At 41.8% G+C, this 72,089-nt stretch overlaps 1 protein-coding gene across 3 annotated transcripts; it reads right to left on the bottom strand.

Moving 5' to 3' along the window:
- Positions 1–17,735: 17,735 nt before the first annotated feature.
- On the bottom strand, positions 17,736–30,334 carry AGA (aspartylglucosaminidase). Of its 3 annotated transcripts, XR_014298423.1 has the most exons (10): positions 30,144–30,334; positions 28,128–28,281; positions 26,713–26,825; positions 25,685–25,797; positions 24,335–24,449; positions 23,633–23,708; positions 22,683–22,790; positions 21,840–21,973; positions 20,534–20,717; positions 20,312–20,430 (listed from the first exon to the last, which is right to left on the bottom strand). XR_014298423.1 is itself a non-coding variant. In XM_082680325.1 (9 exons), the coding sequence occupies exons 1-9, from the start codon at positions 30,271–30,273 to the stop codon at positions 20,330–20,332; spliced, it is 1,044 nt and encodes a 347-aa protein (XP_082536451.1). In that variant the 5' UTR covers positions 30,274–30,334; the 3' UTR covers positions 17,736–20,329. The 3 variants fall into 3 exon arrangements, 2 of the variants coding, with proteins under 2 accessions (XP_082536451.1, XP_082536452.1); XM_082680325.1 differs by lacking the exon at positions 20,534–20,717 and having other exon boundaries at positions 17,736–20,430; XM_082680326.1 differs by lacking the exon at positions 20,312–20,430 and having other exon boundaries at positions 20,504–20,717.
- Between the last annotated feature and the right edge of the window lie 41,755 nt (positions 30,335–72,089).

The following is a 72,089-nucleotide window of genomic DNA, read 5'->3' as shown; positions in this document are numbered from 1 at the left end:
TATACTTTTACAAAATTCCCTTATGACCAATTCCAACATTGTTCCATGGAAGAGTTTTATTACTTCCTTCCTTCTTTCTTTTACATGAAAATATCTATTGATTTCCTACTCAGGTTAAAGCATTACGCGTGAAACTGGGGAGAGAATACTTAACGCAGAAATAGTTCTGCCTTATCATTAAGGAAGGACAGTTATAGGCAATAACAATTTCATGTGATAAATGTTATGATGGGGGTGGTGAGCCCTTAAGAGGGACACTAAAATAGTGAGGGAAAGCACCCTGTAAGAAGTGATGACTTTACAGTAGAAGGAGGAGAGGCAGAGGAGTTATCCTGGTGAAGAAGGGGGTCTGGTTGGAGACAGCGTGTGAGGAGTGGGGACTTGTGAAAAATAGGCTTGGTGATGTCAGAAGTGACCATATCATAACACATTTGTTTGTTTGTTTTTTTAATGAATTTATTTATTTATGGCCACGTTGGGTCTTTGTTGCTGTGTGCAGGCTTTTCTCTAGTTGCGGCGAGCGGGGGCTTCTCTTCGTTGCGGCGCACAGGCTTCTCATTGTGGTGGCTTCTGTTGTTGCAGAGCACGGCCTCTAGGCGCATGGGCTTCAGTAGTTGCGGCACGCAGGCTCAGTAGTTGTGGCTCGCAGGCTCTAGAGCACAGGCTCAGTAGTTGTGGTGCACGGGCTTAGTTGCTCCGTGGCATGTGGGATATTCCCGGACCAGGGCTCGAACCCGTGTCCCCTGCATTGGCAGGCGGATTCTTAATCACTGAGCCACCAGGGAAGCCCCTTATAACATGTTTTTAAACCATGTTAAAGATTAGCCCTCTATGCTAGCACCAGTGTAATTACCTGAGAATTACATGTGTCATCACATTTGAGTTATCAGAAGATTGCTGGGGAGTTTAGAGAATGGATCAGAGAAGAGCCATGAACTGAGGCTAGAAGATCAGTTAGGTGCCTGGTTGGAATAGTCGCCATGAGAGAAAGTGGTGGCCAAGCTGAGGAGCCGCTGGTGAGGATGGCGAGAAATATATGGATTTGAAACATTCAGGAGGTAAATGTGATTGACTCATTGTGTGGTGACAGACAAGAGTGTCGAGGTCTTGAAGGATTGGATGGATGGTGTTGTCAACCCCTGAGATGGGAAACGTGGTAGGAGGAACATGTTTGGTGAGAAAAAGGAGTTCCATTTGTACCTGATGAGTTTGAGATGATTGTAGGGCGTCCCAGTAGAGCTTTCCAGGAGGCACGTCAAGCCATGAGTCCAAGTTGTGGGGGGGGGGGGGGCGTTGGACGAGGGGAGAGAGAGGGAGAGGGAGAGGGTCGGGGGGAGGTGAGATGCCGGGAGAAACAGATTTGGGAGTGATCACATTGTAGCCAAGACTTGGAGCCATGGGAGTGGATGAGACAGCAGGACAGCAGCCTAGGAGGAGCGTGGAAGAGGGTGACAGGACCCAGAACCGAACTCGGAGGAAGGCAGACATTCAAGGTGGAGAAACAAGAAGAGAAAGCTGAGAAGTGGAGCAACAGCAAACCCAGGGGAGTGTCACCCGTGGAGCATTCTGGGCTCGGCACCTTCTCTCTCCTGCGTTTGAACGGTGCCTCATCTGCGGGTGTGTCAAGAGGAGACAGATACAAAATTCAAGACAATTCAAGGTTAAAGATGGAATGAGAATTCAGATCCTCAACTTTCCACCTCCGCTTCCTGTTCTCTACTCAGCTCTGAGGCCTGGGAGGCTGACCCCTCCCTTGATCTCGGCTGTGTCCTGCCCACAGGAAGCCGCGGCGGGACCTGGGAAGGCAGCAGGAGAGACTCAGGTGTTCCTCAGCTTCCCTCCCCGCCTCGGTGCCTGCCCGTGTGTCCTGCTGTGGCTGCCTGGGCAGGTTTAAAGCTCCCAGCAGGGCCCTCCTCCACTGTCGGATCTGAGCCTGGTGTCCTTGGGCTCTGGAAAGCTCCTCCTTCCCCTAGGATACCAGCTTGCTGCCTCTGTCCCTGGCCTCACACTTCTGTAAGTACAGTTGTTCCACTGGGACCGTCTCTCCCTTGCACTCATATGGGACTAAACGCTGTTTTCTCCAGAACTAATCTAGCCTTCAAACAAAAATATAACAAAATCTGTATCTCTTTAAAAAGTTGTTCGTCAAAATTCTAACTGCTTTCTAGAATTTAGAGCTGTCTCCGTGTACCCAAACTCTCCTCATTTGCCAAGCTTTCAATCCTTCTACCCTAGATTTGAATCCTATCCTCCTTACTTCCCCAGGAATCTCACGCCGTGAATTATTGCTTCTCTACCCTGAATTTCCCCTTTTCCCTTTCTAGTAGAGCCTCCTCGTTGGCTTTCAACCTGCTCAGCCACCTTCCATCTGAAGGAAAAGCAGCAACCTCTGACTTGCCTGACTCCCCTCCAGGTATGGCTTCCCTCCCTCTCCTCACAGGCAGCTTCATTAAATTGAAGCCTATTATTCTTACTCTTTCTCTCCCCTCACCGACAGTCATCTTTAACTCGCTCCATCTGGCTTCTGCTCTAAGGACCTCCTAGTAACCGTCTTCGTGAAAGTCACCAATGACTTCTGTGACCCTAAATTTAATGGAAGGTATTCATTTCTCAACACTCCATTCTTTCTGAAATACATTCTATCTTCCCTTGGACAGGCGTAAGGGGAAAAACAAATTAAGAGGCTTAATTCTCCCTGTTGAAAATAAGAGATATTTTTCTCCTCCTTTTTCTCAGAGCATTTACTTTAGAAAAATTCTAAGTACTTTCTCCTCTCTTTGAAATGTATATACATTTTCTTGAAGACTTGGTAGAACTTTTGTCAGCTTAATGACCCAGAAATGTTTTTCCCAAGGACCTGGCAACTGTCTCTTTGAAACGTAACATCTAGAGAGATAGCACCTGTGACCCCCAGTCTGTGTGGGAGGGTAGGAGCCTAAGTTTATGGGCATCTTGCTTCAAGTTGCAAAACCACCTCCAGTCAAAAAAGATATAAGAAGTTTGTTTTCCTCTGGATAAAGCCAATTTGCTAGCGTAAATGGTCACCCCACCCCAGTTACCAGGTAAAGTTGGGGTGAACATGTGTGACCAACGGTGCTGTCAAGTCCTCTTACTTGAGGACTAGTTGTTTATCTCAAGAGCATGTATGTGATGTGTTGTATCTGCCTGGCTACTGTTGGGAAAGTTGGTCTCATGCACAGTCTTAACAAGCTTCCCTCAGCAGCATAGGAGTGGCCTTGGGCTTGGAACACTTTCTTACCAAGAGATAAGGAGCCCACACAAATCGTACTGGGCTTGTCATCTTGTGTGGGAATATCTTTCTTTGCTTCAGGTTCAGTAAGTGCTCTATGGTCTTCACCTGAAGCGAGTGTGCCATGTGGCACCTGGCCAACTCTGCTGTTATGTCTGTCCTCCACGGGGAGGGGACGGCGTCCTCCACTGCATCAGGACGGGGTGCATGTAGGCGAATTGCCCTGCTTCGGCACCACCAAGAGGCAGCAGGCAGAGCGTTTGCTCTTCTGTTCCTGGTGACCAGCATTGTGACTATCTTTGCCATCTTCCATGTAGTGGGAATCTCCCCCTGGGATTGGTTAGCTGTGCAGGGCTTCCTGTTCTCCCAGGATTGTTGGCTGGTGCACAGAACTGCTCCACAGCTGTGCACAGGGGGAGATCTCTTTCCGTCTTTGCAACCTCTTAGCGGGTTGCCTGAGATGCGAATCATGTTCTGGTTTAATGCTTATTCAACAAGAAAAGGATTTTATTTCTCTGCCACCTTTGTGAAGGTGATTTCTGGGATGCAAGAAGATTTTGTTTTTATTTCCCCAATGTTTGTTATCACCAGCCCTTTTCCTTTTTCATTCTGTATAACGCCATCCTGCTTTCCAGCAATCATTTGTTCCATGCTGCAAAATGATTTTTCAAAATGTGAATCAGATAACATTAAAGCCAAGACCCTTCTCTGTTCCAATGCCACTTGCTTATAATACTTCAGTGACTCTTCAGATAAAAATTTATAAGCAGTAAGACAGTTTACCAAGCCCTGTGATCTCAGGCTGCATCTTGCACCATCGTCTTTGTCTCCAGCTCCTCAAATGTACCGTACACACCAAGGCTGGAAAATTATGTGCTCAGCATGCCCACCCCATGTTACCTAATTAACTCTGACTCACCATTATGATATTAACTTAAGTATCATGTTTTGGGGGGACACTTAGCTGTCGTCAATGCTAGGTCAGATCTTCCTGCTATAGTTATCAGAGCACTATATGTAATTACTGTGATACACCTATTCCAGATTGTGTAGTGGAATTATTTGATTGCTGTCTTTCTTCTCCATTTGACAGTAAGCTCCAAGAGGGCAGGGTCATGATCTGTTTTGACTTACCATTGCATGTCCATGGCCTAGGACAGTGCCTGGTGGAAGGTAGGAGTTCAAAAAGGTTACATTCATCCTGTTCTCTGTGGGAATAAAATATTGCCATTCGTATGCAATAAATGAGAAAAAATTTAGCAAGTTCAATGTTAATTTTTCTTCAGTTAACTTCCTTTAAAATTTTAACTTTAAAGGTATGTGGCTAAGAAATTAACTGCTGTACACCCATTTATGATAAAACCCTCCAGAAAGTAGGCATACAGGGAACTTACCTCAACATAATAAAGGCCATATATGACAAACCCACAGCCAACATCGTTCTCAATGGTGAAAAACTGAAACCATTTCCTCTAAGATCAGAAACAAGACAAGGTTGTCCACTCTCACCACTATTATTCAACATAGTTTTGGAAGTTTTAGCCACAGCGGTGAGAGAAGAAAAAGATATAAAAGGAATCCAAATTGGAAAAGAAGAAGTAAAGCTGTTACTGTTTGCAGATGACATGGTACTATACATAGAGAATCATAAAGATGCTACCAGAAAACTACTAGAGCTAATCAATGAATTTCATAGAATAGCAGGATACAAAATTAATGCACAGAAATCTCTTGCATTCCTATACACTAATGATGAAAAATCTGAAAGAGATGTTAAGGAAACACTCCCATTTACCATTGCAACAAAAAGAATAAAATACCTAGGGATAAACCTACCCAAGGAGACAAAAGACCTGTACGCAGAAAACTATAAGACACTGTTGAAAAAAATTAAAGATGATACAAATAGATGGAGAGATATACCACGTTCTTGGATTGGAGGAATCAACATTGTGAAAATGACTATACTACCCAAAGCAATCTACAGATTCAATGCATCCCTATCATACTACCAATGGCATTTTTCACATAACTAGAACAAAAAAATTTCACAATTTGTATGGAAACACAAAAGACCCTGAATAGCCAAAGCAATCTTGAGAAAGAAAAACGGAGCTGGAGGAATCAGGCTTCCTGACTTCAGACTATACTACAAAGCTACAGTAATCAAGACAGTATGGTACTGGCACAAAAACAGAAATATAGATCAATGGAACAGGATAGAAAACCTAGAGATAAACCCACGCACATATGGTCACCTTATTTTTGATAAAGGAGGCAAGAATATACAAAGGAGAAAAGAAAGCCTTTTCAATAAGTGGTGCTGGGAAAACTGGACAGCTACATGTAAAAGAATGAAATTAGAACACTCCCTAACACCATACACAAAAATAAACTCAAAATGGATTAAAGACCTAAATGTAAGGCCAGACACTATAAAACTCTTAGAGGAAAACATAGGCAGACACTCTATGACATACATCACAGCAAGATCCTTTTTGACTCACCTCCTAGAGAAATGGAAATAAAAACAAAAATAAACAAATGGGACCTAATGAAACTTCAAAGCTTTTGCACAGCAAAGGAAACCATAAACAAGACCAAAAGACAACCCTCAGAATGGGAGAAAATATTTGCAAATGAAGCAACTGACAAAGAATTAATCTCCAAAATTTACAAGCAATACATGCAGCTCCATATCAAAAAGACAAACAACCCAATCCAGAAATGGGCAGAAGACCTAAATAGACATTTCTCCAAAGAAGATACACAGACTGCCAACAAACACATGAAAGGATGCTCAACATCACTAATCATTAGAGAAATGCAAATCAAAACTACAATGAGGTATCACCTCACACCAGTCAGAATGGCCATCATCCAAAAATCTAGAAACAATAAATGCTGGAGAGGGTGTGGAGAAAAGGGAACCTTCTTGCACTGTTGGTGGGAATGTAAATTGATACAGCCACTATGGAGAACAGTATGGAGGTTCCTTACGAAACTATAAATAGAATTACCATGTGACCCAGCAGTCCCACTACTGAGCATATACCCTGAGAAAACCATACTTCAAAAAGATACATGTACCACAATGTTCATTGCAGCATATTTACAATAGCCAGGACATGGAAGCAACCTAAGTGTCCATTGACAGATGAATGGATAAAGAAGATGTGGCACATATATACAGTGGGATATTACTCAGCCCTAAAAAGAAACTAAATTGAGTTATTTGTAGTGAGGTGGATGGACCTAGAGTCTGTCATACAGAGTAAAATAAGTCAGAAAGAGAAAAACAAATATTACATCCTAACCCATATATATGGACTCAAAAAAAAAAATGATTCTGAAGAACCTAGGGGCAGTACAGGAATAAAGACACGTAGAGAATGGACTTGAGGACACGAGGAGGGTGAAGGGTAAGCTGGGATGAAGTGGGAGAGTGGCATGGACATATATACACTACCAAATGTAAAATAGATACCTTGTGGGAAGCAGCCGCATAGCACAGGGAGATCAGCTCAGTGCTCTGTGACCACTTAGAGGGGTGGGATAGGGAGTGTGGGAGAGAGACGCAAGAGAGAGGATATATGGGGATATGTGTATACGTATAGCTGATTCACTTTGTTATACAGCAGAAACTAACACACCATTGTAAAGCAATTATACTCCAATAAAGATGTTTTAAAAAGAAGATATCAACTTTTGTATTAAGATGTGTTTCTTAGGTATTCCATTTGCAAGATCTTGTCTTTTGACTTAGATGACAGTTGCTTATCTATTGCCGTGTAAGAAATCAACACAAAACTTAGTGGTTTAAAACAGAAGTTAGGGCTTCCCTGGTGGCGCAGTGGTTGAGAGTCTGCCTGCCGATGCAGGGGACACGGGTTCGTGCCCCAGTCCGGGAAGATCCCACATGCTGCGGAGCAGCTGGTCCCGTGAGCCATGGCCCATGAGCCTGCGCATCCGGAGCCTGTGCTCCGGCAACGGGAGAGGCCACGGCAGTGAGAGGCCCGCGTACCGCAAAAAAAAAAAAAAAGATGACCCATATACATCCTGGCAGAGGGTAAGACGTTTTCCATATGTAAAGTGAGTCAGGCCTTGAGAGAAGGGATGATGCTTATCAGTAGAAACGGAGTAACACAGCGTAGGCTTCTTAGTTTCCTCCTAAGGAAGCTCTTATGCTAATACACACGGTCAGGTCTCATACAGCTGTTCACTTTTCATCGGATCATTTGCTTTTTTTCTTCATCCTTTCAGTTCCCTTTCCTTTTCAGTTCGAAACAAGCCTGCAGAGTAGATGCTGAGGCATAATCCTGTATTAATTTATGGTTCGTGGTGTGGCTTAGTAGAAATGAAACGCTCTGGTCCCATGAAATCCTAATCACTTTCACAGCCAGCAGGTGCCACAGTTAAGGCATTTCCAGTGAAGTGAACAAGAACATTTCATAAAACCAGGGCTGGGGACTGGATGCATTTGAGTCAGGAAGAGGGAAGTACTGAACTACTGATCAAAGCTTAGCCAGCAGAGGCAACTCTGTTTGGCTTTAACTCAGTGGGAAAGGCAGCAACTTCAAATCCATGGTCAGTTCAATTCAATTTAGGAGACTTACCCCATTATTTCTGTATTGCATACCAAGCAGAGAGGTTCTGAGCAGGCTTATGAAAAATCTCCCAGGTGAAAGAGATAATATAAAAATTGTCCCCTGTGCAAGTTCTTTCAACTACCCCTGACCCTTTGAACCCTTCTCCCAAAGCAGATCAGAATCTCAAAAGAAGGGAAGGGACTCCCAGCAAGGCGTCTGTGTTTGGAGTGGACAGCTCTGGTCCCGTTCCCTGCAGAAAATTTCTCTCTGGTGCAGTATGAGTGGTGGGAAAGCCCTTCCTACTGACTGCTGACCGGGAGTTGCCAAAATGAAAGCAGGTTTTGGGAAAACAGAGCTCTGCATGCGCTGGGATTCATGAATTTCCTGAATACACAAATGGCTGTGAATGGTTTTTCTAAAATCTAAGAACAATGGACATAAGGACATCTTGAAATGCATTGCAAATCCAAAGTAAGGTATATTAAGGCATAAAGACTAATATAATTTAGTTTTGATTATGAGTTATGCCAATCCAAAGCAACTTCTCAAAGCTGGCAAAAATTTTACGTCTCCTAAAAGCAGAGGGATGTTATACCCAATAGAATGTAAGCCAAAAGTAATAATCAAAAATTTGCTGATGTAGTATTAGGTTTGGAATGCCTGCTATGAAGACCTTGGCAGGAAATGTATCTTCTTAATGATGTTTAATTTATAGTAACAGTAGAATCAGCTTGTTTTCCCAGAGTTCAACTTATGGTATCAGGCAGAATATTGCACATGTTTTCATTTTCAGTTTAATCTTGGCTTTGAATGCTAATACTATTTTTTTTTACATTTTTTTCATATTCTTTTCCATTAAAGTTGATCACAGGATATTGAATATAGTTCCCTATGCTCTACAGTAGGACCCTGTTGTTTATCCATTCTCTATATAATAGTTTGCATCTGCTAATCCCAACCTCCCAGTCCCTCCCTCTCCCTCCCACCACACCCCATCCAGGCAACCACAAGTCTGTTCTCTATGTCTATGAGTCTGTTTCTCTTTTGTAGATACGTTCATTTGTGTCATATTTTAGATTCCACATATAAGTGATATCGTATGGTATTTGTTTTTCTCTTTCTGACTTACCTCACTTAGTATGATAATCTCTAGGTGCATCCGTGTTGCTGCAAGTGGCATTATTTTGTTTGTTTTTATGGCTGAGTAGTGTTCCACTGTGTATATGTACCACGTCTTCTTTATCCATTCATCTGTCAACGGACATTTAGGTTGTTTCCATGTTTTGGCCATTGTGACCATGCTGCTATGAACATAGGGGTGCATGTATCTTTTTAAACTATAGTTTTGTCCAGGTATATTCCCAGGAGTGGGATTGCTGGATCATATGGTAATTCTATTTTTAGTTTTCTGAGGAACCTCCAGACTGTTTTCCACAGTGGCTGCACCAACTTACATGCTCCACAATCTCTCCAGCGTTTGTTATTTGTAGACCTTTTAATGATGGCCATTCTGACCGGTGTGAGGTGGTACCTCACTGTAGTTTTGACTTGCATTTCTCTAATGATTAGTGATCCAATTTTATTTTTAAATGATTTAAAAAGTGATGTAAAATAACTCAGTTAATGCAGAAGTATGATAACATAGAAAATTTAGAATTAAACATACTGACATTGACTGTAGTACCACTTCTAAGTTTAATACAGTATTTATTTATTTATTTATTTAATTTACTTATTAGGTTTTGTTTTCATTTTCTGGCCATGCCTTGCGGCATGCGAGATCTTAGTTCCCTCAGCCGGGCTCGAACCCCAGGCCCCCTGAAGTGGAAGCACAGAGTCTTAACCACTGGACCGCCAGGGAAGTTCCAAATACAGTATTTAGAAATACGTTTAATTACAAACGTAGTAATAGTCATCTTAGTTATTGGGGCTCTCCAAAGGTGTACACAGAAAAGCCTAGGAGACATTTGTGCATGTTGTGATATGAATAGGGAAAAGATTGGGAAGATGTTTCACAAGTTTCAGAGAAGAAAGGAAGGAAGAAGGTGAGGGAAGATTTTGAACTGGGCCAATACAGAGTCAAGCATGAATTCTCTGGGGTAGACAATAACCTAACAGGGAAAAAAAAAGGAAATGGTGTCCATGTGGCAGGTGGATGTCTGTGTGTGTTTATGTTTATTCCTTCACACTGGATAATGAAATTGCTGTCTAGATTTGTAAGATGACAGAAGGAAACCCTTCAGAGGCGTTTGCATTTTGTACCTTCTGTTGGTCTACCATGAAAGGATAGCTACAAGAGTATTTTATAAGCAAAGGCCTACAATCCCCTTCCTTCTTTCCGTTTTGTCGGAATCATAGCACAAACTATTCAGTTTTAAAAAGCAAAGCTGTTCAAGAATACAACTGCTAATGGAGCACTTGAAAGCCCTCCTTGTTTTGACAAGCCAGGTTCAAATAGAATTCGTGGGCAAAGAGCGCAGTTTGTTTTTATCTGCATCCAGACACTTTATCCCAGGCAAAGTTTTGTGCACGATTTTTTTAGAAAGAAATGCTGTCTAGGGTTTTGACAGTGTTCTCGGCTGATAATCCTTAACCAATTAAAGAGGACCCACCGGAGACCTTGTTCATAAAAGATTTACAGAGAAGTCACAGTGTAGTTGAATTCAAAAGGAAGAGTGTAAAGATAAGTGAGCATTTCTGAATAATAACCTATTCAGTAAAAGACAAAACATATCACCTCAAAATACAATGGAACAGCATTTAAAAAGATATCTTGGGAGACATTTCACTCCCCTAACAACTCTTTAGAATAAACAGATTTCTTCAGGGTTACTTTGAAAGACTAAAAACTCTTAATAGGTAAACAGTCGCCCTGTTTTGAGACAACACTCCAGGGGTGTGCACATCTTGCCCCAAGCAACAGCATCACCTTGATAACCTGAAAAACAGAAATGTTAGCTTGATTGTTTCTAGCTGAACTGACACTAGGAGAGGGAGACGCCCGTGTGTTTATTTCTGAGGGATATTGCATATCAAATCCTGGATTAATTCCATTTGCTGCCACTGATAGCTCTTAGTTCTTAGTATATGATCTGACTTTTGTCAGATTTGATCGTTTATTTTCTTAAGTTGGGGGCAATGGCAGTAGAAGTGAGGTCTATGACAGGAATTGAGATCCGTAGAATCCCAGAATATTGGTTCTGCAGGAGAGAGCAGGCGAGGGAGGGGAATTAAAAGATACTCATTCCTATTGTATGCCAGGCACTGTGGCACGTGCTTCACAATTTATAAACAGTACATATATTAAGAGACCCAACATGACAGATGTGAGAAAGGTTCTGACAAGTCAAGGAATTTCTCCAATGGCACATAGATAATGTGGTGGCAGAAAAAAACTCCAGTTTAGGGCTACCAAATGCCAGTGTGTGTTCTTTCTGATTCACCAGGCTGGCTCCTCTGGAAGGAGACTTGGCGCCCTCTGGCTCGGTGCTGCTAAATCCCAAAGTCATACGTGTCAGTGAGAGTCTTGTGAAAATGCGGATTCTGCATCAGTAGGTCTGGGGCGGGGCCTGAGAACCTGCATTTTTGGTTAGCTCCGAGATCCTGCTGATGGTGTTGGTTTGGGGACTAAAAGTAGCCAGTTTCCCGTTTACCCTCTTGGGTTCTGTTGTGGAAACCCACGGTTCAGAGATGAAGACCTTAAGAACCCAGGGCTGAGTGTGAGCCAGGGTCCATACCCAAGGGTGAGTTTGGAAGGAAGCCCCCTCCTGTTCTCCAGCAGCCCCCAAAGGAGACCCACATAAAAACAGAAACGCATGTGCTCGCTACGCAAACTCAGTTACAAGAAGGGCCTGAGCCTCCGTTCTCCATTGGATTCCTGTCCCTCCTTCTAAGTGGGGTTCCGGAGTCGCCTCTGTTAGGAACTGCTGTGTCCTGACTCCAGCTGATCCTCTTTCCAGTGTAGCTCAGGTGTAGCCTCTCCAAGTTGCCAACTAAAGAATGTGGCTCACCATCGGGCTCTACGAGGATTGAGTCAGTCACCACTGCAGCTGCTGGCCTTTAACACAACTTGAAAGGAGTTCAGGGCAGAGGTCAGGAATGAGGCCCTCTGTGCTCTGGGAAAACTGGTAGATCAGGCCTTCAGAAAGTTAGATATTTTTAGGAGAAATATTTTACAAACCTGGATTCTTCCCATGCTTAGAAAAGCACTAAAGCCATTAACTAAGATACCCATTCCTCGTGACCAGCAGCAACCTTCCACCAAGATGAGTTCTGGGTTGCACACACCCCCTTTACTAAAATCACATATATACTGGCTCCCCGCTTCGGAGCTGAGAGGCTGTCTCCGGGGTATCGGCCTCAGTAAGACAGTGAATAAACACAGCCTTCACATAGTATATTTTTTAGTTTTTTTTTTTAAGTCGACAAAGGGTAACGTACAAACAAGTCATGGAAAGAAGCCATTACGATTCTTCTAATTCTTCTGATCCTTAACAGGGATCAGAAGCGCAAATGTCTGCGGCTGGGCAAGTAGTGGAAAGGTCTCCGCAGGCCTGGCAGGGTGCTAACAAACGTGAACATGTGTGTGCATCCCAAGATGGCAGCCCAAACACAGCTCCCAGGGAGGAAGAGGAAGGAGGCGGGACTGGGGGGGATGCAGAATCTGCAAAGGCCTCAACCAACCTTACGGAGACCTCTGAAGCTGGGAGCGCCCTGGCAGAGTTGGTTGGTCTCCAAGCCAAACAACTGGAGATTCGAATTAATTCAGAAAGGCTAGTTAGGCCTAAACTCCGCTACAGCCAGTTAGGAGGTCACTGCACAGCCCTGTGTGCATCTTCTTTCAGTGACTGTTTTCTCTGAGAACACTGAGGACCCTCCAGGGGAGGCGTGGGCGTGGGGGTGGGGCGCATCTCCATGCAATTGTAGATGATCAGATAACTATGTGTTTCTGCCCTTCCTGCTTTTTATACCCGTGATATCAGGGACTTCCTTTCCCTCCATTTTATAAGTCTGCCGTAGGAACTCTAGTTGACTTGTGTAATTTGGCTTCAGAATGCTCCACTGAACAGGGGATTATCTTGTTGGCAATAGACTGCTAGAGAATCTTATTGAATGATGTCAACTAGTGGTTCTTTTCCAATACCAACATCTGGTTGAATGAGGCAACTGGATAAGCTACATCCACTGAAATGTTTTTATGAAATGAACCGAATCTAGGGGAGGAGGTAGGTATTATCATGCTTTTTGCATATTATTTTAACTGTCAAGGGTATCAGATAATTCAAACAAATTGTCTTACAAGATACATATATTTTAAAAATATTACCCTATGTATAATAACCCTTACTAAATGCCCTTAGGATTGATAGCCACAGCTCAAAATACGGGATTTGTCCTCTGTGCCTCAGAATATCAGAATCATGGATAAGTGAATTTATCCCCCATATCTGAAATTTTGTGTACAAGTTAAATTTTTAGAAGCATAGTGTTAGGGACTGAATGTCTGTCTCCCCACTATTTCCAAATTCACCTATTGAAATCCAGTTCCCAATCTGGTGATATTAGGAGGTAGGACCTCTGGAAGGTGATTAGGGTTAGATGAAGTCATAAAGGTGGAGCCCTTCTAAGAGTGAGACACCCTTATAAGAGTTGTCTGTCTGCCAGGTGAGGACACAACAAGGGGACAGCCATCTGCAAACCAGGAAGAGGCCCTCACCAGGTACGTGACCTGCCAGCATCCTCATCTTGGTCTTCCGGCCTCCAGAACTGTGAGAAATAGATGTTTGTCGTTTAGGCCACCCAGCCTAGGGTTTTTCATTCTAGCAGCCCAAACTAAGACACCTAGTAATTTAAAAAGGACATGGAGTGTTGGACAAAACGTATTTTGTTAAAGCATATAGATACTTGAGATTATCATTTACATGTGATCTAGTTTCTTTAGAATTACATGAATATATTTGAGGTTATTGAGCATGATGTCTGATCTAGGATTTGAGAACCTTACAGACTGCTCTTGCTGAAGAAGGAAAAAAGATTAAACAGCAGCTTCTTGAAGAATAGAATTAACTGTAGTGGTTGCACCCTTGTTTGGATAAACCTGATTGACAGAGGCAGAGACAAGTGACACGTTCCTGACACTAACTAGTTATTTGGCCTTCTCTCTAAGTTATGAGTCACCTCTCTCTCAGTCTCAGCTTACTCAGCTACAAAATACAAAGACTCAGGGATCTCAAATGTGGATTTCACTTATGAAACTCAGATCCTATGAACCATGTTTTATATAAATAAAGTGAGTTTTAACAAGCTTTGATGTATTCTATATATATATATATATATAAATTTTAAAAAATTCTAGAAGAGAAAGGCTTGTGATGGAAGCATCAGTGACCTTATCTCCCATCTCCTCTCCTCATAAGAAATCGCTCAGTGATCTCTCCTGCTGATAAACTCCATATCATTAAGGGGGAGTGATGATTATGCTTCTTCTCTGATTTATCAAGTTTAGATGATAAAGATTCTACTTATGCCTCTCACTGTAGTTAAATCACTATAGTGATATATTTTGTTTCTTGCTTACCTGTAAACATCTATACCTTTGTTTCTTGTTTCATTTCCTGATTTTCCACTTTGTAAGATGAAAATGTTACAAAATATTACAAATATCTCCCCCTCCTTTATGTGATCTTTCTTCCCGTTTCCACCTCCCGCCTTCTATCATTTAAATTCTACTGTTACGCATGTCTACAAGTATACAGTCACAGTCTGGTCTTTAACCAGATTAAGTTTTGTGTTGGATTCCAGTACTTGAAATGATGATTGCAACCTTAACACTAGCTTCTCTAGCTCTGCCCACAAGTTCATTCAAGGTGCGTTTGTGTGTGTGTGTGTGTGTGTTGTGGAAGAGCTAAAGCTTAAACCGTTATTCTAATAGTTGAAAATCATTAACAGTGCTTACTTTGTTCTATTGATATAGTTATGTGGGGATTCAGTGAAATAGGAAGCAGACGTGCTGCTTAAGGCATTTGGGCAGTGATTCTGCTTTTTACCACATTCGGAGATGTGGCATTTCTTCCTAAATGGTAATATAAATCCTGAATATGAAAGGGCTTCAGCAGAGAACAAAATTAAGCTTCTCGCATCAGACACAATCTTATTTTGTGTGGCGAGTGCCACTGGCAGCTGCCTGCCCGTTAGGGATTAAAGGAAGCGGCATCAGTCACCCACCTGAGCTCAACTTCTAGATCCTTGACAAAATCAGTCGAGAACTTGGAGGACACAAAGTGTATGGTCTCTTTTTTCACCTACCCATAGCCTATCTGAAGGCTCCAATTATTATAACCTGTAGAGCCAGGAAATATTCTGTATGTATTATGATTCTCCCAGGTATTTTTTCTCCTGAAGTTTTTCTTTCTCTTAATTTCCTCCCTCCCTCTCTCCCTCTCCCTCTCTTCCACACCCTTCCTTCTTTCTTCTCCACCTGCTTCTCTCTCTCTCTTCTTTCACTTTCTCCTCCTTCTCTCCCCTCCTCCTCTCTTGCTTTTTATCTCACGTTTTCTAATCACCTTTATTCTAGCCTCATGTTTTTCAATGCAGTCAGCATGCCAGGCCTGATGTACAACTACCATCACTAAGCTCTCAAACTGGAAGCCGTTGTTTCCTTGGACCCACATCTCCCTCCCAAATGTTATGCTCACTCTGTTGGAGAATATCCTGAAGTAACTTCGTAAGACAGGACGGGTGGAAAGTAAACGTTCTGAATCTTACATGTCTATAGAGATCTTTATTTCAGCCCTTACGCTTGCTTGATAATTGGTTAATGTTGATCGTTTTCATTTTTCCTGAAAAAAAAAAAAAGGTGCTGGTTGCTTCCTCGTTTTCCAGCATCCAGTGTTTGTAGATGAAAGGTCTGGCACTAGCCTGATTCTCATTCCCTGTATGTCAACTTGTTCCTTCTATTTGGGAGCATTTAGAAACTTATCCAACAGTTTAGAAACTTCACAACGTCTGAACATGTGTCTTTTTTTATTTCTTTCTGAAGCTAAATCAGTGAACACGTTAAACTGTGGGAAATGTATCTATTTATATTGAGAAATTCATTTGCCCTATGTTTTTTTTTTTTATCTTTTTTGTTGAAGCTTTTCTTTCCTCTACCTTGCTCCTTTTTCATACTATCCTGTTCTTGTTTGAAGGATATTATATTTTAAAATCTCACTGAAAATACTTCTTGCACTTTCTCTTTTACTGTTGTCTTGTGTCCCCAAGTTATTTCTCTTTCCTCCTGCTTCATTCTGGGATGTATGATTCCTCCTACACTGAGAAAATGGCTTTCATTTTGTAGACTTTTTTCAACTATCCAGCAATCCTAGATTACCATCTAATATTTAAGGAAAAGGCAACTGTCAGAAAGTCCAATCTGTGCTCCGTGAACATGGGCAGGGCTTGGCAATTGGCAGTCCTTATTTTAGGATGAGCTAGCTAGGAGCTGATGGTGTTAACCGCTGCATGCAGAGTGCCTTGTTTGGGAAAAGGAACTCTTTGAGCTAGCTTCCCTAGCTCCTTCTCCAAGTTTATCCAAAGTGTGCACCCTCTGTGTGTGTGTGCGTGTGTGCGTGTGGCAGAGAGTAGAGAGGATTCCTATATATACTTTCTTGTTTTTAACTCTATATTTCACTAGATAACTGTATTATTACTGACATCTGAACTCTCAATCTTCCCAGAGTTGTATGAGCAGATTTTCTTCACCAGTTCTCGGTATAACCTCCTTCACTCTTTTTTGACAGTTTTCTTCCATCTTCTGAATTTTCTGGATGTCTTCCACTGATCCCCTTGCATTCCCTTTGATCTTGTGGACTTATTTTATCTTTATTCTTCTTCTTTTTAAATGTAATTTTAGAGCAGTAGAGGGAGAGGAAATAAGCACGTGTTTATCATCTTGACTTGTATTATTATACGTTAGGAGGCTTGTGAGAAGCCATTCTTTGAGTAACAGACAGTGATTAAGAAATAATCACCCAGAAGCAACATTTCACACATAACTAAGTAGGCTCAGGAACACATTTCACTGATGCTGTTCCTGCCTTGTGTTTTTTCCTTGCAGGGAAGATACAGTGGGAAAAGGAAGGCGAGTGTGTAGGTGTGTACAGATGCCACCTTTGTGGTCCCAGGCAGAGAATAATGGGCACAGGTAACTTCATATTCACACGTGGTTTTCCAGTAGCAGTACTGAGTAAATGCAGTGAGTCAGAGGTCAAGGGGCTCGATACGATGCAAATAGTGTCCAGTAAGGTACATGATGTATCAGGTACAGTTGCTCAAAATATTATTTAAAGTCTGATTTCTTGCTTCAGGCTACATAACAGCAATGATATTAGCCACCATTTACTGAGCACCTTCTGTGTGGGACCCTGTTCTAAATTTAGGCAGATCTCCACAACAATCTGGTAAAGTAGGTACTGTTATGATCCACATTCCCATTTTATAGAAAACTCAGGCACAAAGACCACAAGTTAATTGCTCAAGGGCATACAGCTAGTAAGTGATGGAGCCAGGGTGGGAATTAAGTTCCAGAGTTCCTCTAAGACAGTGTGTGTATGCATATGTGTGTGTGGGTGTGTGTGATATATATGCTACATATCTCAAAACACTTTTGGCCAATGGTATGCTGGTAAACTGTCGTTCTAGGGGGAAAACAAGCCCTAATTAGTAATATTTGCTGACATATGTGGTATAAATACTCGCAACATGGCTGATTTCAGGACATTAACAATTTAACCATTGGCTCCCTGGTTAAAGGGTCTCCAATACAACACTGCTTTAGCATCATAAGAACTCAATTGAGTGAGCTTGGATCACTTTTATTCTTAACTCTTTGGTTTAATTTTCAATCAGCCTTTATTACCATAAACAGAACAGGAGAGGAAGACAAATGACATTGGTTTTATTTAGGACTGGAAAGAAGTGTTTTGACATTTATGGTGTTTAAGGATTTTGCACAAGTTAGAAAGAGAGACAGATTGCTGGCAATTGGTAGGGACTTTGTTTTCCCACATCTACTCTAATACCTGATTTTCTCATATTACTATATGTCACCATCCACATTCCAGAAACCAAATTTTAATTAAAGAGAATACGTGAGCAACCACATCTAATGCACAGCATAGAAAGGTCACAGGTTTAAATCAGTTGACCAGTTCTTTAGTGCACTGTCCCTGCCTTAGAACTATATGACTTCCTGTCCCTTTAACTCAGAAGCAAATAGGTTGATGGCGGCTTTAACTTTCCCCATTATATCCATTTTGAATGTGGCAATGACGTTACCCTTCAAGCGGCTATGCTTTTCCAAATACTGAAATATGGTACCTCACTACTGGCTGACCCTGGGTTGTATATGAAAAGACTCATCATATAGCACATATGGGGCACAAACAATTCGCAGATGAACAATTTTTGTAGACCTTGTTATCTCATCTTTTTAACTTCCTAAGACAGGGCTTGAGTATATATTGAGTAACACATAAATAGCATAGTACTCAAGAAAACAAGCAAAAAATTTAAATATGCCTTTTTAGAAGCTTTTTTAAAGGTCTAGGAATTTTTTTGTAAAAACGACCAGTAAAGTGACATAAATAGGTCTTAATCTATTTTCATAATTAGCAGCCAATTAAGATACATATTTATGTCATCAGTTTTTAATTCAAATGAAGTTAAACTATTAAGATACTGAGTTCAATTATGTTCTTAGCTCCAAATTCAAATACCAAGCATCAGATGTAATAACACTTTAAAAAGAAGTTCAACAATTAAAAATTATGGGCTTTAAAAGTATATTATAGTCTATGTATGATATCTCAATTAAAAATGCATTATGCTTATTATTTGCCTTTTGAAACCAAAAGGAGTCATCTGAGTGCTGGTAATGGAAACAGACCCTTCTTTTGTTTATGTGTATATCGTGTACATATACATGTCTAACAACTTCAGGTCAGAATTCTATAAATCAGGATCAGCTAAACTTCTCATTTGCTGGGGAGTGACAGGCCATGAAGACTTTCAAACTCATTTTTCTGGTGGTACATGGCTGCCTAACGTATCAACGGACGGCAAACACACAAAACAGGCATTTCATCTTGATATAAATATACTCCAAGTTTAAATCTGGCTTCTTTCCCTTTGTTCCAAGGCCCCGTATCAGATGTTAGCAAGTCGATGTACCTTGGGGGAACCCACAAGAGTCAGATTTCCCCTTCTGCTCTGTGAGTGTGAGGCTGCGGGACTGTTTCCTTATTAGCTTTCAGGCTGCCATCAGCAGCTGCGGAGTCCAGCTTTCAAGTTCCCATTTGTGAAGATTCTGATTGGGTGGGACAGAGCAGAGGGCATTTGTGAAGAGGCTCCCCAGACAGTGATGACACATGACAAGGTGTGAGAACAGGTGACCTAAGGGCATTCTCAAAACTACAGCTTTCTAGCCCTAACTTACAAAGAACATTAAATCTTAAGATGAGTGTAGGAAGAAACGGAGCAGATATACTAAAGGTGGGGGACAATATTGTACATACAGTTTTATTAATGACTCCTGATGTAAAAGGAAGGTAATGAAGCAAAGACGATCCTGAGAAAGCGCACTTACAGTCCTGTCTAGTCCGCAGACGGCTGACCGAGCGCTCAGAAAAAACAAGGCCGACGAGGGTTACTGACTCACTGCTAATTCAGACCACCAACATGTGCACAAGAGATTAGTAAAACCACAGTACAGATCAAGTTCCCTAAATCATTTTCGGAAGAGATTATCAGTACTAAATATTTGTAGCTAAAAGGTCAGAGTTTTGGTGGCTAAAAACCTTCACACATTGGGAGCGCACCATCAGAGGAAGAAGCCCAAGAAAATCAACACAGTTGCTCATCAGAAGACGGCCCACATTTTCTAATACGTGCTAAACAAAACGCACCTTTATGATGAACCGCATTCTCTCCTCTTCAAGCTAGAAGAGAGCATTACGTACAACTGATAATCAGCGATAAGAGACATATTACTCTAAGGTACTGAGATTCGGTCAGGACTTACCATGCTGTGACTCACTGTTACCTTTTTCTTTGGGTCTAAAATCCTTGGCTACTCTAATTATTTTAAGTATCCAAATATAGATTATTTCTTGTGGCTTTACTATATCACTTTACTGTATCATTTATTTATGGAAATAAATCCCCAAAGTAGCAATTTCTTGAAACACTGAGCAGAAATCCAAATATCACTCAAAATTTAAACATATACAAAATACATACAAATATTTTCAGGGGATATACAAAGCTTAAAGAAAAACAGATAATAAAAATTTTTCAGATACAGAAAGTGAAAATGCTTTTAGCATAAAATTTTTGTGCTTATTTTACACAAAGAATTTTAGAATACATGAGGCACGTTATACGATGACAGTGAGCAGCCTTTTCAGCCTCTGTTTCTTCTTTAAGTAGAGATGTGGACAGAAAAGATGGATTAGATGCAGTCTACTTTTTCCTCAGTTGGCTCACTTTTTAGAGGATTGTAAACCATGAAATGAAACTGAGTAAATGTTGAAAGTTTATTGCAGGCAGCACCTGGGGCCAAGAGAAAAAGTTGTTTGGTTAAATATAGAATGCACATGTCATTTACAACCAATACAGACATTGCTTCCCCACCTCCACACTGGCTGTTGTGTACCTGCTGTCCAGTCGGGCCACACGGAAGTGGGCTGTGTGTCCACCTTAGTGCGGACTAGCTGACAGTCCATGAGGGGACAGAAAGGCAGTGGGAAAGCCATCTCTTTGAACCTCAGAATATAGGCTGATTTTTTGCTCCTATACATAGGCGGTCATTGCTACTGTTATTTTAATGTTTTCATATCCTTTTCGTAGAAAAAGAAAATTTTCAGGCACACACTAACAACTGTATTTCCCTAGTGACTAGGCCATTCCCTTCATCCACCCATAATCCTCCCCTCCCCAGGCACCCTGCTCTTTTCTACGCTTCTGCACGGGTAGAAAGTGAGCCTTGTTTTGTCAAGATGCTCTCTGTCAGACAACAGTGATTTCTTCACCTGCTCAGACACCTGGAGGGAGCCCTTCTAATGCCACTACTTTAAATACAAGGGGCTGGTCACTTTTAAATTCATCTACAGTTATATAATTATCATTTTTACATCCTGTTAAGTCTAACGTTGAGCCTTCTAAGGTTTATTTCCTAAGAGGGAATCAATGAAACTGATTTATTTTAGACACAAAGCCTCCCCACCCATAACTTACATCGACTCTTGTATTTTAGTACTTAAAAAAGAGTATGGAATTCCTCAGACAAGTTTTTCAGATACCAAACTGTGGGAAGTAAAAGATCAAAGCACAGTAATAAGCAGTCTAACCTAATGAGCTGTATTGATCACTAGGCTGTGTATCTTCCCCGTCTGAAACCTCACCAATGAGGAGCGGCACTGGTTGATCTTGAAATGCTTTGAAACTGTGACGGGCTCATATGGAAAGTAAATGAAGCAAAGGACATGCCTCAAATACACTGCGAAAATAATTCTGCTAACGCCTTTAGTTTACTAATTAGTAATACATTTTGTACCTGGGAGCCCTGAGATCTAAATGACTGAGACCTTTAAATAATGAACAGAGAAGTGGGGAAGATCGTTTATCCCTACGTACTTCTAATGAATAAAAACATCTGACTACGTTAGCCCATCTCAGCATATACTCGAGCCGAAGCTAAACTTTCCTTAGGACGGACGTCAAGGGTAAGACCGAACAGCCAAAGACTGGATCCTAACCACCGCCAGTCAACAGAGGAGACTTTCAGGTACACTTCTAACACTCTGGGGGTCTTGACACAACAATTAACATTTATCCATTGCCTACTCAGTACAGTCCCTGTTTCTATCGCAGAGGATTAAAATACCCAACAGCGTTTTAAAGTCTCTGTCCTCATCAACATTTGCAGGTTCACATAAATATGAATTTCAGATAAAACTTACCATAACTTCCAGTCACGTTAGCACATACCACAGCCCCAAAGAAGTTGGGGAAATACTTCTGGATTCTTGAAATCACTTTCCGGCACGCTGTGGTGGGATCTTCTCCTCTTCTCATGTATTCTACAGCTTGGTAGCTGATTTCAACAGAGGCAGAACTTTAGTATCAGAGAATAAGCTAACTCCAGATTTGGTTATTGAGGTTAGACATCTAAAACCATCAAAATTGTCACAACTGACAAAATACAGTGCATGTAAGTGAAAAGAGGTAACTCCTGTGAGAGTATCAACAGGAAAGGCAGTAAACCTTGATACCGTGTCCACCTTTTCAACTAATCCACCCACTCATTTCAGATAAGGACTTTTATTTTGGGCTTCAGCTGAATAACTGTTACTTAGTAAAAACAGCCTGAAGTCATAAAGTATAGAGGTTATATTTAAGTAAGAAATGGGGCTACAGTCAACGGGGGAAAAGACTAGGCATGCGCAAAACATGTAGTTGCAAGGATTATCTCTCAGTAATTAATTGTACACGGCGACTGCATTTTCTACTTTTATCATCAATTATCGCAGGCCTTACTCAGTGGCCTTACGTAAGTTATTTAAATAGATCCTAAGCATTCTCATCTGCGAAGCGAGTAAGCAGAGTTATTGTTTCAGGACGGTGGCTGCTTCATCTGAATGATTAGGATCGTCAAAGGGACGGCGCCAAGAGTTGGTAACAGGCTTTCTGAAAAGCTCTCGTACACACAAATGCGGATCACGCGGCACAGACAATTATTTTCTCTCTTGAGGGACAATATCTCCTTCTAAGATCTCTGAAGTCACAGATGTAGGAGGGCGCACCTTGGGAGGAAGCGCATCAGTATGTCGCCGTCCCCGGTGGCTGCTGCAGCCCCTGCAGTGTCGTCGGCGTAGGCCCCAGATCCAGGTATTGGCGAGTCTCCTATTCGACTTTGGGAGGGCACAGCACGGTCATTCAGGACGGGAAGTCAAGTGCAGAAAATTCTTTTAGGAGACGTTTCTACTTAGTCACTGACTATTGTTTCAAGTAAATTCTTCATCAGAATACAGAGGATAGACTTTCCTTAGTTTTTCCACTTAGGTTTTCATAAACCCGCATTCATTCATTACATGAGAATCACACAGCAGCCCATCATACGTGGCGGGATGGCACAGGTTCACGGTGACTGTTCCACCACCGCCATCCTTTATCATCTCATTCCTGGATTATCTCAGCAGGTTCCAACTGGTTTTCCTCACCTACAATCTATTCCTGCTGTCTAGGTCAGGTGCCAACATTTTACTCAAGTTTTTCCTTGTAATAAACCTTCCATGCTTTTCTACTACTTTGAAATAAAATCCAGAAATCCTTAAAGACCCCCTGAAATCTGGCTCTGGTCTCCTCCCCCGCACCCGACAGATGTGCGGTTTTGTTTCTGGCCATTGGGAGCCCTGAACCTGAGCTACTTTGGATCTGCTAGTGCCTTGGCCTGGATGTCCCTGGTCCCTCTCTCAGGGTCAGGGTCCGCTCCCAGCCCCTCTCTCCAGGCCCCTCTCTCCAGGCCCCTGATGGCCCCAGCTTAATCTGATCACACCACCATCCCTAAACTCTGCAGCCCTGGCTGAGACACCTTCTCCTTTGCACTTAGCAGCTACTAATTTATTTTCTTTCACAATAACCTTAGCTGTGAGAGTAGGGTTGTGCTTTGCGTTTTGCATCCCCATAGCACCTAGGACATATTGGTTGATACTCACTACATATTTTCGAGATCTGGTCTTTTAGAAACACTAACCCAGGTATTTTGAATTTTATACCATTTGTAGATGTACCAGCAGCAATATTTCCCATCTTATGGATGACAACCATGCCTAGAAATTAAAAAAAAAATCATTGTAGGTATCAACTCTAAAGTGTACCTCAAATATAACCAAATAATTGCGCAGTTGGTAATATAAATATCGTCTTCCATTATTTTCAGGTAGAAGACAATAGGAATCTTGGGAATATTGAAAATTACACCAGTGGTAATATCTGTGTTTTTTAATGACCTCGTTTCACAGCATCATTTTGTAGACACCCCATATCCTCACTTCAAATTGCTCACTTTTCAATGCTTTTTCAAAGGTAATGCCAAAGAGAATCACGGCTATAGACTAATGGAAATTTTCAACATTACAGGAAATGACTGGAAAGATCATTTGAATGTGGCAAACATAACATTATTAAAGAACTAAATATCAAACAAAGATTTTAAAATCCCCAAGTGAATAATCATCAGATTTATGTATAAAGTAAATTTGCCAAAATATATATAGATGATATGAAAAGAATGTGTGTGTGTGTGTGTGTGTGTGTGTGTGTGTGTTTTCTTAATTGCCACTTAATCAAAATCACCTTCTGGTACATGATTAAGGATAAAGAAGTTAAGAACTACAGGAGAGCAATTAAAACTAGCTGAACTTTAACCATAAAAACGGTATAGAAGGCAAATTACCAATAGTATCATGACCGTAACTATCTCCTGTTTCTTTGTAAGTAGAACCATCTCGCTTTAAGATACTAGGTGGTTTGTAGGGTCCACAGTATTTTGAAGCATCTGGTATAACATTCTGTAAACGAGATTTAAGTTTTATTTTTTAGAAAGGGTGATTTTAGAAACCAGCATGTAGTTATGTACAATCGCTAAACATTAGCAAGAAACCAAAAGGACATCGGGTAACTGAAAGATAAGAATTAAAAGCCAAAGGTTAGCTAAGTCTTATGTGGACAGATGGATATAATTTTACTAAATACCTAGTCTGGTCTCAGAATTATATAATACGGAAGAGACATTTATATTATCCGGAAAAGATCCCCAGTTTTTCTCTATATATGCCAAAAATTCTCAGCACAATGGCAAATATAAATGAAGATTTTTAGATTAGATTTTTTTTTAGATTTCTCAAAGAAATCAGGTACAGAACATGACTTTTAAATTTTAGAATTTGTTCCCTGACCTAAGAAGAGCTACTCTGAAATTTAAAGCAAAATCTATTTTAAAATCTTCTATTTTTCAAAGCTAGGTACATGTGAACATATCCTAAGCTGTACTCTCAGATTCTTTTATGAATCTTAAAGGCTCAGGAAAATAATCCAAATTCATAAGTTCAGGTTGTGGATATGGATTAGTATTAAAGCAAGAAACCTACAACTCATGTCTTGTTCATTTGTGCACCAGGTGCCTCTCATGACCTGGTTTCACGCAGTGGCCTCTTTCAAGTGACTCCCTGGTTACTCAGAGGTGATTAGGATTTGGCGAAGAAACAGGTAAAAGACTAACATGCTCCACAGCAGGATTCTGGGTAGCAAAGACAAACCGATTTAGGCTCAAAGTCCCATTGACTTAAAGATAAATTATCTTCCTGGTAACATACTAGACACCTAATAGTATAAATCCCCAAGTTAAAAAAGGGCAAGATACTGGGTATACTTCACATAGATAAAATATAAGAAACATTTTAGACTAATGGTTTCCAAACTTTGTTTTCTTAATACATGGAACCTTTTGTTACAAGGAAACACAGCAGAGCAGTTCAGAGTGAGGCAGCCCTTCTCCCACAGCAGAACCTTCACAGCTTGAAACCACTGCCAGGGGCCGGGAGTTCCCCACTCAGGACGTGGATCGGATATAGCTGGGGAGCTTTTGAGACCATCCTGTGCCCAGAGTTGGCATCAGTCGTTGATTCTGAAGTGCAACCAGGGTGCTGATTAGCACCCTGTAGGCAACAGGTGGATGACTGAGAGTGGAAGGGATGTCACGTAGTATTTTCAAATAACTTAACTTTAAAATATCATGCATACGTACCCTCCAGTAATTTGGCTGGCAATTCCAGGCCAGCCAATCTGAATGAAGAGCACACGAAGCATTGGTAGATAAATCCTCGTTGATAAAGCCCATGCTTTCGGCAAACTTGGTGGCTGGAGATGAGGAAGAAAAATGCAAATGAGTTAAGTATTATCTTTTAAACAAAATGTATGCACAGGAAGTGCTGGGGGTCAGCTGTCTCGTACGTGGAGCGCAGCCATCCTGGGGGTAAACACAGATGGTCAAGGGAGTATTCACACGTGAAGAGTGTTACGGGCATCGGTTTCTGGATCTCGACTTCCCTACGTCCTTCCTGACCCTGATCTGCTGAGACCCTTGTGGGCGGTGTGATGACAACTCTCCTCTCCCACCTTCCCTCCAGAATCTCCCTGCTTCTGCTTCACAAAAGGAAAGGGACACCTCAGAACAACCGCGACTCTAACTGGGGTGCGATGCCCAGAGCGTAAAACAACGTTGAGACGCCAAATAAAGACACCACTGGATTCCATGAAAGACTGACAGCTCCTGTGTTTGTCAGGTAGTTTTCCATTATGTTTCAACAAAATGGAAGGGTGCCTACTGGAACTGTGAGCTAATACGTGGTTAAGAATGATCTTTTTGAATACAGATCACGGTATGGTTCTGGGTATATACCTTGGGAGGTGTTCAATAAAGTGCCGTTGCCACAGCAAAACCCCATCCGTTCCCATCTTCTGTTACCTTATGCGCCTTGGGTCTTACACCCATAAAAATGTAATACAAGAAGAGAAATAATGCTGAATCCTGTTTCCCTCCAGCAATTACTCATTTATTAATAATAAACTGGTTTCTAAAAATCCTATTTTAAACATGAAGAAAGTACAATTTAGAGGTTAAGTAACTTATCCAAAGTTAAATAGATATTAAGTAAAACAGCTTGAATTTGAACTTAGGTCTGCTTTAATCCACTATTTTATACTGAGTCCTTTTTTCACAGTGAAGACGATAGACACAAGCCTACATAAAAATTGAGTACAGTTAAAATATACCTGACTCTCCTGCTAACAGTGTGTGTGTCGTGTGTTCCAGTACTTTTCGTGCTACCCCGATGGCGTTTTTAATTCGTCTAAGATCTCCCACTGCTCCTACGTTCATGGTAGTACTGCAAGAAAAAGGTGCAGTAAGATCTTTTAAGGTATTTTTATAGGTTCACAAATTTTTTAAAAATTGCTTTACTTCAAGCTATAGTGTTTTGTAGGATAAACTCCACTGTCTTGACGTAGACGTGACGGCACATCCATGAAGTTCATACAAATTCCCACATTCAGGCATATTAAGGAACAGAGACTCTATTACCCCTATGTTCCCAGAGCACTAAAACTCTCAGTTTCCCATGGCTCGTTTTAAATATGGCTTTTGAAAGGGGTTTTAAGGCTTCAGGTCAGGCAACCCACAGCGTTTGTGGTTGGTGGGTAAATGATGGTTTACCAGGTCAGAGATGTATTTCTGTACCTTGGGGCTCTCCCTGTTCTAAGGAGACTACCTACCTCAATGTGATAGTTTTCTACTATGATTATGATTTTCTTTTTTTTTCAAAATAAAATTTTTATTGAGGTATAGTTCATTTACAATGTTGTGTTAGTTTCAGGTGTCCAGCAAAGTGAACCAGTTCTATATATGTATATATTCTTTTTCAGACTCTTTTCCATTATAGGTTATTATAAGATATTGAGTATAGTTTCCTGCGTTATACAGTAGGTCCTTGTCGTTTACCTATTTTATATATAGTAGTATGTAAATGTTAATCCCAACCTCCTAATTTATCCCTCCTGTACCTTTCCCCTTTGGTAACCATAAGTTTGTTTTCTCTGTCTCTGGGTCTAGTTCTGTTTTGTAAATATGTTCATTTGTATCGTTTTTTTTAGATTCCACAAATAAGTGATATCATACGATATTTGTCTTTTTCTGACTTACTTCACTTAGTATGATAATCTCTAGGTCCCTCCATGTTGCTGCATGACTTTCTTTTAATTGAGGGGGAAACGCCTTGTGTTTGGAAAGGCCAAGTACAATATGCTAGGGCTTTTGACCTGCATCAAAACTTATATATTGCGGGGGGAGGGATAAATTGGGAGATTGGGATTGACATATAACACACTATACTATATCTAAAACAGATAAACAATAAGGACCTACTGTACAGCACAGGGAACTCTACTCAGTACTCTGTAATGACCTACATGGGAAAGAACCTACAAAAGAGTGGATATATGTATAACAGATTCACTTTGCTGTACACCTGAAACTAACACAACATTGTAAATCAACTCCACCCCAATAAAAATTTTAAAAACACACATATATTTGTCCATCTTGCTCTCAGTAGAAGACTAATCAGCCATACATGTAACTCAACCTGCAGCGGAGGTGCAGAGAGCACTAAGGCTTTTCAGGGCGCTCCTACCCGTCCATGATCATGGCATCCAGGGTGGTCTCTCCAGACTCGTCGGGGCTGCCACCAAAGCCCACGGTGCCGTCACACTGCTCCTGTTCACACGCCGCACAGCCGCTCTCAACCGCGTCCAGCGCAGACCCTCCAGATGCTAACGTCCTCCACGCTGGCAATCAAACCCCAAGAGTGCTTGTGTAGACACGCATTTTTTTTTCAATGCCAAAGGCAACAAACCAAAAACGGCTTGAAAACTCCTATTTTTAAAACTGTTTGCACATTTACTCCAAGTTAAACTGAAATTTTCGTCTATCATGTGCTGCAAAGCAGTCAGTGATATAGACAGAATTACATAACACAACCCTTTACCGTGAAGAATTCAGACTTTGGCTACTGATGCAAAGTGAGGGTTTTTTCACTTATTAATAATACCTGTTTCTACTGTGTGTGTGTGTGTGAGAAAAGAAGTATTCTCTCCTTCAGTTTTATAAGTTACAATTGAAGCTACTAAAAGGCAAACTGAAAATTCATGAAATCATAGCCCCGTAAATTCTTCTGCATCATCAGATTATTAAAAATATATCAGCAAGTCTCCATAACAACAAAATAACAGCAAATAATTACAACGTGGGCTTCACGTGGATAATTCATTTAATCTTTCAGGTACTGTACAATTACTATCCTTATTTTAAAGAGGAAGAAACAGACCCAGAGAGGCTATTTGTTCAAGGTCACACAGCTTAGTCGACAGCAGCGTCAGGATTCAAAAGTAACCATTTTGGTTCCAGGGGCCATGCTTTTAACACTAAACTATGTTCTCCAGAGCCCCAAACATGGAATGGGCGGGGGGGAAGGTGTTAAGTAGTCAATTTCTTTACTAATAAAAATAGAATTCCTTGACGGGTTAATGACATTATTGGTAAATAATAAGCATTACCACTGAAAGAACAGGCTTGAAAGTATATTTAGAGAAGTTTCCCCCCCCCCTTCTGAATTCAGACAACATACACAGAATTGTTCCCAGCCCAGGGCCCTGAACTTTCTTTTCTGTCTCATTATCGCTGGGAATTTCTTTCTCACAGCCTGTTTCCTCACTTTTTCTCTGAATCATATGCACTGCCTATAACATACAAACTTAGCTCCATCAAATTCTAAAGCTAATTCAGCCCCAGAAAATTATATTAGCAGCCTCAAATGGGGGAGAAGGGGTCTGAAACTACCAGGGTAGTATGTCTTAAACTGAATGAAACAAGTAGGATAAGAAAATGACAAGGTAATGGTATGTTCAGGATGATATCAAAGCACGCAAGCCTGGCACCTGACTCAGACTGGGTTTGAAGACAGTAAATGAGGGAAGTCTTCCTGAAGAGGTAATATCTTAGTTTGGTAGTTCTCAATCCTGACTGCAAATCAACATCACTTAGGCAGCTTTAAAAAAAAAAAAAAAACTTTGGTTCCAGCAGTGAAAGGGAAACCTCAGGAGGTAGGGCCCAGGCACGGGTCCTTTTGAGAAGCTCTGAGGATGATCCTAACGTATAACCAAGGTTGGAAGTCCTTTGCCAGGTGGCAAATACAGCGCGTCAGCATGCAGCAACAAAAAGTACACGTAAAGCGACCACGCTTTGTTGGGGAACTTAGTCGTCGGCGAAGCCTAAGTGGAGGGTACTGGGGAGATGTGACGGGCTCCAAAGGGGAGGTGGAAAGGCAGGAAAGGGCTAGAGGTCACGCAAAAGCCGGCGTAGGAGCCACTGGAGGAAGAGTCTGAGCAGAAAGGCCGTAACTGCTCCGGGTCGGCAGCAGGGTGGAAAATACAGTGACTCGGGGCTGCAGAGAGGGAGTCACAAAGAACGCTGAGGATCTAAAATGCAGCAGTGGCAGGGAGGAGGGTCCAGTGCCCGAGGCGCCGCGGCTGCGGGAAAGGCCGCAGGGGAGGCTGCGGAAGGCCCGCCTCCCGGCTCCCAGCAGCTCGGTGCGGTCGGCGGCGACCCGCCCCACCCGCGAGCTCTGGCAGCGCAGCCCCCGGCCCCGCACCTGCTACGGCTGCATTCCTGAAAGGCCAAGTGTTGAGGATCAGGGGCAGAGGGCCGGAGCTGCACACCGGGGCCCGGCAGAGCAGCAGCAGCGACAGCAGCAGCAGCCGGTGATTCGGCTTCCGCGCCATGGCCGCGCGCCGCCGCCAAGAATAACCCTGACGAAGCCGACGGCCGCCGCGCCCCCGTACTTCCGCGGCTGGGGAACCCGGAACTCTGGGTCCCGGCGCCCCGCCCACCTTCCCGCCCCGTCCGCTCCGCCGGATCCCTTGGGGCGCGGTCCGGGCGCCTCAACTCTCGCGAGACTTGGCCTCCTCCTGGGTAGCGCGGGAGGTCTTCGTGCCCCTCAGGCTCCGGGTGTCCACGCTACCGTCCTTCTTAAGTCTACGGAGGTTTTTTTTTTTTACTACTCAACCGAAAGTTAGTATGAAGTTGCTCGGCCTTGGCTTACACGACCCTGGGAGCTTTCAAGTTTGATTTTAACGTGTTAGCCTCTTATTAAAAGTTGAAGTCGCTAAGTTTGCGAAGCTCACAGTGTGCTCCGTGGGGTGCCTGGCCGCAGAGATCCGGGATGGTTTTTGAGTGTAGGTGAGGCGGCCTGGCTTACAGCCAAGCTTCTTTTAGCTTTCTCCCACCCTACCTAAAGTCGTCTTTCCTCTACAGCTTTTTGTAGGACGTCCTCTGGTTTTGCATCTCTGAGCTGAAAGAAATGGAGACACTGGCGAAGCAGAAATCAGCCTTCTCCCCAGCTCAGGGAAGTGTACCTTCCCGCGCCTCCGGGGCACGAAGCTTCCTCTGTGCCTTTCTGAATGTGTTTTACCTTACGCCTGGCACCATTAAGTGCTTAATAAATGTTTGAATAAAGGGGGAACGGAGACTTTACCTTGTTGAAAGGTGAACTGAAGCGTATTAAAGGTTCTGGGAACTATTTTTTAAGTAGACATACCATAAAACAATGATTGTTGAAAAGTGCGTTTATAACCTTTTACGTCTATTTAATTTGCTTGTTCTTAACAATTAGATTTACTCTTGGAAATTTCATGAGACATTAAACAGCTAATCATCATTTTAAGTTATCTTTCTTGCTGACAAATTCTGCAACAGAGATAACGAGCTTATTTGACTCTGTAAACCGAGGTAGAATAAAAGTACTATATTTAATGCTGAGAGCTCCAAAGACTTGCCTCTTCTAATTAAGTGACAAACTTAAATTAGGTTTTGTTTACCGAAGATTAGCCTAGATCATGTGAAATTGAAAAACATTTGGGTTAGTTTCTATATTTCTGTGAGTATACTTGATTTATTTAATGTTTGTCTTTAAGCCAATTAAAATAGAGCTGTTTATAAAATTAATTGTGGCAATACTATTGGGAGGTTAAAAAAATCACACATCTGTAATATACCTAGACATTATAAACATATAGACAGGTACAAACAGATCCTTATAGCTTTCATTTTAAGATTTTAGCCATGAGACAGGTATGATAATGCAAACTCACTAGTTTATAAAAGAACATTGGATCCAAATTGTGTTCCTGGCAGATAGAATATGTTTACCTGTTAAGATAGCTTTTAACTAATCTTTATGAAAGAGATTTCTAAGATTTTTCTTAGGCCTGGATTTCAAAATATCCTCCCCACCCCCGCTTCTGATAAGAATTACCTTGGTTTCTAGAGAAGACCAGGTAGAAGAGTTACGTCTCAAAAGGCACAGAGAAAGAATGCAAGTTCCCCCAAGGACTCGTGTTCTTTAAGTCCAGATCATTTACAAAGTCTGCAAGTCTTTTGACATCTCATTGGGGAGGTTTGGGGATTGGTGGGGAAAAAAAAAAAAAGGATGAGTGTGCTTTGAATTGTTTCTAGAGCTGCATTTCTGTTCCTGTAAAGACTTGATTTGTAACACAAGTTAGATGTTTTTAATTCCTTAAATAATTGGGTTGCAACGTGAATGATATTAAGAGACTGACCCACTCATCCAACTACTTACCCTCAATTTGCTTCTTTATATCAGGGAGAAGATCTTCCACTAAGATGAAAATCAAAAGATTTCTATGTTTCAGATTTTAGAGTTCTGTGTCTTTGGGATGTTTTAGTAAATCCTTTCACAAAGGCTTCAGAATGTTTTTCTTTCCCTCTGGGTACATAGTTTCATTTTAGTTTAGAGAAGACCTAAAAAAAAGTTGCTCTCAGGCTCTAAGTATCAGCTTCCAGTTTGGCCAACTTATGACTGTAGAGCTACTTTAATAAAAGAAAAAAAAAAATCCTTTCAAACTATCTTGTCAGGTATCAGCTGGGACAGAGAGTAGATTCCTGGCAGTATTGAACAAGCCCCTGGATGCAGAGGTATCCCCCAAAAGGGTACAAAAGATCCTACTCTCCCAAGATCCAGAGTCACCCCCCAAAACAAAGGAAAGACTCAGACAGTTCCCCCCAAGAGCTGGCAACAGTCAATATGACCCAAGCCTCAAATGGGATGCAGCCCACGTTTCTTCCAGGCCATATTCAGGGGCTTGCAACCTGACAGCTGCCAAGCCAAGTTCTCAGGACACGAACAAGCAGGCGTAGCTGTCCCTGGGGATGACAGAGTCACCACCAGCGGGCACCTGAAAGCTAAGTCAAGAGTCACAATTCAAAGATCTCCTTCTCACAACTGTTTTTTCCTGCCCATCTGGGTTTGGAAAGGAAGGCACAGCATGAAATTGCCCCTTGCTCTCGACCAGGCCCCGCAGCAGAGGTCCGGGAGAGCTGACTTCGGTAAGAACCTTTGTCGGCTTCACCAGTTTCCCCGGGATCCCATCTGCAGGCTCTGGAGCAAGTTGGGGTGTCCCAGCGGGTCTCATCCAGGTCCCCAGGAACTGTAGAGGAGAAAAATAATGTTCCCTCTACACTCTCTGGTGAGTGCCTGTCTGAGACCCCCTTTTTTTTCTAGGGCGCCTCCTAACCGGGTACGCTTACCTAGGTGAAAAGTTCTCCACCGTGGCCACTGTAGCTCAGGATTATCCTTGATGAGTTTAACCTGCCTGTTCAGCCGGAAAACAAACTGATTCACCTGAGGCTCCACACGGGACCCAGTCCAGCTCAAGTCAGTCCCAGTCCGACCCCAGACCCAGTCCGGTTTCTGAGTCGGACCCAGCCTGACTCCGACCAGTTTCTGGACCCAGTACGGACAAAGAAGTGCTCACATGAAGTCTGAAAGCTCACACTAGGATCCGGGGGACTCGCGCATGACCTCCAGAGCCGGCAGGGAAGCGTGAGCTCAGGGCTCAGCAGGTACCCACGTTTGCTTGCTCTTTGCTCTTGGCCGCGGGGTGTCAGGGGTATATCGTACTTCACTCTCTCTTCTGACACTAGAACTGTTAAAAGATAAACTGAGGCATGTTAAATTTTTTAAAATTGATTTGAGCGAAAATCAATTCGAATCAGGCGGTATCCAATCTAGGAGGTAGAAAGCAGCCCCAGGGAGCTGTACCACATGAAAGACTTTCACGGACAGAGGAGAGCAGGAAAAAGGCAGCTACACTGGCGGAAAAGCAGGTTGGTTATTTCCAAGTTACTTGCCTATAGGGGAGGAAACATTACCTAACTAGTGCTGACCAGACGTTTCCTGATTAACTGGTTTAAGATTGCATTTCTGGGAGAGCCAAAACTGTGATTAACTCAAGTCTTACTTTGGTGATGTGGAGTTAACTATTTTATACATATTAGTGTATATATGTCAATCCCAACCTCTCAATTCATCCCACCCACCACCCCCAGACTTTTTTTTTTTTTTTTTTTTTTTTTTTTTTTGCGATACGCGGGCCTCTCACTGTTGTGGCCTCTTCCATTGCGGAGCACAGGCTCCGGATGCGCAGGCTCAGCGGCCATGGCTCACGGGCCCAGCCGCTCCGCGGCATGTGGGATCTTCCCGGACCGGGGCACGAACCCGTGTCCCCTGCATCGGCAGGTGGACTCTCAACCACTGCACCACCAGGGAAGCCCACCCCCAGACTTTTAAAATATTAACTTGGTAGGAGTTGCAAAGTTTACAAAAACGTCAAGGCTCTTATTGCTATGAAATTAAATAGACAATTTAAATAGTGTAAAATAGCCTAGAAGAATTATCCCAAGATAGGGAAGTGCTATTAAAAAGTTAGGTGTAGGGACTTCCTTGGTGTTGCAGCGGTTAAGAAACCGCCTGCCAATGCAGGGGACACGGGTTCGAGCCCTGGTCCGGGAATATCCCACATGCCGTGGAGCAACTAAGCCCGTGCGCCACAACTACTGAGCCTGCACTTTAGAGCCTGCGAACCACAACTACTGAGCCCGTGCGCCTAGAGCCCGTGCTCCGCAACAAGAGAAGCCCCCGCTGGCTGCAACTAGAGAAAGCCCAGCAGTGAAGACCCAATGCAGCCAAATTAAAAAAAAAAAAAAAAAGTGTAATTAAAAAGAAGTGTTATAAACTTCTGCTGTGGAATTTTGAAGGAGGAGCAAGTCCTTTGTGCTGGGGTCATCAGCGTAAACTAATGCCAGCTGAAATTTGAAATTTCAATTAATTTTCATTAGCACCTGCACTGAGCCTTAGTTTTCTTGATCAACCTCGGGAGCCAGGTCAAGTCTTAAGCAAAAATAAGTAAAAAAATAATAAAAATAATTGTGTAACATAATATGTGAAAAACTGGCCTCTGTGCCCGCTGCTCTCTATAGCTCTCCCTAGTTGGGCACGTATATTTCTTCTGGCTAAAAGAGCCTGAACTTGTTACCTCCTATTAAGTCCACTCTTATCCAAATTTCCTACTTGAAATCAAAATTCCTATCAGAGAGGTTCAGTTCATCTATTGGTTGGAGGAAAACAGCTAAATTATTTGATAGTGGGAGTGTTGGAGAAAAGATCGTGATATGTTAGCTTCCCCAAGGATATTTGTATTTAAAATAATTAGTGTGCCATCTCAAAGGAATCTAACTTATTCGGTGGCTTTTCTAACATTTATCACAATACCCGGCAGATCCACTCTTCAGTTTGCCTCAGTTTAGAATCATCTCTGCAGCTGTGGCTTAAAGATGTTAAATTAGGCTGGATATTTGGGTTTCTTCTGCATTAATTTTTCCTTGACTCACAGTTGAAGCATAGTTTGAGTTTCAGTCCTAGAAATCACCTCATGTTACTCTCAGGTTTTCCTTTGCGCCTGTGTATAACTGGATGCTTATGCGTTATTTTGAAGTAAATCTAAGTGAAAAGAGATATCTGTTAATCAGTTAGGCAGGAGACCTTAAAAAAAAATGGTCCACAGTTTTCCAGCATCCTCTCCAATTATTTATTCTTTTAAATCATTAATTATATATAACAGCAGAAGTAGGTAGCATTATTGATAAATCAAAATAGTTAGATATACATTATTTTTATTTAAATTCAGAATGCATTACACAGTTTTCTTTGGTCAAAAGCTTATTTTCCTAAATGGAACTTACAACTAGCAATATTGTGGGAGGATTCCCAAGGTCTGGATCTTAAAACACAGGGCAACAACCTATCAATGTGGTTAATTCATAAAATCTTCCGAAGACAAACTTTTCCTCTGTGAGATGGAGAAAATAAGAGTGTTATTCTTTATCTTATGCAGTTTTGGGAATGAGTTAGGAGATGTGAGAGAATGGTAAAGTACAACGAAAATTCAATAAAACTCAATTGTTTAATTGGCATCTGCCAGGCAATTGATGTCAGGGAGGAGGTGGTGCAGGAATACACAAAGCCACAAAAAAATCATGTTGAGATTCAGAATTTTCCACGGGACTAGTGAAGAGTTGGCCGGATACCTATAATGCATTTTTAAGTAAGCACTTAGAACTTCCTCGACTGTCTTAAATGAGAATTAAAAATAACGTTTTCCCTCGACGAAAATGTGGTTTCAGTGTTTACAAAGATGGTCCATGGCAGGGTTGTGAGATTTCTGGAGTGTCTTAAAAACACCATCCTCCAGCCTCACCCAGGAGACAGCCTCAGATGGAACTTTAAACGGTGTTACAGGTAGAGCCTTCGTCTGTGGGGCGAGGGGGTGGTGCAGGCGGCTGCAGCCTCCCCTCTATTTCCTCTAAACTTCATGGCTTTCAATTTATCAGTCTCGGGCTTCCCTGGTGGCGCAGTGGTTGGGAGTCCGCCTGCCAATGCAGGGGACACGGGTTCGTGCCCCGGTCCGGGAAGATCCCACATGCCGCGGAGCGGCTGGGCCCATGAGCCATGGCCGCTGAGCCTGCGCGTCCGGAGCCTGTGCTCCGCAAGGGGAGAGGCCACAGCAGTGAGAGGCCCGCGTACCGCAAAAAAAAAAAAAAAAAAAATTATCAGTCTCAGAAGAGTGAAGAGTTGAGTCTCTCCTGACAGCATTTGAAACTGTGGTTCCACGGAGGATTTAATGCTGTAGTTGCAGGAAGTCTAGGTATTTCAAATCTGAGGCTTAAAAAACTAAGCCGTCCCCTCCGGCTTTTGCACTGATTCTGTGAAATCCATTTGAGAAACATGCCCATGTTTTCCTCCTTGTTCGAAGCTGTAAGCGTGACTTGGCATTGAACTAATAATTTCTTTTTTCAAGAACTCCCCAGTGAACTACTACCTGGGTTATCTAAATACAGGTTATTTATTTGATTGGCATATGCCTTTGTCAGTTTTGCAGACTGTAAGTAATAATAGTTGCTAACAAAAGAACCTCGTGGTACTGCATTTCTCCTTTATGTCCATTTTTACACTAATCCTGGGACACTTGATGATTCTTCCTGATTGTACATTTTGGTATAATTAGAGTCATTATACAGATATAAGTGTTATCTTCTTATTCTCTAAATCAGAAAATAAAGCATTCTTCCTTTCTGAAATACTTTTTCTGGGTCATGCCCTTGAACCCGTTTGTCAAATCATAGGAGATTCAAATCACAAACTTTTTTTTTTTTTTGACTTTTTACCTTTAAAAGTCATCTTGGTGGCTTACAGGACCAAGATTGTGTAGAAGAGTAGTGTCTTATTAAGTGATTTCTTTTCAAAGTAAGTTCTATACAACATATTGTCAATTTGTAATTTTAATACTGGCCACTGCTACAATAAAGTTATCATAACAAGGATAGAGTAGACCATGTTACATGGTGGAATCTACTTTTATGACAGTTGTTTGTCATGTAATGATGTCTTCATGAATGAGATTCATTATAATAAGAAAGACGGGGACAACAGAACAAACTTCAGGATGTCTTCCTACCACTTTAAACATCACCTTCACATCGTTAACTAGTGTCACAAATGGTTTTAATGGATAAAGTTAACAATAAAAGCAAAATTCCAAAAAGAAAAAAATCCATGACTCACAGGATTACTCTCACCGTTTAAAGTAATACTCATCCAGTGATCATGATTTAAATGGAAAAATGTTCTAATGTGAACAAATGTAGCTTGTGTATAACTATCTGAGTAGTCTATTATTTCCCAGTGGTTCATATAAATGTTTAAAAGGAAGGATTATTTTACATATGACTTGGTGTTCATTTTGTCATTTTTTAGAAACACATAGGTGGTTGACAATCTCTCAGTACTCTGCACTCTAGCCCTGACTGAAGATAAGGCATTAACATTTTGGTACATATCTGCTTGGTGAAAAGTCTTGACAGTACACGAACTGTTGTGTAACCTGATTTTTAAAGATATCTTTAGCCTCTTTGTGTGTCAGTAATATTCTTTACACCATTTAAACCCATTCTATTGTGAAATATAAATATAGCAAAGGACATAAAGCATAAAGATACAACCTAAAGAATTTTGCATAAAATGAACACCCATGTAATCACCATTCATGTCAACAAATAGAATATTTTGAGCACCCCAGAAAGCCTTTAACTGCTCATACAACATAATTTGTAGTGGAGGTATAAAATTCATTTATGACTGAACAAAAATGATCATTTTCTACTGTCTTTTAAATTGTAAGTCTTCATGTATAAATAATGTTTCTGAGTTAACCTGTCAGGTAGTACATTGAGTTTACATGGTAGACTGTAGCAATTAAAATAGTATCATGCTAGCTCATGGGTGAAGGTCAGTATTAGGAATTCAGGACTCTTACATGGCTCAGGTGGGTGGGCAAGGCCCGTCACTAACACAGGTTTCTGAAGAGCCAGGACAGATTGAGCTATTAGGCAGGTCTCCAAATTTGGGGCAAATTTAGGGAGTCAGGTAGTGAGAGAAAATGACCTCTCATTCCGAGGAAGAGGGGCTTTTTGACCCTCCTACCATCTTTATCTTCTTCTGGTCACAGAATTGAGGAACTGTGAACCAACTAGCTTTTAATTGCATCCCAAGGTCCTGACGGCATTTAGTAGTTTAGGTGTGCTAAACTACCAAACTACTCAACCCGATGGCTCTAACTGTAAAAGCTTAGATCACACATCTTTAAACTCTTGAACTTCACAGGTTTAGGGTTATGATAATTGTGATCTTGAAATTTTGTATCAGCTTTAAGTGCTTTGAGTATCAAATAACAGAAAACTTAGTAATGGTTTAAAGCAAAAAGGATTTACTTTGTTGCACAAAACAAGAATTAAAAAGGGGTTGGCATTGGTTCAGTAGCTCTGAAATGTCAGAACTTACTTGTTGCCTTATGGTCACAAGACAGCTACTGTTGCTCCAGACATCGTATCCATGTTCAAGCCAGGGGGTGGGAGATTTCCAGACATGCCCCAAAGAAAACTACTTCGTTCTCATTGATTAGAATGGTATCTCTTGACCTTTCCAGTAAAAGCCTTCATTCAACACTCACAACATTTTCTTGTTCTTTCATTTTCTTTTTTTTTGTTTTTTTTTGTTTTTTAAAGGAAATGGCTGGATGTCACTTCTGGGTCAGTGTAGTACATAATAGGAACAACACATACAGAAAGAGGCCAGATACTGAGGTGACCTTGAGAGTTTAAGACCTTTGGAAATTTCTAGAAACTTTTTTAAGGACTTTGGACTTCATCAGGGTATAAAATTGGAGTATGAGCCCATCTTATTCACATCTCAAGATCAAAGGAGCCTCATTCACCATCAGAATGATGATTACGCTGCTCAGAGGGAGGTTGGAAGGAATGGGGCATATTCTCCCTCTTTGATAGAAACAGCATTATTATTTTTTTTAATTTTATTTATTTATTTATGACTGTGTTGGGTCTTCGTTTCTGTGCGAGGGCTTTCTCTAGTTGCGGCAAGTGGGGGCCACTCCTCATCGCGGTGCGCGGGCCTCTCACTATCGCGGCCTCTCTTGTTGCAGAGCACAGGCTCCAGACGTGCAGGCTCAGTAATTGTGGCTCACGGGGCTAGTTGCTCCGCGGCACGTGGGATCTTCCCAGACCAGGGCTCAAACCCATGTCCCCTGCATTGGTAGGCAGATTCTCAACCACTGCGCCACCAGGGAAGCCCTAGAAACAGCATTATTTTTGAGAATATGAGGTTAAAGGAATATGGGGGACTTAATGTCTGATAATCTTGATATTCTCTGGGAGTAGTAAAAATCACCTGCCAAGGTTACAGCAAGTTTGAAGTGGTGACTAGAAGTTGGTGAGGGAAGTTAGAAGGTTCATTATGGGAAGTATCATAAAGATGGGCAATAATTGAACGAAACAGATTGTGGAGCCTGGAAGCAGATCCACTTGACATCAAGCAGCCTGATGTTGCTGAATCCTAATTAATCATGGTCGTTGCCTTTCTCTAGTATCATCTTAAAGCACTTGAATTATAATGTAAAAAGGGAGAATCATCTGCTACTGGGGAGGGAGTCTACTTGGTTGATGGGAAATTTATTGGTATTGCTGACAATGGCAACGTTCAGACTGAACACTGTGTGTGTGTGTTTAAGGGAGAGTCACCAAACTGGGTGAGTGGAAGGTCTCGAGTGACTGGAAGGTCTTGTGAAGGTAGAGGGCCCATTTTGGTGGATGCCAAGGGCTGGAGAGTAAGGAGGTTGTAATAAACGGCAACAGCCCTTTTCGCATAAGCTGACTATCACATTCTAGGCTTCAAAGACAGATTCCATCCTCAAATAAAGGACGAGGAAATTTACAATCTGGGCTGGACTTCGCCTTAGAAACCTCAACAGCTGTTGTCTCCTTTTTTCTCTTCTTCTTTCCTTCCCTCTTTTCTCCCTCTCTCTCCCTTCCTCATTCACCTTCCTTGCTTCTTTTCTCCCTTCCTTCCCTCCTTCTCCCCTCTTTTTCCCTCTCCTCTCCTTCTTCCCTTTCTTCTTTTCAAAAATATTTATTGGTTGCTTATTCTGTGTTAGGGATATTTTTATATGGTATAGATACAGTGGTGAACAAATCAGAGAAATTCCTACTCTGATGGAACTTATGTAAACCACTGAACAAATATGTCGTATGTTAAAGCACCGTGGAAGCCATGCAGGAAAATGAGGCAGCGTGATGGTGATGGTCCTGGTGACGGTGATGGGAAACGGTGAGATTCTGGATGGATTTTGAAGGAAAAGCCTATAGACTCGCTGATGGTTTGGGTACGTGGTGTAAGATGCCTGGGGGTAGCTGACTACGCTGGGTGATGTGACCAGTCACAACTCAGGATGAGAAATGGGAGGACTACACTTTTGGTTTGGGGAACAGAGTGACCTTGGAGTTGATTTAATTAGTGTCATGCTCTGACAGGTTGCTGAGTCTCAGGAGGGCAGAACCCACATTGCTCACAGCGGCCTCAGTGGGTACTCACAGGAGTGGTCCGCTGGGGTTGAGGGGGGAGCTTATCAAGGTCCTTCATCACAAGACCCTCCTGCTAACTGCAGCTCCCTTCCCCGAGGAGGTTCCGCTAGGAAAGTCGGGGGGAGCCTTTCTCCTAACGGCTTACATTCCTTTTCCTGTTCATTGAGGGTGTTCACTGAACTCTTGGCCATTCCAGCCTGTGCTCTGAGGGACTTATTTGAGTGATAAGTCAGAGAAGACTAAACTGGGCAGACTCACCTTTTCCTCTGGAGCCTGAGCTGCTCCCAGGGATGGGCTCCTTGCGCTGCCCTGTGCTTTGTGGTCGCGTCCGGGGAAGTTGGTCCGCCTCTGGGTTTCATGGGATGAAGCCCGTTGGACTCGCGGTAAAGAGATATCCTCTTCGTTTATTGTGAAAGTGACCATCAGGCCGCTCTTTGCCCCTCCTGGATTCTATCTTGCAGTTGACTCAGAGCCCTGGCTAGGGACAGGAGTCCTACGGGTGGAGTTCCCTGGGGAACCACACAGCAGTCATGGTCACATTGCCTTGTGTTTCATCACCGTTTACAGACACAGGCACACACACGTCACCTCATCCGTGGCTCCTGTTGTGCAGGTGAAGGGATTGAAGTTTATAGCAGGAAACTGACATGACCAAACTCATTGTGACTAAAAGTAGCATGGGGATAATATATCCAGGTCTCCTTACTACTAAACATAATGTTTTCTCCCTTACCTCCACAACGACTTTGGATCTATATTAAGGGTAAGTTTCCCTTGAGTCCTCGGGGTCATGTGCACATCCATCAAAGTTGAAGCAGCAGCACAGGGAACCTCTGTCAAAGCGGGAACATAGAAAACTTGTCCCTATATATTTTATTGGTTAAAGCCTTGCACATTCGTTCATCCACCTCTCATTTGAAATAGGTCCAATTTTTCATGCGTGTCCGAAATGTATTCAAATATATTTTCTTTGAGAGTTGCCTTTCATAGTTTTTTTCTTTAAGTGCTGAATTTTGGTATGAGTTTTGTTATGTTTGTTCATCTGATGATATTTGTGACTCAACTGGGAAACGAATAATAGCATCCCCACACTGTTGAAGAATTTCTATAGCAGCTGCTTTCTACCAAGTACCTTTGAATTCCTCTGTCTTGGCAGAATGCGATATCTATTAATTATTACAAAATTTTAAAAGTCTCCGGCTTTGCAATGAAACCTATGCTGTGCTTATTTTTCTGTGAAGGAAAATCTAACATGGTGAGTACCCAGGGGAGCCATGACGGGCAGATAGCACAATATGAACGGCACTGGAACGCTTCCACGTGGCACTAAACTCTTATCTCCAGCCAAGACCCATCAGCACAAATAGAAGGAAGGTGCATGAGCCGTTGAGGCCGTGCATTTACTTTTAAGAGCAACTGTGCAATCTAGTTTTCAAGACCCGAGCCACCCAAACACATTTTTCTACATCACACAGTGTTATCATTTAAATATTGTCATTCAAATGTGAAGACCAGCTGTGCATATCAGGACACAGCTGTCGGGCTGAGGTACAGATAAGCCATCTGGCGCTTGGTTCTGGGTGGTTAAATTCCAGCCGGGAATTTCACTTCGTATCCAGCTGTGATAAAGTCAAGTGGAGGCTGCGTATTATTCCTCAGAAATCACTCCTTTGGGATATTCCTTAGAAATAAATTTCAACCAGAGGTGTCATTGATGGGTCCCACACTTTCAATGATAGCGTTTGCCAAAATAAAGCCAGAGAATTGTGTGGTCATTTCATTTTCTTTCTATGAAACAAAACGAAATAGTTAAAGAGAATGAAGCTTGTCAATCTTCTTCAGATTATTAGTGTGCAGGGTCAATCTGTGTATAGCTGCCTGGCTTCCCTCATCTCTCTGAGAGGACAAGTCAGGTGCTCTGTGAAGGCTAAAACAGCAAAGGTGGTAATTAGCCTGATTCCAGAATCGTTCTGTCTGTAGGTATGTGAAATAGCAGACACGTCCCTCCCTCAATACCGGATGTTTCCAGGGGAAGGATCTTAAAGCGTTGCCTTGACTTTTTATATGTGTGGTTAATCATGGCATCTTCAGGAAGAAAAAGACCTCAAAAAATTAGACTATTTCAGCATCTTCAGGCATTTCTGTGTATAACTATATGGAACTATGGACTTTTTATTACTTTTTTTAAAAAATAAATTTATTTATTTTTGGCTGCGTTGGGTCTTCATCGCTGCGCCCGGGCTTTCTCTAGTTGCGGCGCGCGGGCTTCACATTGCGGTGGCTTCTCTTGTTGTGGAGCACGGGCTCTAGGCGCACAGGCTTCAGTAGTTGTGGCGCATGGGCTTAGCTACTCTGCGGCATGTGGGATCTTCCCAGACCAGGGCTCGAACCCGTGTGTCCCGCATTGGCAGGCAGATTCTTAACCATTGCACCACCAGGGAAGTCTCTTATTACTTTTTTTTTTTATAAATTTATTTATTTATTTTTGGCTGTGTTGGGTCTTTGTTTCCGTGCGCGGGCTTTCTCTAGTTGTGGCAAGCCGGGGCCACTCTTCATTGCGGTGCGTGGGCCTCTCACTGTCGCGGCCTCTCCCGCTGTGGAGCACAGGCTCCGGACGCACAGGCTCAGCGGCCCTGGCTCACGGGCCCAGCCGCTCCGAGGCATGTGGGATCTTCCCAGAACAGGGCTCGAACCCGTGTCCCCTGCATTGGCAGGTGGATTCTCAACCACTGCGCCACCAGGGAAGCCCCTCTGTTACTTTTTAATATCTTCAAAAAAATAGACTTTTATTATAACTTAGGGCAATATTTCACTTAGTGAATGCTCTATAGATAATTTTATCTTAAGCAAACAACACTAGGGTATATCAATTACTGGGAAAAATAGAGTTATGCTATATATTAATGTACGTTAGCTGTCAAATACATTAACTGAGATTGAAATAAAATAGTTTTCTTTTTCTTTAAAATTAATTAATTTTGTTCTATCCTGTGGCTTCTGATTGGAAAAACTCACCTTTTATCTCTAGATGGAACCTTCTTCGGCGAGCTGCCATCTCTAATTTAAACACACACAAAAAGTGAATGTATGTGTAGAGAAATTATTCAGTAAAGACTCTTTTTGTTACTGTGTTTTTAAAGCGTGTTTAGAGAAAATCTTGCAGGGGGAGTAAGTGAGTAACCAAAACACAGATAAGCATAGTAAAGCAAACTTCCAATGCAGAAGCCAGTCTGGATCTGAGGCCTGAAAACCGGGAGCTCTGAGGTCAGAGGCAGGAAAACACGGACGTTCCAGCTCAAGAAGAGAGAGAGTTTGCTCCTCCCCAGCCTTTGGGTTCCATTTGGGCCCTCAAGGGATAGGCGAGGGCCTCCTGAATCAAATGGCAGTCTCTCCCAGACATACCCTCACAGACACATCCAGAAATAATGTTCTACCAGCATCTGGGCATCCCTTAGGCCAGTCAAGTTGGCACATAAAATTAACCACCACAGAGTATATCATTCGGGTTGGGTGGTTTATTTCCCTTTTGATTCTAATTGCAGAAATTCTTAAGAAACACTTTTAATTTTAATAATATGGATTTAAGTTCAGCACTTGTTTCTAACTTTCTGAGAGGTCGAAAATAAACCAATGAATGTGTCATTACAATTTCTAATCTTTTTGCATTATTTAAAAGAGAATTCAGAGTGGTATCTTGAATCCATGGCGAACCGCGATCGATACTAGGCCGGTGCAGTCTCAGCAGGAGTGGGACCCTGAGGCTTGAGAAACAGGCTTTTCTTTGGTCCGGGACTCCCCGGCGTTCAGCGCTTCCCCCCATAACCGGACACCGATTATTCGGACTCTTTGCCTCAGACCCAGGTTCCCACCCCGCACCCTCCCGGCCCGGCCCCCTTGCCCTCCGGCTGCTACGCTCTTTCCTCCCTTTCCTGCATCGCTTGGCGCCACTGGCACAATCTTCGTTCTCTCATTCAGATTCTTGTTTCTCCCCCTTCTCGTCCCTGTTCCTTTCCGAGAGCGATCTTTAAACATTTCCTTCCTTTATTTCTTACCCCTTATTTTCCCTTTTCAAAAAAAAAAAAAGAGAATTTAAACTGAAAAGATTTTTAGAATTGATATCAGGATTATATATTCATTGTAATTTCTCCAAAATATATATTTTAAAACCCCACTAATACTTCAAATACAAAGCGAAGAAATCCATCCCTTAAATTTGATAGGCGCCATTTTCTATACCCCAATCCCAGGGCTGAATGGAGCCTATAGTAGCAGTTGAAGTGACTCCACAGAGCATGAAGGGGCAGGCCTTCGGGTCCTAGAAATCACGAGGACGAAAGTGAGAAACAGCAAGGAGAAAACAAAGACCTTTACACAAAGTTTAAATTTACGAAGATTTAAAACATGCACTGCGCCTCTTACTTTCAGATTTAAACTGTGGACAGCTGTTAACTTTTAGACTAACCCTCTTTTTTTCTTTTCATTCTGAATACCTTAAAAATAATTTTGTTACATGCTTTTGTACCTCAAAGTGTAGACAAATGAAAAACTGAAAATTACTGCTACTTGGTGATAGAGGTTTCATCATTTGACTTAGAAAATTAATTTTACCAAAGTCACCAGGTTGCCCCAAAGCCCTTCAGTGATAGCAAGCATCCCTTCTTTACAACAAGAAGTTGATGGGCCGGGTGGGAAAAGTGTAGGGGAAACTGATTCTCCGTGACTTGGGTTCTTCACTTTGTGTGAATTATTTCTTCTGAAAATAGGAGAGGGATGGGGATCCCCCGAGTTAGTGAATTTTTTTAAAACCCTTGAAATGATAATGGATATTTATATAATCCCTATGTTATATTGTGAAACTACTGGGGAAAAAAGGGGAATGGTAAAATTACTCAAGTAAACTCAGGTTGTAGAGTCAGACCTTCTGCAAGAGAAGGGATCTGTGGTGTTGTTTTTAATTTGTCCTGAAGGGGGTGTGAATTTTGGTTTCCAATTAGGGAATGTGCTAGGAGCTGTGATACCGATGGTGCCTAAATATATCAATGTTACCTTCTTTACACAAAAATGACCATGATGACGGACAGCTACCATTTCTTATGTACTTACTGTGATTCCAGCACTATTCTAAATATTTCATGTGTTAATTTATTGAATCCTCTTAACACTATCATTATAACATTATATTACAATTAATATTATTATTAACACTGTATAGGTGAGCTGTGAGTTTAACCAGAGAGGTTAAATACCTTATCCAAATTCTTCTAGCTTGTAAATGGTACAGCCAGAATACAAATTCATAATGTCTGCTTACAGAAACCACATCCTGGGGCTTCCCTGGTGGCGCAGTGGTTGAGAGTCCGCCTGCCGATGCAGGGGACACGGGTTCGTGCCCCGGTCCGGGAAGATCTCACATGCCGCGGAGAGGTGAGCCATGGCCGCTGAGCCTGTGCGTCCGGAGCCTGTGCTCTGCAGCGGGAGAGGCCACAACAGTGGGAGGCCTGCGTACCGCAAAAAAAAAAAAAAAAAAGAAACCACATCCTTTTATGGTAAACGATATTGCCTCCAAAGTATAATGTTACGTTGTATTGGATCATATTATATAGTAATATCTGATTGCGATCACATAAACAACCAGGACTCAAAATGCACAAACATAACACACATGTGTGTACTCTTTTCCACTTAAACCACCAGCAAAAGAAATGATTATGTTTAGAATATGTTAAATATATTAGATTAAGAATTCTCTAGTTGATTTCCTTTGAGTGAAAGCCTTTCACATTTAGCAGAGAATTTAGCAGAGGAGAGCAATTTGGAAGGTGATCAAGTGAAAGCATTACTTAGCTCCTAACACGGGCATTGGAATTCAGAGAACAGAAATGGCTTTGATTTGAGGAAGGTTACCTAAATGGTACTCAAGTACATGAAAAACAATTCCCGAACAGCAAAGGACAAAGTTTGCACGTCCTCGATCTGAAGACAGATCAAGAGGAAAAGGATTTTGCTCACAGAAAGGTGGATCTGGTTTAGACATAAATAAACCTTTCCAAGATTATGTGAACTAAACCTAAGTCATAGCAACTGACTTGGTCCTGCCGATCACAACTCTCACACCTATCACTGAATCGCTAAAATTCCTTCCACCTCTACGAGTCTGTTAAACTTAATTATAAGGGCTGTGACACATATAAACATAGAGACTAAAGGTAACTGCATAGTTATTGAGCAAATGCAAGAAAAACAATGTTACTACCAACCGCAAGAGCTCAATGGCGGTGGTTTACAAAGCATTTTGAATTACTTAAATAATATCTGAGGTGAACTCAATGAATTCTAACCAAACATGGGTTAGTTAATCATGGGTTACTTATTTATGGGTTAGACGCCTCTAGCTAAGTATGTAGTTTAGGTTAAGAAAAAACACAGATTCTTCCTAGAAAAGATAGTAATCACCAAGATTACAACCTAAGAAAAGACAATCTCCATTTAAAATTTTAACACAAAATATATACAGTCATTTCATTACTTAGTTGTTTGGAAAGAGAAACAAAAGAAAATTTTCTTTGGGGGCAAATACTAAATTATCTTAAATAGTTATTTGACCTTTATACAAATGATCATTTTCAGGGAGCATTCATTAGTCTTAGAAGTGCCTATGTATTACTAACCTTCCAGTCATCATAATACTATTATCTGAACTAGTCACATTTTCTAGACCACTCTTAGTTGTAAGACCTACACTAGTGGTAAAGTAGGGCTCTGAGGGGCATAAAGGATCCTTTCTTCCCCGTTTTTGCTTATTTTTTTAAAATACAAAGATATGGATTTGTAACACTGTGATCTATGTTCTGTCAGGTTATAATCTCATATGTATATAACTTGTTCAGTCTTAAACTTTTTCTAAGTCCTCATTACTTCACTAATTTATTCTAGGTCCCTATAAAATTTCATTCCGTCTTCTAAAGTGCTTCATCTCTTTTAACAGTTTTGGTGACATTTCAAGGTCAGTAACTATTGAGGATAAATTGAAATAAAATCCAGTTAAGATGAAGCCTAAAGGATTAGGTTATTTAAACACAAGACATTTCTTGACAATGAGGGTTATTAGGTATTAGATATTAGAATAGAAATTACCCTCTTTGGTCTGTTGGTGATAAACATTCTCACGTATCTGACAGGAAGTAAATGTAGTAATTTCCGAAGACTTGGGAACGGAACAGATGACCTTAACTCATTCCATGAATGTAGGCATGACATACATGATACTGGGCATCAAATAATTAAATGGTATCTATTCCCAGAATGGAAGAGATTGTCTAATGGTGACAAATAGGAAGGGTCATGACACACTTGAGTCTGCCCAGTGGAAGAGTAGTAGGTGACGCTTCCTATCGGAGTGATTTTTTTTTTCCCGTACGCGGGCCTCTCACTGCTGTGGCCTCTCCCATTGCGGAGCACAGGCTCCGGACACGCAGGCGCAGCGGCCATGGCTCACCGGCCCAGCCGCTCCGCGGCATGTGGGATCTTCCCGGACCGGGGCACGAACCCGTGTCCCCTGCATCGGCAGGCGGACTCTCAACCACTGCGCCGCCAGGGAAGCCCCGGAGTGATTTTTAAAAGCCCAAGCCTCCCATCATCCTACCCGGAAAAATGCAGTCCCTTTGAGAAAAAGACATGCAGGCCTCAGGCTGGAAATACAGATCTGAAGAACCCGACAGGCATAGCGGAGCCTGACTAGGAGAGCAACCTTTCATGCATATCTGTTGATTTCGATTCACGCTTAAAAAATACACTTTGAGCAACTGCAAGCAAAGGCTAAGCTCATTAATAAGGGGACCCATATACTTATTCCTGGTGTCCTGGTGTATCAGAAGCACAGCAGAGTACCTAAGACAACATACCCTGGAGTCAGCCTACGTGCGTTTGAACCCACTGTTCAGGCTTCGTGGTTTGTTATGTAGAACTACATATGCTAATTGCAGATAGTTCTCCTTTCTGGGCATGAACTCCATCTTTTTCAGGGGATTCTTTTATCATCATGAAAGGCAAAGTAGATGTTTGGGCAGGCTGGGCACACAGTTCTCTCACAACAGCTGCTGTCTCTTCTGAACAGGTATTCATTCTGAGTAACTAGGGCCAATGCACCCAAATTAAATAGCTTGAATGTAACTCCTGGGCCTAAATATTATTGTGTAGATCCTTGGATTTGGTTGTTCATGTATGTCTCTGATGAGATATTGTCAGGAAAGTCTGTACATGGAGCCAGAACTTCCTGGCCCTGGCTTTATAAGGAGTTTTCCTTCTAATGAGAGCTTGGTTACTCGTGACCATTATAATTATTTTCAATTTATTTACTCTCTTTGATGCATATAAATTACACTCTATCTGTATCTGTAGCTATGCAACTTATTTTATTTAACTCTCCCGTGTGGCCACATGGATGGATTCTTCCCAAGAGAGAGCATAATAGCAGAGCACTTCAGCTGCAGATGTGAAACGAATGTAGCTCCTAGCTGAATATTTTCCCTGGCTTTGTCCATATGAAGCACAGATGTTTTACAAGTCGTCTTTATATTAAGACTAAGATAACACAACTAGGTTTAAAAGTGATCATATTTTTCAAATTATGCTGTTTCTCAAGCAGCGTGCTCTGGAAAGAGAATTGGCTTCAGAAGGTGATTCCTGGCATAATCACTGGGGCTCCCAATCCACTAGCCTCTGAGAACCTGAGTGTAGCAGAGTCCATCTCCTGTTACAGAGGAAGCAGGTACGGGTCCCACACTTTGTGTTTAAGTCTCCTGAGCAGTGGCATCTCCTTTCACGCAGGGAAAATGAGGAGACTTGGCGACAAACAGTTTAGGGAAAAGCATGTTAAAATGAAACCCTATGAACAAATTCTAGCCCCAGTTTTCCTGAGTCACAAATCCACCAAGGCCTAAGGGTTTCTAGGTCCAGCTATGAAGGGCCTCTATTGGACCACTCAAGTGGACCACCACTTGGGGCTATTGGTACCATATGGATGTGCAGGAGTTAGGAGAAAACGCGTTGTCAGTCAGTTTCCCTGGCAGCATCTTAACGGCCAAGAAAGTCCTCTGCTGTTGGTATAAGGCGTAGCCACAGACTGAGCTCAGTTCCAGGTTGTTTTAGTAACAGCTGACTTTTGTAGCATTGCAGCTTCCTCCTGGGCTCTTGGTATCACAGTCAAAAGTAACTTCCAATAAATAAGCGACTCCCTTGCACTTGACAAAGGAGCACAGATTGGCTAAAGGTATTGGCACTGGGAATATCTACACTTCAGAAAGAGAAATTTTCTTCCTTGGCAACAGGAATGTGATCTTGTACACTTTATACTGAGAACCTAACGGTCCAAGAATAGCATATTTGGAATTACTCAGTTTTAAATACCTTCACCTGGAGACTGATAACAGTCCTGTGTGAAGGGTGGTGCAGCACACTGGGTGCATTTGTTTTTGGTCTGACCTCATATGCTGGAGCAGACGCGGTGCCCAGGCCTGCACATCTGATGTGCGGTCCACGTCCCCAGGTTTTCTGGGGCTGCCTGCATGAACATAAGCAAGTGATTACTCAGATGCTATCTATATATTTCTATAGAGGATATTTAAGTACATCTTGTGTTTATAGTGTAAGTGCACAAATATTAGGTGTATAACTTGATGGATTTTTACATATAGAAATGCTTCCATGTTACCACCACCTAGATCAAGGTATAGAACATTTCCAACAGCTGTACTTAGCCATTTTCCATCCCCTTCAAAAATAAGCCCCAGTGTGACCTCTATCACTGTAGAATAGCTTGCCTCTTCTTGAACTTGATGTAAATGAAAACATAGTTTGTATCCTTTTATGTCTGGCTTTTTTTTTCTTTTCCCCCCAACACCATGTCTGTGATAGTCATTTACATTGTTGCATGGAATCATAGTTTTTTCTTTTTCATTGGTGTGTAACACACTGTTCTACAATTTATTTACCCACTGTAGTATTAATTAATGGCATTGTGCGAGCCCCTAGTTTGGGGCTAGCTACTACTCACATGCCTATGTACGTTCTCTGGTAGAGACTTTAGCACTTATTTCTGTAGTGTGACTCATTGCTCTTAAGCAACGTATACCAAATAAATACTTTTCTCCATATCACAGATATCTGCCCGAAGGGAGATTAACTAACATTAGAAAATCATCCACGTAAAGTCTCTTTGTTGAGGAATTCTGCTTCCTTGTTCATTTGATATGTTACTTTATCTCCTCAATAAAGCCTCCATCTTACCAAGAAAGCAAAACCAAAGTTGTAGAGATAGCCCATGAGTTGGCCTCCAACAAGATTTACACAAGAGGACCTATCGGGATGATGCCATAGGCAGAGATGATCAAAAAATAGTTTACCATGAGGCCACCCTCTCAGCCCAAATTCTCTGCTCCAGAAAATGTAATACACACAGTGCAGAATCTCTCTGACATTACCTGCAGCAAATTCCAGCCCTTCCCTACAAAAAACCTAAGAAACGTGCAAATCTTCTTTGTCGTACAAGAGTACTGATCACAGAGAGAAATACCACGTCTGCTCTGGGTCTCAGGACCTTTACCGGCAGGCAGAGGGAGGAAAAGCAGTGTGAATTATGTCTACGTATGCTTAGGCATTGCATTTGAAGCACAATGAGTTGGAAACATTTTTTGTTTGGTCTCAGGCTCAGAATTCATCTAGCTCAAAGTTTAGAAGATCCTGAAACCTGATTCTGTGACGCCACCTTCCTCCAGTTGCTCAGACTAGAAACCTGGGATTCATCCTGGATTTTCCTTCCTCAAACCTACATCAGCAAAGCCTATTGGCTCTTAATAAAACCTTCCAAATACAAGTACTTCTCCCACTTCTTGGTGCTCCTTTGTCCCCCAGTGCGGCCACAGCAGCCCACCCACGGGCATCTCTGCTCCCACACAGGCACTGTTTTGATCTGTTCATACAATCTACCATCCCTCCTGCAAATAACCTTGTTTTTGTTTGTTTTCTTACAAATATAAATTAGATAACGACACCCCACCATTAAAAGAACAGAATAAACACAACAAAAAAAACTCCCTCTGACTTCCCATCACACTTGGACGAAAATCCTTTTTGGTCAGGAAAGCTCTGGATTCTCGACCGCACATGGAGAATTGCCTGTAAGGTTGAAGAATCCTACCTGAGCAGGATACCTGGCATTTGACGGCTCCTGGGAGGTGCCGATATTTACCTATATCGGAAACTACTTCTCTAGGGTCCCTCGTCCTGCCACGCTCTCCCTCTCTCTCTGCACTTCAACCCCAATTGCCTTCTTGTGGTTTTTTCGAACGTACTAAGCTCATTTCCACCCCCAAACATGGACCACTCTTCCCTCAGAACTTTGGACGATCTGTTCTTCCACACATTCCAATCTCTGTTCGGATGTTAACTTTACAAAAGCATTTTCCTTGACCAGCCTACTTAACCCAGCCCGTGTTTCTTTACCTGGTACATTTTTAGCATTTATAGGAAATTATTATTTTCTTCCTTCCCTGTTTGTGGTTGCTGTTCCTCATGGGAATGGAAACTTCGGGAAGATGGACACTCTGTGATATTCACTCAACGTCTTCAGCCTGGCATATATTATGCCTGGTACTAATTCTCTAATTCATCTATTCTGAGTGAATAAAAGGATTAATCAGGGTTCTGGGATCAAGAATTGCTACAACTAGGTAATGGTGACTTGTGGAATTCTTTATTTGGAAGGCTTTTGTTGTTCTATTTGCATCCTTAGACTTTCCTTCTGGAAATAGTCAAGGAGACTGTTGCTTGTATCTGCTTGACTATGTTGCTGGGTTTTTCTGTTCTGCTTCCTTCCTGAGATACAGGCCATCTGATTGGACTTTGCAGTGAGTTGTGGCTGCTTCAGGGGTAGGAGTCTTGGCCCCATCCTCACTGTTGAAGGTGTGGAATCCAGCACTTCTCTTAGGAGATGGTACAGGTGCTAATCCCTGCCCTTATGCTGAAGGAGTCACCATTCGTTCTCTTTATTCATGTGTCCCCTTTTCACCTTTGATATGAAAGCATTGCCTGTCCCCTGCCCGGCGCAGCGGAATGCATCCACAGACAGGGGATGTAACCTACTGCACATCTGCATGCCCTGACCTGGGTCTGGGGTCCTGGTCGCTGCATCCCAGGTCCAAGGCAAATGCTGTAAATCTCTCTCTTGAGTTAGAACTTGAATGAGAGCCCTCAGGGTTGTGTAGCTTATGAGCAGAAGCCCGAAGTTTGAACTCGTTATTTGACCACAAGAGCAGGGCACTCTGTATTTTACACTCTGTTATTTTTCTAAGGCTGAGATAGAATGTACTGGAAGAGTGAGAGGGCTGAGAGGAACTCGGAAAAACTCTAAAGCCAAGATGTAGAAAGAATAAAAAGCAGAGTGAGAGAAATTTTGCTTTGGGTTGGTGAACAGACACCAGTCTGTCTATTTTAAGCAGAAAGGGATTTACTATAGTGAATTGAGTGCTAGTAAGAATATAGATATGATGACAACAACAACAAAAAAAAGTGGGAACAATAATTTTTTTTTAAAATTGAAAGTGGTGAGAAAAATCAAAGATGTCTGGGGCTTCCCTGGTGGCGCAGTGGTTGGGGGTCCGCCTGCCGATGCAGGGGACACGGGTTCGTGCCCCGGTCCGGGAAGATCCCACCTGCCGCGGAGCGGCTGGGCCCGTGAGCCATGGCCGCTGAGCCTGCGCGTCCGGAGCCTGTGCTCCGCAACGGGAGAGGCCACAACAGTGAGAGGGCCACGTGCCGCAAAAAAAAAAAAAAAGATGTCTGGAACGTATATGTGCAAAATCCTTTTTTGGTGAGAATCATTCTGAGACACAAAATGTGAATTCAGTGACACATGAACAACAATGAACAGGAAAATGATTGAGACAGAAGACAAGCAAACAAACCCCCCAAACAGAAAACCCCCTTAACTGTATATCATACATAGAAACGCAACATGAAATGAGTTCATTAGTATAAAGTTGTTAGATCAGTTTCTGCATGTAGTGAGTGGTCAATAAGCACTAGTTCAGAGAAACCAGAGCTCGTCCACCATGTTGAAGGTGCCAACCAGCAAAACTTGTTGCAAGCTACGGGGCGCTCACTGTTTTTAAAATCCAGTGTATTCTTCCACTGTCAAAGCTAGTGGCAAAGCAGCTTACCCGGATTCCATCCATGGTAAGGTGATTCTGAACACAGCTGAAAAGTGTTAAGGTTGGCGGTGCCTACACCACCAGATTCTCTTTTTGTTTTTCCTCCATAAAATACTACTTTTTAAATTACACAGGTAATATATACACATGATATCAAACCAAACAACAGGAAAGTATACAGTTGAGAAATGCACCCAACTCAGTTTCCCTAATTCTGTTGACCAGTGTATATGGCAGTGTTTATGTCAATCAACACCTTTTAAATTCAGATAATATTTGTTTGTCTTGGGGATAGTTACAAAATAGAAACTAGAAGTAGAATAGCATGTCTTCAAAAGAAGTTCATTTCAGAGGATTATTGGTGGAAATACAAAGACGGTAAGCTGAAATCCTTTATGGACTTATGAACAAAAGGTAACCTTTTTGATATTTGGTTAGTTAATTCTAAAAATAAATTCTTATTGGTATTATTCTGGAGAAGAAAAAAAAGGACTGCTTATTAAGCAAGACTGTGAGCTCCTTAAGGATTAGTATTATCGCAAAACCCTGCAAAAACCTCACACGTGGTGAGCATTTTCCAAGTGTTAAATTAAAATAGGAAAAAGAACATGTAACTTTAAAAACACCAGCCTTCGTTTTCATAAGGTCAACAGATTTCTCATTTTACCCATTATGATTATTATTTTTCTCTACTACTATCATGAAAATAACACATAAAATGTCTATATTCAATTTATTATTTTGTTTCATTTAATTACGACTATTGCACCATTTTGGAAAAGTCCTATGTATTTAAGAGCTTAATATATTTTCTCTTTGTTTTATTTTGTGATGATTGAATAGTTTTTAAAATGTATTTTGCAAACCTTCAATATTCCATTTGTATAATAGTTTAATCAGTCTTTTTATTAGCTTGTAGCTGGTTTTTTATTAGCTAGCTTTCTCCTTGTACTCTTTTCTTCCCTCCTAGGAGAGCTTTACTTCTTCTATTCATCAGGAAATCAAGGCCTTGTAATAGAGGGCTGGGTTATAGTTACTGAGATGGGGTATCCATCCCACTCAATATAAGGCATATGACTTAAATAATGACCAAATCCACACCTCAACCCATTGGTTTTGTTTGTTTGTTTGTTTTTGCGGTATGCGGGCCACTCACTGCTGTGGCCTCTCCCGTTGCGGAGCACAGGCTCCGGACGCGCAGGCTCAGCGGCCATGGCTCACGGGCCCAGCCGCTCCGCGGCATGGGGGATCTTCCCGGATCGGGGCGCGAATCCGTGTCCCCTGCATCGGCAGGCAGACTCCCAAACACTGCGCCACCAGGGAAGCTCAACCAATTGTTTTGTTTGTTTGTTTGTTTTAAAGAAGATGTTGGGGGTAGGAGTTTATTAATTAATTTTTGCTGTGTTGGGTCTTTGTTTCTGTGCGAGGGCTTTCTCTAGTTGTGGCAAGCGGGGGCCACTCTTCATCGCGGTGCGCGGGCCTCTCACTATGGCGGCCTCTCTTGTTGCGGAGCACAGGCTCCAGACGCGCAGGCTCAGTAGTTGTGGCTCACGGGCCTAGTTGCTCCGTGGCATGTGCTCGAACCGGTGCTCGAACCGGTGTCCCCTGCATTAGCAGGCAGATTCTCAACCACTGCGCCACCAGGGAAGCCCCCAACCAGTTGGTTTTTAATGGGATTCTTGCATATTTATATTTTAGTTTGTGTAAGGAATAGGATTCTTGGGCATCATTAACTGTGGAAAGGTTAGGGAAGAGAAAATGGAAAGTGATAGTTAAAAAATATATAAGGTTAATTGAAATTTCAGATTCTAATGCAATTAAGGCAATTCTGACTCAAGTTGGTGACAAAGAAACATACTTCAGGTTTGTGTTAGCTGTGGTTTTGAGTAGCAGAGTTTTCATGCTGGTTAGCTCTAATTTTGCTAAAGATACCAACGATTCAGAAAAAAATTGCACATTTCCATTTAGATGTAGGTAGTTTCTCTAGTGTAAATTTGAAACCAAATGATCAGGGCTTTCTAAAGCTGGATCTTACTTCTTCCTTTTCTTTCTAAAAGAGAGATGGTCAATGACAAGAGCTAAATTATCTTGATCTGATAAATAAAGCTTTAAATAAAGAACATCACTTTCTTGTCCTGGAAGAAAATAAAACCATATCTTTAAATATAGTCTTATGTGGATGGGTTGAGAGGTTGTAATAAAGATGGGTATATTACTAATACTTTCTTTTTATAGTCATTAAAAAAGTAAAACTAATGGATTGTAGTTATTATAAAATACTACTGAATATATCAATAATACACATTTTTACTGGCTGCCGATTTTTCTAGTGAATGCTACATGATGCATGAATATGCTTCTAATTAGTTTAATTTACTTAGGGGGAAATGGACCTCAGCAGCCAATTTTTTTAATGTTTCTATGACGTTACTTATTACTATAGTTTTTCTTTTAGTTTTATGAACTAGGAATTTATTGTCAATGTTTGGTAAACAGCACTATGAATTAATACTTGCAAAAGGTGACAGTTATGTAGTTTATGTTATTGGTGATGCTAATAATAAATAGTGACTCTGCCTGGGTCAGATCCTAACTTTGCCACTTATTTGCTGTGTGACTTTAGGCAAATTATTCAACCTTGTTTCCTATTCTGTGAAATGTTTCTGTTTACACGTGTACAAATTAGCAGTAAAAATAATATCAGTAGCTTTTCCTGAGGCTTGAGTTAGTTCGTATAAAGCATTTATAACTCAATGTATGCAATGTGGGGTTTTATTTTTCTGTGTATACTTTGAGCCAGTTCCTTTTCCCCAGCAGACACATCCAGTCAAATTGGAGAATCCTCTTTCCTTTCATCCAAGGATTGAGTGTATGTTCTGGGAACTTAGTGACAGGGCTTTGGTGGGGCACTGGGGACAACAGAGCTGACGCTCAATCTTTGCTCACTTGTCTGCTGAGGAGAGCTGCCATCACCCTGGTCTTCACCATCCAGGTCATTTCTGATATATATCCAATACGTCCGCTTCCTACCTGTCCCTGGTCACACAGAGAAACTGCAGGGCTGTTTGAGGCCCCATCTGTCCAGACTCTCTGTGCCTTGGTTCCTGCTCTGACCCTGCTACCCGCCCTGGGCCCTCCCCGTGGTGTGGACCCTGGGCTCCCTGAGTTCTCGGGCTCCACAAAGCTCTCTGGCACTTTACATATGTACAGATGACGAACTCTGGAACAAATTGAGAAGCACAGAAACGTAAGTACTTATGAGATTTATCGAATCATTATTCTTATTATTTTGAGCAAACTCTTCCAAATTCCATTTCTTTCTGGAGGGAGAAAGAGGATTCAAGACAGTAATTAGGATACGCAGAGACATTACCAGTAACCCCGGGGTCTCATTCCCGCTGAGCTCTGGCCAGTGGGACTCGCCTGGACATTTGATCAGTTGACATTCTGACCATTAAACTAAGAAATAGGTGTGAGTCTAAAAAGGGACACCCTGGTGTTGAGCGCCGTCCTGTGAGTTTGACGTAGTAATGATTTGTCAGATGAAAACATATTTGCCGAGTGTTAGGAGGGAGAGATCACTTCCGGTTAGTGACTCAAAAAAGGGAAGAGGATGGTCAGGAGGTATTTGATTTAGATCTGGGAAGATACGTGGGCTTTTAAGCCAAAATAAATTCTGCAAAGGAAACCTGCTCTTGCCTTTTTGTACCCAAAACTTATCGTTTTTCATCCTCCACTTTGATAAATAGATTCGTTTTTGTGGTGGAAAGCACATAGACTTTGGAGCCATCAGACTCAATGGTGTCAGTGAGTAGCTGGATGACTTGGGAAAATCAATCTCCAGGCCTCTGTACGATGGCCGTGACCGATTCCTTCTGGGCTTAGAGGGTCAAGTGCTGAAACCAACACGAAGCACCCAAGGTTCCAGGCCCAGCACCTGTAACAACTCAAGAAAGGCTATTTCTTTCCCCACTTTTGACCCTAGAGCTTTAATGTAAAGTTTATTTAGTGTGTACTGGGGACCTGGGGAAAATTTCCTTTAGGTGCTGTGTTCTATAAATAAGTATTTACAACCATAGTCCACATTCTCCTGGAAGGATCTGTAAAATGCAAGATTTTATTGCCATTGATATCTAACCCAAATGTGTGTAATCATAAAATGGAACAAAATAACTGGTGGTATACAGAGCCTAAAGTGAGAAATCTATCTGGTTTACGGTTTGTTTTTGTTGTTTTTTTAACTGCTAAATTCTACAGAGAGCCATTTTATTTTATTATTTTTTTAAGAAGATGTTGGGGGTAGGAGTTTATTAATTAATTAATTTATTTTTGCTGTGTTGGGTCTTCGTTTCTGTGCGAGGGCTTTCTCTAGTTGCGGCGAGCGGGGGCCACTCTTCATTGCGGTGCGCGGGCCTCTCACTATCACGGCCTCTCTTGTTGCGGAGCACAGGCTCCAGATGCGCAGGCTCAGTAGTGGTGGCCCATGGGCCCAGTTGCTCCGTGGCATGTGGGATCCTCCCAGACCAGGGCTCGAACCCGTGTCCCCTGCATTAGCAGGCAGATTCTCAACCACTGCGCCACCAGGGAAGCCCCAGAGGGCTATTTTAAAAGGAAGTACATCTGCAGAGCTAACATACAAGATTTTGCAAGTGGTTGCATTTAGCAGAAAACATGATGTTTTTCTCCCAATTGACCTCTTAAGAATAACGTTACTGGATATACTCTGTTCCCCCTAACTGGACTTTGATAACATATAATTGAACAATTCCGTTCCTTTGTTAGATCTTTTTGCTCTTGTTATGTAGAAGTTTACCCCAACTCAAGAAGAATGAGACAGCTCCTCTGGAGTACAGCTGGAAGGCATCACAAGTTTGAGGAATGGTGAAGGAAGCCAAGAACTAGCTTTCTCAACCAACTAGGCTAAGCTTGAAGACGTAGAATTCACAAATGTCTGAATAAAATTTTTTTAAAATAAATTTATTTATTTACTTTTGGCTGCGTTGGGTCTTCGTTGCTGCACGCGGGCTTTCTCTAGTTGCAGCGAGCGAGGGCTACTCTTCGTTGCGGTGAGCGGGCTTCTCATTACAGTGGCTTCTCTTGTTGCGGAGCATGCGCTCTAGGTGTGCGGGCTTCAGTAGTTGTGGCACGTGGGCTCAGTAGTTGTGGCTCACGGGCTCTAGAGTGCAGGCTCAGTAGTTGTGGCACACGGGCTTAGCCGCTCCGTGGCATGTGGGATCTTCCCAGACCAGGGCTCGAACCCATGTCCTCTGCATTGGCAGCGGAATCTTAACCACTGCGCCACCAGGGAAGCCCCTGAATAAAATTTTTGCATCGACATGGAGGGGAATTTCCAGCCTTTGTACTGCTGGGTGTGGGTTTGGGAAGAGGAAAATTAAAAGAAAGAAAACCCACTAAAAATGGAGAGGAAGTCAAAATACTGGTCTATAAAAATCTGGTTTTAACTTGCTCTAAGATAAAGCCCTTTATAATTACTCTATGCAGCCACATGCCTGAAATAAGTTTGAAATCACAGAACGGCAAAATTTATGATAAACAAAAAATCATCTTGGATTAGTCCTAAATAAGGATATCCTAATAGAGCAAATAATTTTATCTGAATAAATTGCTCATTAATGATGTCTGCACAGCACAACTTGGTGTCAGCAGAATAGGTCTGTCTCAGAAAGAAAATTGTGGTTAGACTGACTTTTGACTTGGTGGTTTCCCTGAAGAATTCAAATCCATTTCTCCTCTGCAGGATTTTTCTCGACAGTGTTAGCCATCTAGCTCACTCTGTGCTGTCTGAGCTGGCTCCTGTATCGTGCATTTCTGTATAACTGAACTGTCTTTTTTTACTTTAGACCTGCCATGTTGTGTTTGGTGGAGGGTATAGGTGCACCATTATGGTTTGTAAGTTATGAAAACATTTATGAATGCCATTGAGAGTCAATCCATTTTTGTGTGAATGTTTTTTCTACTAGTTTCCCTTTCATGTTGCCTACATCAGTTACTTTGATACGGTTGTAATATTCACTCCTTGCTCGAGAGCAGTAGATTCAAGGTGTCATTTCCTGGGATGTTGTAGATTTCCTTTGGTGTCCTACGCTGTCTGATTCCTCCTCTTTTTTGTCATGGCATTCTTTCCTTTTATTTTCGTATGTTGGCCAGTAGGTTCTGGTACTTTGGATGTTTAATAGTGATTTTAAAGACAAAATACCACTTTGGTGCTTACAATAAATTCGTAAAATTATTAGAATTTTTGTTAGAATTTTAGAATTTTTAGAATTTTAGAATTGTTAGAATTTTTCCTGAAAAAATTTACAATTGTTAATAAATGGCATTTAATAAGAAAAATATACGAACACGTAGACTTGCTCTTAATTGCCAGGACACTTTTATTTAGTAGGTGTGCGTTGAGCGCCTACTGGTGATGAGAGAATATATTATCACCCCTCTCCTTCCTCTTACCCTGCGTACTATAATTATCTTGAATAAGTCTCTAAATAGACACGAGAAGTAACACACGCTGCAAGTGTGGCTCCAAATGCTCTGAGCCCAGAGTAGAGGGAGATTCTGTCTGTCTGGGGTAATCGTTGTGGAATTAGCAGATGAACGGGTTCTTGGAAGACTTATAATGGGTAAAGATTGGGGATGAGCAATTTAAGTAGAAATAATGACAGGACAAAGTCCATGAAGGCGGCAAATATGAGATGTTCTTAGAAAATGATATACTTTTTCAAAGAAAACAATATGTATGGAATAAAGGGAGTGAGTCCCCAAGTTAAAATAAAACTATATAGCAGATAGCATGAAATAAAGTATACATGGTGTATTTTCTTGTTTAATATCTGTACAGATTCAAGTTGGAGTGAATGTAAAACACTGAAATAAAATTTCATAGTAATTCTCACATGAAAAAAAACCACCCAAACTCCATTAAGCGTCAGTACGTGAAATGTGGTGACCTGCACATTCTCCGTAGATCTGCCCAGTGGAACTTCCCAGGCTGGGGAAACATTCTGTCAGCCAGAGTGTATCACAGTCCTTCTGCTGCTCTAGGTCAGTCTGCCAAAGAACAGGGATGTGAGGGGTCCAGGCCTTCATCTGATTAGAAGGAAATGTTCCTTTGCGGAAGGAGTAGACCACTTCTGATAGGTCTGTATAGGCTTGTTACCACTTGCCCAATTTGGTAACTGATTATATAATTCCCATTTCCTCTGCCTGTGTAGAAAAGTCATAGATTATCTGGTTACTAAAACATACAAATAATGCATATACACAACTTGAGCTTGAGGATTTCTGAGGAGTTCAGAAGAGCAGAATCTTTGGAACAAAGACTTTTAGATATTAATATTATATCGTACTCATTATGCATCATTACCAGAATCATTTTTACTATAAAATCACTTTTATTATAAAAAATCTGTTTGTACATAGAATTCTCCAAGGCTCAGGCTGAAATCACCATGATAGCTTCTATCTTCATGAAATAGTAACTTCTTCTGCTCTGGTATGATGATAAAATTATACAGGTTTTGTGATAATAAAGAAAAAAGATGAAAGAAACATTACCTATGCAGCATAATTTAGGGAACGAAATGTTTAATCCATTTTAGAAAAGTATTGATAATGAAAAGTCCCTGTCAGTTTACTTTTATGGGAAAAGTTAAAATTTTCTGAATAGCTGGGTCAAATCCCAAAATACCATACGACTTTATAACACAAAAATAAAAACCATCTATTGTATTCAAACCATGTGTTCAGGCTAAACGGTAATGTTAACTGGATTTCCTGAATCCAGCCTGGAAACTTTGATATCCTCCTGTGCCACGTGGGGCTTAAAAGCCTCTGCCTATGGAGGATCAGACCTCCTTTTATCAGCCTGTCTGCCCCGATCCAGTCATGTTCCTATTAAGTTCTGTTGTAACCCCTCCTGGTAAAGGGACAGAAGCTGGCTGTTCTTTTCTTTCTCTCATTTTTTACAGCGATGTAGCTCAATTTGTGCCTGAGTATTTCAGGAATAAATAGATATTATGAACCAAGAAAAGAATAAGAATAGAATGGTGCAGTTGACCAAGCTATTAGAGAGCATTTTCCCTATTCAACACCTGCTTCAGTCTCAGAGGATATTGGAGGCTGAGCTCTGGGGGTCTCAGACGTCCTGAAGTATAATTCAGAGAATATGAAAAAGATACACACTTGAAAGCTCCTGAAATTCAGTGCCTGCAGATTTTCATCTCTTCCTGGTACAAAGTAAAAATGAGCTCCATTCTCTTATCTGTGAACAGGGCCTGAATGTTAATTGATGGCTGTTGTTCCTGAATTACATTTGGACTACTGGGGAAAACCCATATGTGATCAGTTTAGTAACAGAGTGAGTTCAAAAGTAATGTCACAGATGGGCAGTGGAACTTTAATTCATACTTTTATGATCTCCAACTTGGATTACAGTCATTCTCTGCCTCCCGGCCTCCTTCAGGTGCCCCACTGGAAGAAGAAAAGATAGGGCCTCCCTGGTGGCGCAGTGGTTGGGGGTCCGCCTGCCGATGCAGGGGACACAGGTTCGTGCCCCGGTCCGGGAAGATCCCACATGCCGCGGAGCGGCTGGGCTCGTGAACCATGGCCGCTGAGCCTGCGCGTCCGGAGCCTGTGCTCCGCAACGGGAGAGGCCACAACAGTGAGAGGCCCGCTTAACGGGAAAAAAAGAAAAGCTAGCCTGCACAAGTATGCAGCCCCTGAGATTTTAAAATGCAGAGTCTGGTCAACGTGTAGCTCTGCTTGGAGTACTTGGTCCGGCCCATCAGTTAGGGCCGCGATGGATGCTAAGAGGTCCTAGGGATGTGTTTTTGAAACACGGCGTGAATCCAAATGAGTTTCGGGTTCCCTATTGTCCAAGCCCAATTTTGCTCAAGTGTAAAAACGTGGGGTTTTTATTTGTTCAGAACTGCTATTATAAATCACGATGCCCCATAGCGTTTTCAAGCAGTTGTGGAATATAGTTTTCCCAGACAGATTCAGAATATCAGACCTGTCATTGAGTTTAGGTCAAGGCTAAAGTGACTCGTTTAATTTGCTTTTTTTTTTTTTTTTTTTCCAGCGGTACGGTATTCTTTCCATGCCTTCCATGTAGCTTTGCCAGGATTTTTAAAAACTCCTTGAAGAGCTTAGTATTCTAATATTTAGAATGTTTAAAGTAAACACAGTTGAAATCTTCTTTAAAACTATGCTCTTTTAGAACGAACTTATGGTTACCAGCGGGGAAGGGTCGGGGGCGAGGGATAGTTAGGGAGTTTGGGATTGACATGTACACACTGCTGGATTTAACATGGGTAACCAACAAGGACCGACTGTAGAGCACCGGGAACTCTGCTCAATAGTACGTAACAACCTAAATGGGAAAAGAACTTGAAAAAGAATAGATACATGTGTATGTATAATTGAATCACTTTGCTGTACACCTGAAACTAACACAACATTGTTAATCAACTATACACCAATATAAAATAAAAAGTTTAAAAAAAGCGTGCTCGTTTATATGTATGCTCTGCTATGTGTGGTGATACCATAGCCACGGCACCTACCACTTTCTTGCTGATGACAAAGAAACATCAGACATTCTGTATTTTCCTTATAATTCTATTGTATAGGATATTTTATAAACATATTTATCATTTTTCCTAGGTATGATTTTCACCCTAAGTCCCCAAGTCATCACATTTCTGTCAATCTTATTTAAAAATAAATCAGGAAAATGCATTTCCACTATTTTTTTTCAATATCTGGAAACAGAAATAGCCGTAAGGGCCTTTATTTCTGAATGCAGTTGCATAATTGAGTTTCTTTATCTACTGGCATTTCCCCATTTCTTTTAAACATGTTTCTTCTGCTATCTAGACATACATTTGTCATATGGATTGAAGTCGGTATAATTATTTTCCCTGTTTACCTATTGGTCATATTTTGCATGTGATGACAGTTTTATGGGAATTAAATATCAGTGACCTCTACATTGTATTTTAGTAAAAATCAGGTAATAAACAAAGGTGTTGAACATGTGCAATAATATAGCAGTAAATATGGAAAGTGAAAATATACTCTAATAAGGCCCTTTTGAAATATTTCACTCTGTAAGTTCTCAGTAACAAAAGCAGTCTCTGTATTTCCAGTCACAGAATATACTGGTAATTATGTTGGCATTAATACACACTCCATATCTATATTTTTCTCCACTGTTTCTTTAATGTCGTGAAAACTAAACATTGGATTGTTCTTTTTCAGTTGATTAAAGAACCATTTTTGAACTTATCTCTGAACTTTTCCTAGTAAGGGAAACTTGATGTTCAAATACCTGTGAGTTCAGGTGGTATCACGTGGACTGGGGTGGAGGGAACTGATCTCATTCCCCTCTTGTTTCCTCTCATCCCTACTCTGTTTTGTGAAATTGCCCTCTTTCTCTGAGAAAGAAAGAAGTCATATCTGCAGCTTTTCTTAGGGACTCACAAATGAGCTCCCTTAATTCTGTGGACCAGGTCCTTTTGCAGTTACCATAGTGACTCAGATCCAAACAATACAGCCTCTTTTCCCTTGAACTGTTTTAAGCTCACGGGCTTCTTGGCTTCTTGCTTCATTGTGTTTTCTCCCTGAACTTTTCACTACTGAATTTTTTCTTCTTTCTTTTGTATTCCATCTTAGCCAAACTTATATATATATATTAATTTTTAAAAAGAAATATTTGTAAGTGGGGAGACATTTCAGAGATGAACCGATAATTTATGATGTCCATGTAAAGCTCCCTCTACTTGACAGTAATTCTGTGTATTAACTGTGAAACAATCTCATGAGGCTTCATTCAGGACCAATTCACTCAGCTTTAAAAACAAATACAGAAGGTGTGATATTGCATGACTACTAACAACAAAGTAAGGTCTCCCAACGCCCAGGTGAGCTTCCAGTGTCTCCAAATTACTTCCACTGTTCATAAATTACTTTGTCATTGACCAGCTGATAAACCTTTCCTTCCAACTGGTACAAGATGGAAGTAAAGAGAAACAGCTAGAAAAGTGCATCTATGTAAATGCATGGTTGGACTTCCTTTTACAGACTGGGTTGAAATAATTATAGGGAGTGTAAGTAGCAGTAAAATTAACTGGGATGTTTCGTTTCACGTGGGATGATTCTTCTCTGCATGACCCTACTGCTGTCCTATCCCCTAAGTCAATATTTTTCAACCAACATTTTCTGAATGTATGCTTTGTGGTAGGTGCTTGGTAGAGGCAAGACATACAGATAGAGCTGTTGGCTTGAGACACTCATGAACTACTTATTTGACTAGAATACTTCAGTTGCAGGGAATTTATTTGGGGGGAGGTTTCTGTCTAAATAGCAATGAAAATAACAAACGTTGACAGAGCATCATAGTTAAAAGTGTGGATCTAAATTTTATCTCTTGAAGTGCTGAACATTGGAAAAGTGGTTTGTTCCTTCATCTACAAAAAAATAACAACAGAATCTAACTCAAAGGACTGTTGTAAGGCTTGAGTGAGTTAATATTTGTACAGTACTTAGAATAGTGCCTGGATTCAAATCACTGTTAAAAATAAATAAAATGCCTTACTTATCCCAAGCACAGATCTAACATTAGAAATTTAGAGACTGTCTGAGTCTTCTGTTGTTGTGTGATAAATTACCCTCAAACTTAGCAGCTTAAAGCAGACATGATTCTTGGGTAGTTTCCGGTAGGTCAGGCATGGGGCACAGGGGTGTCTGTGTGTCTCTGACCAGTTAGCAGAGGCTGCAGACATCTCAAGTCTTGATGGAGCAGAACTGGCTTCTAAAGTCACCCCTGTGAGTCTCAGGTCCTCACAGGCTCTTGGCTGGAGATGGTTCTGTGCCACGTGGGCCTCTTTATGGATCACTTTATAACATGGCGCCTGGCTTCGTTCAGAGTGAAGGATGGAGGGAATGAAAAAGGGCACCAAAATGAAAACCCACTACTTTTTGGAGGAAATGACATTCCATTACTTTTACTGTATTCTACTCAATTAAAGCAAGTCACTAGGTCCAGGCCACGCTCAAGGAGAGGGAATTTACACAAGGGCATGAACACGAGGAGATGAGGTGGATTTCACTGGGGTTTGTCTCAGAGGCTGTCATTCACCGAGGTGATTAACATTTTTTTAAGCCTATGAATGCTAAATATTATAATGTACTTCCATTAATAGAGAGCCTGCAGCCTCTTAAAATCTCCAGAGACTTGGCAATCTGTGTGTACTTCCTTTGGCCAACTAACATTTTGTCTCCCATGCGAGGTTGTTAATTATATTTGCTATTGGTCCATTGTCTCTGAAATGTACAAAGACCTCTGTTACTTGAAGGTTGCCAGATAGATGTATCCTCGTACTGGAAAGTGACACTCTGTTTTCTCTGAATCTCTTTCTTGTTGAGCATTGATTATCATTCCCATAGGGAGGGCTCCAACTCCATGCAGAATAGCAAAGGTCATCACTACACTAACCACCAGGAATAGAAGTCCGAACACTTCTCATCATTGTATCTTGTATGGAAGTTGCCAAGGAAAACACAGTGCAGTCAAGCACTGGATGGAGCAATGCTTTACTTACATGAAGAGACAGCAAAAGTTCAGCTTTAATAGTGGGCGTTGGTCCCCCACGGCCAGCAGGTCTCTTCCCACAGCTACACAGGGTTATTCACCTACGTACATGCCTCTCACGCACAATGGAAGGACGCTTCCCTTCCCCACAGAGGATAGATAAAGCAGTGGGGTTGGCCAGGTACCATATGTCACACAGGCTTAAGCAGAGCAAGAGTATTCACTGAGCCTGAAACAAGGTAAGATGTTCCCACACAAGGGGATAAGCCCAGCACAAGCTGTGTGAGCTCCTTATCTCTCGGTAAGGAAGTGTCCATGCCCAAGGTCCTTTTTTTTATTTTTTTCTATTTCCTTTTTTCTTTCCTTTTCAGTTTTTTAAAGTGACTTTTGCAGGACTGGAGAATTTTTATTTTTCTTTCTTTCTTTTTTTCCAGCCACATGGCTTGCAGGATCTTAGTTCCCAGACCAGGGATTGAACCTGGGCTCTGGCAGTGACAGAGAAGAGTCCTAACCACTCGACCACCGGGGAATTCCCCCAAGGTCCATTCTTATGCAACTCCATGGTAGAAAGATTGGGTGCCCGAGACAGGCTTCTCCAACATTTCTGTTAATGTGTGGTTTGTGTCTGTTGTGCTGACCCTGATTTGTGGATTTGCCATATAGAATTTAGTTAAGATTACCGCTTTTAGAACAGTTCTCAGAGAAACTCAAACATGATGGCTTCTTTGTCCTCAAGGCCCCAAAATGATGATTCAGAGTATTTTTATCCTTATGAGAAACTACATTATGTTTTAAATCATTCACTTAGAACTAAACCATGAAGATGGATGACAAAATGATGGGGAGAAAAGTGCTTATTGAATTCAGTATGGATAATCAACATATATGATTCAAGGTAAAAAGAGGGAAATAATGTTCTAAGACAAGGGGTGCTATGATTTTGTTTGGTCCTGGAGTATACAGACATATTCTGTTTCACCCAGATCATTTCCGTCAAACATACATAATAGAGATTTTGTTGCCAATTAACTTCAGTTGTGTGGACTTAGACAATGGTCCTTGAACCACAGGCTTCATGTGAACTCCGTCTGAAGTGTATCTGGAAGAGACAACAATTTTTTCTTTGTGGTTGTGTTTCGGTTAGAATTCCTGTGCTTATGTTGCATCTGACCTCTTTGAAAACCTTAATTTAAATGAGGAGCAAAGAACTCAACATTCTCTTGTAAGGTCCATTCTAGCTGCAACGTTCTGCAATTCCATGTTTCCAAAAGGTGCAGAGTTGTTCTGAGTTGAGACTAGAGTGGCACTGAACTCTTGTTCTCCCAGAATTTGAATGGTAAGACACAATCTCCTAACATCTTTGTAACAACAAAATTATGTTTCTGTATTTTTTCTGATGAACAGAGAAAGTAGAGAAACTTGGTCGTGAGAGATTTCTTGGTTAAATTAATGTTCCTAACCTATACAGTAAATGATTCCTTGTTGGAAGAAATAATGATTTCTCTGGCCTCTTATTAGATCATCTGCATAACTTCAGCTTTTCATCCTAGTTTTCCCCTATTATTTCTGAACATTTCTTTATTAATTATCATTTCTTTCATTTTCAGTTTCTTCCGCCCCACTAGCCTCTCTCCTTTGTCTATAAGATAGAATAGAAAATTTCCTCTGATCATGCTATTTCCGCAGGGAACTGGCTTCTGATGTGCCTTTTAAATAAACAAAACTTTTGGAAAGAGAATATTTTGACACCCTCAAATATTCCATTTCTGCTGCATCCTCTCATTTATTAACCCTCAACAGTCTGCCTTCCACCTTAAGTCCGTAACAATGGATCGACAAACTTGAAGGTCACATGTGATTGTATAATGACATAAACAATGGTCCTTTTCCATTTTTCATCCTCCTTGATAAGCCCTTGACATCAGACACTAATGCCCCTCCTCACTTTTGCAGAAATCCGTCACCCTGGCTTTCCTGACACAGAATTTGATAGTCCTCCTATCTCTGCCTGCTTTATCTGTTATTATTAGTTATTAATTTTCTCCCACTGTTATTCCAGAAATTCTACCCTGGGCCATCTTTTCCATCTCTGTAGGCTTCTCTTGGCCTTTCTAGTCACTCTCATAACTTTAACCATTTGTTTCTTCTTTATTCACTACACCTTCCCTATACTTTTGATTTACAGAAAGTTTGACATTAAAGATGTCTTAGTCATCTTGATTACTTACTCAAGTAAATTATCAAAAAGAGGAGATGGCAACAAAAAATCACAGTACTAGTATAACGCTTCTTGCTTATTATCTACACTTGAATACTCCAACTGGGCAGTTTAAAAACAGAAATAAATCTAAGCGCTACATGGCTTTCACGGCATTACGAAAACTGAAGTTTTGAGTTGGGCTTCCCCCCTCAAGGTGGCTCTCAGAGGACGCTGCTGCCTCGGCCACCACCAGGAAGCTGCCCCTTCCTTCTGGCTTCAAAACCAAGCCACATCTGCCCAAATGAGGAAGCTGCCCAGTAGGGCATCCATCTGTTGAATCCAGAGTGTCCCTCTACAGATTACAGCTCACGGGCGGTCTGCATCTGCCCACATCCATCAGTTTCTAATCAGAATCTCTTTTTTTTTTTTTTTTTTTTTTTGTGGTACGCGAGCCTCTCACTGCTGCGGCCTCTCCCATTGCGGAGCACAGGCTCCGGATGCGCAGGCTCAGCGGCCATGGCTCACGGGCCCAGCCGCTCCGCGGCATGTGGGATCTTCCCGGACCGGGGCACGAAACCGTGTGCCCTGCATCGGCAGGCGGACTCTCGACCACTGCGCCACCAGGGAAGCCCCTCTAATCAGAATCTTGAATGAGTTATTTGATTGGCGTACTTTAAAGGACGGAAAGAGCTGTGGATGGAAGACAGTCTGGGAGAAGCAGGTTGCTCTAGATGCTTGGCTCCCGCAGCACAGGAGGGGATGCCAGCAAAGCACTGGGGTTGGTGTTGAGGGAAGCAGTCCATATTCTTGCCATTCTCCTGGTCCCGTCAGAAAGCGTACATGACCTGCTTCTCATCCTCAAATTTCAACAGAACAATAATAGACACACGCGAAACATGCTTTTACCTAACCAACAGCACCTCTTCCTCATGTAGACAACAAAGTATACTCTATCCAGGCAGAAGATCCAAGGTCTCACCCGTTCCTACGTCCATCTCTGGGTGCTATCCACTCCTCCCTGCCATCCTGTAAGCTGTGGACTATATTATAAAGTTAACCACTACTTGTAAAACTGAAGACCCTATAGAAAAGCAGTAGAGAAAAGGGAGAAAAGATGAAGAAATGATATTAGATACTTAAGAGAAATTAAGAAAATATTGGTAGTTTCTAAAGCCCTATTTTTCTATATTTCTATATAACTTTCATGAGAACATAGGGGGCGTTTATAACTTCTTCCCTTCACTATCTGTATTAGTCAGGGTTCTCCAACAGACAAATAGCATCTGGTTCTTGCTATCCAGCTGGGTAGCTAGCTAGCTAGCTATTGGTCAAGATCGTTATAAGGAACTGGCCCACACGAGGATGGAGGCTGAGAAGTCCGAAGGTCTGCATTCAGCAAGCTGGAGACCCAGGAGAGGAGATGTGTGGCTCCAGTCCAAGTCCAAAGGCCTGAGGACCAAGAGAGCAGGTGGTGTAAGTTCCATCCTGAGACCCTACCGTCTCTACACACAAGAAGTGCTGACGTTCCGGTCTGAGTCTAAAGGTCAGGAAAGACCAACATCCCAGCTCAACAGTCAGGCAGGAGGGGTTCCCTTATGCAAACCCGAAAGGAGGCAGCTTTTGAAAATTTCATTTGGGCTGATTGGATAGGACCACCCACCTTTAGGAGTGCAGTTTTCTTTCCTGGGTCTACTGACTCAAATGTTAGCTTCATCCAGAAGCACCCTCATGGAAACACCCAGAATAATGTTTGACTCAATATCTTGGCACCGTGTGGCCCAGTCAGGTTGACACGTAAAATTAACCATTACACTACCCATTCCAAGCCCTGTTTTCCCTGACATGACACATAAACAAATCAGGGTTTATTCTCTGTGGGTAACTCAACTCTTTCTGGTCATAGTAGAGTTGGGAGGCAACCCAGAGGATCCCCAGTTTTCCAGACATATTCTTTTTTATCTTCACAATTTAGCAGTTACTCTATTTCCCCTTTAACTATATTAATCACCCCAGTAAATGCAGTAAATGCATGTCACTGGACGATTCTTCTTTGTTGGTCCAGTGACATGTGGACCCCCAAGTGACCAGACCTCGTCTGCTAGTGCCGTGAGACCATTTTCATTTTCTCAGCTGAGAGCATCTCTCCCTTGGGTACCTTTTTAAGTTACAGTACAGGCTAACTTGCTGTAATGAAGGAAGCCCCAAATATCATAGCTTGAACGAGATAATTATTTCCCTCTCACGTGAGTCCAGAGTTGGCCGGTGGTTTAAGGCATAGAAGTATCTTTGCTTCATAAGATTATCCAGGGGTTCTGTCAATCTTGTCCTGTCTTGTAGCTCTGTAATGCCTCAGGGTCTCATCTGCATGCTCAGGACTGGCTCATCTGCTTTATACCTGTGAATTCTAGCCCACACATATGTGGAAAGAAAGGAAGGGAAGTTCAAGAACTTTCCTTTTGAAAGGATTTGACCTTGAAGTTGCATGCATCCTTCAGATCGCACCTCATTAGCTAGAACCATGACACGTAACTCTATATAGAGGCAGTGGAAAGCTGGAACTTGTCTCTAACTGGGCAGCCATTCACTGAACAAATATGCAGGGTGTTCTGTTATTAACATGCAGAGGGATATCACTGGTGTTGGGGAAGTTATCCATCTACTGTATGGTACGAAAACCTCTAAAAATCAAGATACCAAAGTTTCAGGGATGGGAAGCAAAAATATTATGAGAGGAACTGCAGGTGTAACAGTGAGAGATGCTACTCTCACTCCTTGGTTCCCAGGCCTGTGTGTTTTGTCTGTGGTACTTAACATCAAATATCTGATGATGGTTTGAGCTGTATATCACATCCCAAAGGACAGTTCCCCAACCACACCAAAATTGGTGCCCCCTGGGAAGATCAATCTTTCCTGCTGTCCATCACAGCTCCCCTGATGGTCGTGAAATGCTGTATCAGTCCACCTCTGCATGGGTCTAACACATTGCTTTAGGAAATGAAGGTTAAATGTTTTCTTCCCCATCAACTGGCAGAGTACTTCTTACAAGACTTTTTGAGGGAGAGGAGGCCGTACAATAAGCGTAGAGATGGTGAGAATCTGAGCTCTCTGCTCAAGCAACTTACTCTTATCCACAGATAACAGCACTTTTCAAGAACAGAGGTAACATTTTATCTCACCAATGTATTGCTTGGTGTCTTGATAAAGGGAGCCTTAGAATACAGAGTTAAGGGGCGGCTT

This window comes from Grampus griseus (genome assembly GCF_964374135.1).
Source record: "Grampus griseus genome assembly, chromosome: 21".
NCBI lineage: Eukaryota > Metazoa > Chordata > Mammalia > Artiodactyla > Delphinidae > Grampus > Grampus griseus.
The sequence above is the reverse complement of the archived record's forward strand: the minus strand, read 5'-3'. Positions and strand labels throughout refer to the sequence as shown.

Bases quoted from the DNA above. Each gene is read 5' to 3' on its own strand.
- AGA (XM_082680325.1), bottom strand. From the start codon at position 30,273: ATGGCGCGGAAGCCGAATCACCGGCTGCTGCTGCTGTCGCTGCTGCTG. The intron at 26,826-28,127 runs GTAGGAGCGCCC...TTTTTCTTGCAG, and splicing joins GATGCCATGATCATGGACGG to TACTACCATGAACGTAGGAG. The intron at 23,709-24,334 runs GTAATTTGCCTT...TTTAATTTCTAG, and splicing joins TTACGGTCATGATACTATTG to GCATGGTTGTCATCCATAAG.